This window comes from Mytilus edulis, chromosome 10, assembly GCF_963676685.1.
Source record: "Mytilus edulis chromosome 10, xbMytEdul2.2, whole genome shotgun sequence".
Classification (NCBI taxonomy): domain Eukaryota; kingdom Metazoa; phylum Mollusca; class Bivalvia; order Mytilida; family Mytilidae; genus Mytilus; species Mytilus edulis.
Window position 1 is genome coordinate 47,684,727 of NC_092353.1, and position 72,089 is coordinate 47,756,815.

The 72,089-nt window shown below is 31.5% G+C and overlaps 1 protein-coding gene and 1 long non-coding RNA gene across 2 annotated transcripts; both read left to right on the plus strand.

The window, feature by feature from the left end:
• The first annotated feature begins 3,797 nt into the window (after positions 1-3,797).
• Positions 3,798-33,937, plus strand: LOC139492459 (uncharacterized). Its single transcript, XM_071280643.1, has 5 exons — positions 3,798-4,100; positions 4,828-4,926; positions 6,884-6,982; positions 28,749-28,835; positions 33,295-33,937. Exons 1-5 carry the CDS (start codon positions 3,830-3,832, stop codon positions 33,663-33,665), a joined length of 927 nt encoding a protein of 308 aa, XP_071136744.1. The 5' UTR covers positions 3,798-3,829; the 3' UTR covers positions 33,666-33,937.
• On the plus strand, positions 15,412-19,711 carry LOC139491341 (uncharacterized). Its single transcript, XR_011656521.1, has 4 exons — positions 15,412-15,704; positions 16,177-16,243; positions 16,560-16,631; positions 19,477-19,711. It is a non-coding gene; the product is annotated as an uncharacterized lncRNA (long non-coding RNA).
• Positions 33,938-72,089: the final 38,152 nt, after the last annotated feature.

Below are 72,089 nucleotides of genomic sequence, written 5' to 3' on the forward strand. Positions count from 1 at the left end.
TGCTTCCTTGTTCTTAAACTAACACAAGTAAATGAACTTTAGTCGTAAATTGTCATCTTGATCGTAACATCGTTCCAATATGCAAATAATTGATTATTATATCGTTTTTAGTGTCTCAGTCAATTTTTTTACTTATTCACAGTGGTATAAATCAGCACTTTCATGAGACGCGTGTGTTTCTATTGTTATTTTATAACTTTGATATCGAAATAAAATGTTAACTCGTGATTTGTAGGGTTTTAACTGGTGGAAATGTCATTGTTGTTATCGAACAAGCATTTCAGTGTGCTTAGTGACACGTAATGTCAGACATTTGATTGATATTGCTGAAATCAACAGTCAATGTTGGCGAGGTCACAGTATAGGTAAAATGACCATTGTTAGCATATTGAAAATAAAAATCAGTGTTTTGCAATCTAAATAAGGAAATATGACTTTCCGATATTTAGGTGTAGATGCTATCTTTTTTTTTTTAATCTATTTTATTAGTTAAATGTGTTAAAATACGATTTTTCAGTTTCAAAAAATTTAATTTATATATAGCTAAAAAAAAATATCTCAAAAATACTGGACTGCGAGGATTTTTCAAAACGTAAAGTCCCTAATCAAATGGCAAAATAAAAAGTTCAAACACACCAAACGAATGGATAACAACTGTCATATTCCTGATTTGTATAGGCATTTTCTTATGTAGGAAATGGTGGATTGAACCAGGTTTTATAGCTAGCTAAACATCTTACTTGTATGACAGTCGCATCAAATTCAATTATATTGACAACGATGCGTGAACAAAACAAACAGACATATAGGTAAAAATGTCAAAATTACAGCAGTCAAAAGTAAAATCACAAAAATACTGAACTCAGAGGAAAATCTAATTGGAAAGTCTATAATACGCGACTTATTCCCGATTGTGACTGTTTTGCCGAGTGTGAACTCGCATTACTATAAGACGTGGTACGGTACTTGTCTATCCCAAATTCATGTATTTAGTTTAAATGTTTAATGTTATATTTGTAATTCTCATCGGATTTTGTCAAATGTGTTGACGTCTTTTCTATTATATTTATGTGTTATGGTAAAGAAAATTAATCACCGCCTTCATTTATCAGATTTTGATTTCGTTCAACGTAATCAGTACGATATTTTACGTTTGAAGTTAGATTCAAAACAAACCGGACATAGTTTTATAATATAGTTAATTACTACCTTAATTTGAAATTAAATATTAAAATGTGCTTTGTTATTAAATACAATATCAGTATTTAGTTCAAATATATAATCCTAAATCAATCCTAATTCTATCTTATTCATTCTTATGTGACGTCATTTTTCATTTTTTGATGATCTGTTTTACAAATTCAAATGACGTCATTTTTTCGTCATTTTTCAGTTTCAAATAGGACGTCACTTGGCGTAGAGGTTTAAACTTATTCGGATGTGTCTACTTTTGTGTTTCAAATGTCTGGTTATGTAAATGTATTTCAGTTGTTTCCTGTAATTAGTTAATACTTCAGTTTTATGATGTACATCTTTTGAATATTCATTTTATAAAATTTACTCTTTGCAAAAGTATAAATTATTCTAAATTATAGGGATTTTCTGGTAACTAACAGAAAACCCTTGCCTTTTTTGGCACAACCTTTTTGATCTTTTGGTCCTCGGTTCAACTTTGTACTCGTTTCGGCTTTCAAACTTTTGTATCTTGGCGTCACACGTAGGTCTGGTGTGGACAAAATACACTTCTGGCGTATTAAAATTTTGAACTTGTTGCCTTTTGTTGGCTGTTGTTTGTGTGATTCTTTGTCAATTGTGTTCTCCAATTTATTTATATTGTAGTCCTGTGTTGTCATTTTGATGTTATATTTCACATGGCCATAAAAGTGCGAGGTTTGGCATGCCACAAAACCAGGTTCAACCCACCATTTTTTCCGTTAAAAATGCCCTGTACCAAGTCAGGAATATGGCCATTGTTATATTATAGTTCGTTTCTGTTTGTATTACATTATAACGTTGAGTCGTTTGTTTTCTCTTATTTTTGAGTGTAAATTCACATTGCGATAAGACGTGTCACGGTACTTGTCTATCCCAAATCATGTATTTGGTTCAGATGTTATATATATATGTTATATTTGTTATTCTCGTGGGATTTTGTCTATGTGTGTTACATTTAAGTGTTGTGTCGTTGTTCTCCTCTTATGTTTAATGCGTTTCCCTCGGTTTTGGTTTGTTGCCCCGATTTTGTTTTTTGTCCATGGCTTTATGAGTTTTGAACAGCGGTATACTACTGTTGCCTTTATAATCACATGGCAAAATCAAATGACAAAAAACATCAAAAACGAATGGACAAGAACTGTCATATTCCTGACTTGGTACAGGCATTTTCAAATGTAGAAAATGTGTGTTATAATCTTAATCACTAAAAAAATCCATACAAAAATGTAACAAAGAAGCATATTAGCAAAAATTAAAGACAAAATTACACAAATATAAGTACAGAGCCACATCATATACATAAAAAAAAAGCATATAGACAAAGCACATAGCATAACAGTTATCTTCGGACATCTTCCTTTTTTCTTCAATTTCTGATTGCTCTATATGTCTTTAATGTTTACTATACACTACCTATGTTCACCTATGACATACAAACAATGTGCTGTTATCAAATTTGTTGATTTCCATGTAGAGCTCCAGGCAAGTGAAGAAGTAGATCTACTAGTATATGTTCACTTTTCTTTGAATGAGTTAGATGCTAAAAATACACACAACATTGCTTTATTCAAGTAAAGTGAAGTGCGAAGTTCAGAAAAATGATAGCATTTTTTTACTTATTCTAAAATGATCTGTTTTCTATTATATCTCACAAATATCAATGAATATTTTTTTTAATTAAATGGACCACAAAGTATGGCCATATCATAAAATCTACCGGTTATGGTTATCTCCATTTAACACGAAGTGGTGCTCTTTCTGATTTTGATCTTATAGAGGCACTAGCTACAATAGTTATCAAATGTACCAGGATTATAATTTAGTAAGCCAGACGCGCGTTTTGTCTACATAAGACTCATCAGTGACGCTCATAAATATTTATAAAGCCAAACAAGTACAAAGTTGAAGGATCCAAAATTCCAAAAAGTTGTGCCAAATACGGCTAAGGTAATCTATGCCTGGAATAAAAACATCCTTAGTTTTTCGAACAATTCAAACTTGTGACCACATTATTGATATTCATGTCAACAACGAAGTGTTGGCTACTGGGCTGGTGATACCATCGGGGACAAGATATAGAAAAACAAATATGATTTATTTTGTTCAACCATTTATGAAAGTGAAATAGTGATATGAGAATTCGCTTTTTGCTGCCAGTTTTGTTCATTTTAGTTAAAATAAGCAAAAAAAAAACATCCCTTGTGAATTATTTATTTGGATAATTCGACCTCATTCTGCTTATAATATCCGTATTCGTATGACTTTAATTGAACCTCTTAGTTATTGCCATGGGTAAAATCAGTCAAAATACATGACGTTGTTTGAAAACTTAATTCTATTTAACTTAATATACATATAAGAACATATCTACAATTTATCATATATTAGGGTTAAAAAATTGGAAAATTACAACTCCACATGTGAATGGTCACATTTTTGTCAATTTACATGTAATGTTTCCTTATTGCTCCTGTAAAATCATGGAGTTAAACTCTATACTAAGTACTTCAAATGTAAATGATCACGTGTTTGTAGTTAATATGTCATGTTTCCTTAATGAAACTGTAAATTCATGGAAAGCTGAGTTCATTAAAAGAGTAGATTCAAAATAAATATGGCTTCCTCTAGAATAGAAATGGACGATTATGAAAATGCAACAAAACTAGAAGAAGATCTAGAGATATACGAAGAAATTGAAACCGCTCATGAAGACATAAAGAAGGACCCTATGTTAAAATTTCAAACAGCACCTGTGAACATTAATAAGGATCCTGTGTTAGTCTTCTCTGTGAAAAAATGGTTACAATTTGTACTTTTACCTTTGCTGATAGTATCGTTGCTATCTGTCAGTTTAATTTTGACAGTTGCCTATTTTGCGTTGTATGGTAAGTCATCATAAATTTTGATCATAATGCATACCTTTGAATATGTTCTATTTTTTTGCCGATTAAACATTTTCCTAAAATCTTTTTTGATAGTTTCATACTATTTTTTTTTTAAATAAATCAAACCAATGTTCTATAAGATGATTTCATATTTAGTATGATATTTTCATGCGGTGAAAATGTGCATTAAAAAAGGGAATAAAGATACTTTTTAGGAGTTTTCCACATGGCAACTATTAATTTGTATAAAACAAAAATGTTAAATATGCTTAATAGTATTCAACTATACTGTATTACCTACTTCAAACCAGCTTGTTTATTGTTGAAAACTGCATATGTTCTTTAGAAGTCTTTTAAAGTTTTTTAAGTGTGGGGGAGGGGGAGTGGTCGTATATTTTCATGCATATATTATCATAAATACAGTTAATTTTTGTTTAAATGTAATCTGATGCACTTAGATATGTTTCGTTTGTCTTTAGTCTTCTGTGTTCGATTCCGTGAACTGTTTTTATATTTTTCATCAGGCAAGGCCGTTGTGTGTTTTTCTTCTGCTTTTGTTTTATTTTATGTATTCACCTTCTCCTCATATTAATTATCCCTTCCTTGGTTTCTAGGCAAATTTGAATAACAGATTCTAAAGTAAAAAAAAAATAAAAAAAAATAGCTTATCCGATTTTTAGTTTTGTCGCATCAGTTTAATCTATTCGTCTATATTTTCTTATTTCAGCCGATCTAGAAGCGAAAATGGAGAAGAGGTATGCCTATTTGATGACAAAACAAGACATTAACGCTACAGCAGTTCATGCTATAGTGAACGATGCTAGATGTAAGTATGGTTAAAAAAATGTTGTCATGTTAAACTAACTTTAATTAAACAAGAATATATAACTAACAGTTTTAATGTAATCTATAAGGCCCGCGTTCTTATATAATTTTCTCAAATATATCCAACATATAACTTGGGTTCTCATCGGTTATAATTTCAATTGGCAGGTAATTTAAAACTTACTTTGACAAGTTCCTACTGATCTAACTATAAGTATCATCGATTTTTCTTAATTATCGAAATTACTTTTAATTTTGAATAAGGGGCTGTTTAAATTCATAAAGCTTTTTTAGCAAGATATTTTTACTTTACACGTACAATAGATTTGGACATTGACCAGCTTTGTTAAAACTAACTATTTTTCTTGAGAACTAATAGGAGTTCGCATTGAAGTAGATATTATGGGTTTTTTTCACCATTATTAAGACAGAACGGGCTTTAATTAGTAACAATTTTTACAATGTCCAAAACTTTTCCAATTTTAATTACTAAATTGGAAATAAAACAATTGCTGTCTGTAAGTTCAGACCATCTTTGGGTGATGAAATGTAAAATGTGTAAAACAATTTTTTGTCATTTTGATAAGTAAATTGAAATCAAGGATTGAATTTTCCATCATAAGTATAGAAACAAATATTTAGCATTTTGTGTTAATGTCGATGTACCTATTTTGTCTTTTTTCTTAATGCAATTGCTTTGTGTGTTTTTCTTCTGCTTATGTTTTTATGCTTTCTCCTTATGTCAATGCTCTAGGCATATTTGAATAATCGATTATAAAGTAAAAAATGCGATCAACAATATAATTTTATCAATTTCCAATTATTTTTTTATTAAGTTTTGATAATGGCGCATCAGTTACATCTATTATTCTATATAAACTTCCAAAAATCATTGTATTTAACAGTGAACTTACATTCTTTCAGTTATAATTCAATTCGCGAGTTCTTTTAAACTTAAGGTAGATAGGGTATCTCCCTCTATCTTGGATTTTGAAATGCCAGAAAACATCGGTGTAGATCTTTGATAGAATGTGCAAATTTTGAGAGTAGTAGGTAAATCATGTGTAAGAATTTTCATTTCGATATAGAAAATGAGATGTATTATCATATTTATGGTTGTATTTAACAAAAAAATAGAAAGTTTCGTTTGATTAATTTTTTCAAACTTTGCCACATAAGGGGAGACAACTATAGAATGTGTTTATTATGAAGCAAGAAAACGGGTCCGGTGACTCATTTTTTTTCATATCTGAAAGCATACTATTAAAGCTATCTTTTCATATTTTATCTCAAAATTCTATGGTGCAGTTTTCGTTTTATGGCTATTCTATACAAAATCTGTCAATTTCGAACAGCCTGTAACATGAAAATAAGCCACGTGACCCATTATTTTTATTATCATTTTTTTTAAAGCATGATATAAACTACATTTTAGCAAATTATTAAAAAATTCTATGGATTATAATTAAGACATCCCATTTACTTTTATTTGACAAGTTCTTACCTATTTAACTAAGATTATCATAAACTTGTCTTAATTATCAAAATACTTTTTCAATCTAAATAACCAAATTGGAAATAAAACAATTATTGTTTTGTAAGTTCAGATCATTTTGGGTTGTGAAATGTAAAATGTGTAAAACATTTTTTTGTCATAGGGGACAAACAAAAGGAAATCAAGGACTGCATTTTACATCATAAGTGTATAAACAAATATTTAGCTTGTTGTGTTTATTTTGATGTACCGATTTTGTCTGTCTAGCCATTTTTTGTATGTGGTTTCTTCTGCTTATATTTTTAATTGTCTATTTTCTTAAATATATTCTCGCCTCCTCAATTTTCTAGGCATTTTCGAATGCATAATTATTAAGTAAACCACGTATATACAAAATACAGGAGAAGTTTTATTCTTTGCTAAACACCAGTCACATCAATTTGTACTATACACCTTGTTTCAGCTGAGCTTGAATTTGAAATGGAGAGGAATTATGCATCTCTAATGACAAAACAAAACATTTCCGCGACTGAGATTCATGCTTTGGTCAATGAAGCTAGAGGTTAGTATACTTGATACTTAATTTCATATTAGTTAAACTCGAATTAACAAGATTGTTCAACGAGTAGTTGTTTGTTTATTGTATTTTATAAGGACCTTAATCCTATTACAAACCAGTTCGTGCGTTTTCCATTGTTATTTAACATTTAATATACCTGGGACGATCCCATCGCATAATATTACCCCGGCCGATGTAGGTTTTTAATATAAAAACAAGTTTATGTTCAATTAACTAAAATTTAATAGAGCATGACTAATCAGACACGCCCTCTTAGAATCAGGGGGTTCAAAATGGATCCCAGGAAAACAAACAGCAAAATACTATGATTTACGTTTGAAGTGTTTTGTCATTTGATTTTCCCATGTGATTAGGAACTTCAATTTCAATTTTCGTTAAGGTTTATGACCCCTTCTGTATCCATTTTTGTACGAACTTTTCAAACTTCAATTGTATCAAAACTACAGATAAAATGAATTATAGAGATAGGCCATTTTGTACATATAAAAAGGGGTAACTTGATGCAAAGCATTATTATTTACTGTTTCATAGCATTTGATAGAAAATGAGTATTTTGTGGCAAATAAACGAAGATTTTTATAGAAAATCCACAGCCTTTATCCTTGTACTCTCATATTTGGCAATTTGATGACTGATAGATATAAGATTATTGCATGCAGTGCTAGCATTGATTTCCTTAAAATAAGTTTGTTAATGTAGTTATTGATTAAAACAAATGAAATTATCGACCAAATCAAGTACACCTTTTAGGGTGGGCTCGACTTTAATGACCCAGCACGAGGTATTTTGGAATTTACAGGATGGTTAGAACCTTTTGTAAAAAAATAAACACTAGCATATCATAGAAAAGCAAGTAAGTAATCTATGATTCAAATTTTATAACAAAAATCGCTGTATTAAATGCTGTGGATTTTCTCTAAAAATCTTGATTTATTTGCCACAAAGTACTCTTTTTCTATTAAATGCAATGAAACAGTAAAAAATGATGATTTGCATCAAGTTTCCCCTTGGCATATGTACAAAATGGCCTATCTCTGTTATTCATTATATCTGTAGTTTGTACACAATTGAAGTTTGAAAAGTTCGTAGAAAAATGGATGCAAATGGGGTCATAAACCTTAATAATTAACGGTATTTGAGCAGAAAAACCTGTCCGAAACCGGGAATGTTGGCTGCAATAGGAATTTATTCACAAAATATTCGTTATTGTTTGATTTTGGCATTCGTCTACATTGAAGAAAAAAAGGAGGGCTCATAGCCTAACTGAAGCGCCAACCGTTATTGTAAATTAAGTCCAAACTTTGAATAATCAATAATAAGATTTGTTTGAATTAAATAAAAGCAGCTTTATTAAAAGCTAATATCATAAATAATAGTTATGAATCAATTACAATATATATAAATAGAATTGCAGTGTGTGCGAAAACTGAAAATACCTGAATAGTAAAATCTAGGTCACTTACTAAAAATCAGCTGTTCTGTCTGAGATTTAATTTGAAACTGACTATACGTTTCTACGTTTAAAAGATCAAGTTAATCAATACACCTAAAAATAGTACGTGTGTACACAATATGAAAGTAACCAAAATGGCCATGAAGTTGACAAGTTCGATTTGGGATAATTCTAACATTATAAAAGGATAAATATGGATTAAATAGGATGCATGAATAACTTCTGAATAAGCTAATTTAAGTTAACTATAGAAAATCATTCCGCATAACAAGCAAGTGTACAAAGAGTGAAACATGTATGACTTAGTTTCGCGGAAAATATACGCCACGAAATACGAATGAATAATTTTTATATCATTTGCATATCTATAAATACTTGAAGTGGATTGGTCAATTAGAATTTTTCTCTTGATTGACACTTCGATAAACCATGTTTCTGAAACTACTTTCGTTATCTGTTCATTCGCGATATATACATATTCTTGCAAGGATACTGTATTTTCAGCAAATTGAGATTATAAAACAATTGCATAACAGTTTATTCTATTCTAATGCATATATAACAAACAAAAACAGAAAAAAAAAGAAATGCCCTATAGCTTCAAAAATGTATAAAAATAAAATTTTCATAAAATTCCGCGAAATTTCAAGAAGGATTTGGCAAATTTACGTCATGGCAAAACACGACGTCACACGAATGAAACTTTTCAAGGGAAAGATTATTTCGTAACGTGTACGCTTCAAATTCGGATAATATCTAATTAAAATGAATTTTTTTTAGGTAGGTGCTATCCCAAATTCATGTATTTGGTTTTGATGTTATATTTGTTATTCTCATGGGATTTTGTGTGATGCTTGGTCCGTTTCTGTGTGTGTTAGTTACATTGTAGTGTTGTGTCGTTGTTCTCCTCTTATATTTACGCGTTTCCCTCAGTTTTAGTTTGTTACCCCGATTTTGTTTTTTGTCCATGGATTTATGAGTTTGAACAGCGGTATACTACTGTTGCCTTTGTCTGTTTCATTTTAGATTTTGTTGCATTTATCGGACATTTATGGTTTTTAGAAAGTCAAGATGGCGGCGTACTCCTTAGTTACGACATGCCATTGTGCTTTTGATGGTAAATAAAGTAGCCGTCAAACAAATGATGTAAATTAATAATGGCGTATGTTTGGCTGAAGAATTATACATTTTTTCTAGAGGTTATTGATGTGTAAACCGGGTCTCTTACTCACAAACTTAACGAAGGACTTTTATTCAGTTTGTGAGTTAATCGTCCCGGTTTACACATCAATAACCTCTAGAAAAAATGTGTTTAATCCTATAGTGAAGGTTATTATTAAAAGAATACTGCAAATAATCGTGGCACAACACTGCTCCTCTTAAAGAAAAAAAGAATTATGTCCCTAGAATTGACATAAAATGAATGAATATTAAAATTTCAACAAAAGAAGCATACATACAGTGTATATAAACAGTAAAAAAAATAATATATATATAAATCTCATTCATTTAAAGTTCTTTCCTATTTTCTTGAATTAACAACACAAACGGAACTTATGATCTTCTTAGCGGAATTACATGTAGGTTGAGACTCTGTTAATTGATTTTTAAGTTTTCTGAATTCTTCTTTCAGATCTGTCTTTCTTTTTTCCAGTCGCTCAATAAAATTAGCAAAACGATGGCACTCAAATCTATGTTTTTCTTCTAATTCTTTAAGTTGATTTGCTTGTGTTGATTGTAACTCTATTAATTTATTTTCAAATTCTACAATTTGTTCATCTTTTGGATCAAACTTAATTTCTACAATTTCGATCTCTTCTTCTTGTATGAATATTTGATTCTTCATACATGTTGATTCATCAATTTCTTTAATGTAATGTCCTCACTTACTTTCACCACATAAGGATTACTACTTTTCATACAAATGTGTTCTTTATTAACATTGGGTTTTTTAGGATCTTTTATGTGTCTTTGCCATTTAGCATTCGAAATGGTCTTGAAATTACATGTTTTGCATAAAAATGTTGGATGGTATTTTTGGTATTTCCTCGGAAAGGACACTTGGAACATTGAAACAGTACCATAATTCTGTAAGAATAAAATTAATCAATACTTAATACTTTATAAAATTAACAAGTATAAAAATAAATACATGTATACAATATTTAGGTTTACACTTAACATCACATTTATTCTAATCGGTTGAGTTTTCTATTAACCCAGTCTGGTATTTCACCTACGTACGGTATTAATTTATCAATATGAACAACTTCAGTTCTAGTTTTAAAATAGATTTCATAGACCACTGTGCTCAAAAATTTTGAAACTAAACAGGGACCAAGCTATGGGGATTTAAATTTTTGTCTAATAGTTTTGTCAAATTTATATACAACATCCCCTTTCTTATATTTATATTTTGTTAGTCTAGTGTCATGATTCTTTTTAAGTCTTTTAGCATTTGTCTTAAGATGTTTCCTGGCAATCTGATATACATCTTGTAATCTATCTTGAAGATCTTGAGCATATTCAGATTGCCCTCCATATTTCTTGTCTGGTAGTGGATATATCATTTTATAGGAATACTTATTTCTCGACCTAGCATTAGAAAATTAGATGAGAAGCCTGTAGCAGGATTTGGTGTACTACGATAAGCTGCCAATAGTAGATTGATGTTTACATCCCATTCTGTAGCATTCTTGTTGATGAAACCTTTTATCATCCCTGCTAGGGTTCGATTAAACCTCTCAATAAGTCCATTTGAGGCAGGATGGTAAAGTGTTGTCCGGGTCTTTGTGATTTCTAAAATGCTACAGACAGCCTTAAACAATTCACTCTGGAAATTACTGCCTTGGTCACTGTGCAGTTCTAGTGGTATTTCCAAATCTTGTTATAAATACCATTACAAATTTATGTGCCACAATATCAGTTTTTGGTGTGGCAATGGATAAACTTCCATCCATCGGGTGAAATTATCTCCTATAACCAATAAATATTTATTTCTTCTCTGTGTTTGTGGTAAGGGTCCAATAACATCAATACTAACTCTGTCTAAAGGGTAACCCACTCTATAACCAACCAACCCAGCTTTTGATTTTCTACTTTTACTTTTAGTACAAATTACACAATTTTCTATGTGTACTCTGACGTCTTTTGTCATTTGATACCATGTAAAATAATTTTTCATTTTCTGGACTGATTTCTTTATACCAAAATAACCAGAATATGTAGTATCGTGACAGCTGATTATTATTTCTTTCTTTATAACAGCTGGAACCAGAAGTTGTAAATGATCTAGTTCACTTTTAACTTCTCTCCATTTTTGGTATATTACTCCACCAATACGGACAAGATTACTTCAATTCAGCCAATAATATCTTACTGCTGGGTTGAAACTGGCACATTTATCTCTATCTGGTGTTTCTCCTGCATCCATCCATTTATGTAAAAAGCTGTAATCTGGGTCTTCTTTCTTGAATGTACTCATCTCTTTTTTTGTGTATTTAGTTAACCAACTGGAACAATTACCATCACTTGACTGTGTTACATTCCTTATCATAGGTTTATCAGTTAAATTCTTTACATTATCAACCTTTTTTCTAAATTCTGACCATTCTTGTTTCCATTCAATGCATTCAGCGCAACTGGAATCAAGATTTCCCTATTTCAAATGTATACAAAGATCATTTTCATTAGAATTTCTAGACATTGCATCAGCATTAGAATGTTTTGTTCCTGGACGGTGTTGAATGTCAAAATTGTATTGACTAAGACTTTCAATCCATCGTGCTAACTGTCCGTGAGGGTCTTTAAATGCAAATATTCATCGTAATGATCCATGATCTGTTCCAAGCAAATAGTGTCGAAATTGCTGTATAAATGTGACAACTGCAAGTAATTCTCGTCTTGTGACACTATACCTCTGTTGTACCCTGTCTAGTTTCTTTGATGCATACGATATAACCTTTTCTTTGTTTTCTTGGATCTGAGACAGCACAGCGCCAATACCTATATTAGATGCATCTGTGTCCAATATAAACATGATAAACATTCCGTCTAATTGTGGGTATGCCAATATTGGTGATGTTGTCAGTGCTATTTTTAATTTTTCAAAAGATTCTTGACAGGGCTGTGTCCATTCAAAAGGTACATCTTTTCTGGTAATCTGACAGAGTGGAGCTGCAATGTCACTAAATTTGTATATATACTGCCTGTAATAATTACATAGACCAAGGAATTGTTGTATTTCTTTTGCTGTTGATGGGGCTTTCCAGCTATCTACAGACTGTACTATCTTTGGATTTGGCTTAAAATTCCCTCTTTACCTACAACATGCCCTATGTATAGTATTTCTTCTCTTAATAGATCACATTTAGATGATTTAAGCTTTAATCCTGCATTTATAAGTCTTGAAAAAACATCATCTAGTCTTTTAAGATGTTCTTCTTCATCAGAACTAAAAATTATAATATCATCGAGATATACCAGGAGTGTTTGCCATTGAAGTCCTCTAAATATCAACTCCATATATCTCTGGAAAGTGCTAGGGGCATTGCAGAGTCCAAAAGGCATCTTTGTATACTCATACAGACCATACTTGGTAATAAATGCTGTCTTTGGTTGATCTGATTCTTCTACCATCAACTGCCAATAACCACTTTGAAGATCGAGACATAAAAATATGGACGCTGACGATAAACAATCAAGGCACATATCTATGCGGGGAATAGGGTAGGCATCTTTAATTGTAAGGTCGTTGACTCTGCGAAAATCCACACACCAGCGCACAGAGTTGTCTTTCTTCCGAACAAGTACTACTGGTGAAACCCATGCTGATTTTGATGGTTTGATAACTCCCGTCTTAAGTTGATCTTGTAAGTTTTCAAATTCTTCATTCTCAAATCTTATTGGTGTCCTTCTAAGTGGCTGTCTTACTGGTGCTGCACCAGCTGTATCTATTCTATGTTTTATAAAGGAACATGTTCCAACATCAGTTTTAGAACAAGCAAATGCCTTGCTGTTTTTAAGGAGCATATCTGCAAGCTTTCGTTTGATCTCTTCATTTGCTATGTTTTTGCTACTTCTTTCAAATAGATCATAAAGATGATCTGGTAATGCAGGAATTTCGGCCTCATTTCTGCATTTATCATTCATCTCCCAGGAATTTTCTGCTTTACAGTTCCGAATGGTACTATTCCATTCATCAGGAATACGTACTGGTTCATCTGCAAGGTTTATATTCATCTTCAAATTGTGAAACTTGCAGATATTCTTGGTATTATCATCCAAAGGTTTTGTACTGTTTTGGATATCATCAAATTGTGTGATATTTGTAACTGGATGTAATTCTCCTATTAAGGTGACTTCCGATACTAAGGGAGATAACAACATTTTACTGATGTAAAACTGGTTCCCGTTTAAAAATTTAGGATATATCGCCTGTATATCTAGGTCACGGTAACAGTTCCGATGTCGTCTGTTGTCAACGTGTGTAAACAACTTCCAAGTTACAGCTCATCGCTCAGAAGAAAGGAAGGTTTATCATAAAGGATAAATGCATGCGTTCTTTAAAAATAAAGAATATGAATAGCTTCGGCCTGAAAGTTCACACAGTCTTAAATGATTCTCAACTTATAATATCATATGATATAAGTTTTTGAGAGTTGGAGAAATTCGGCGTCCGATCACAGACAGTGATGTTTCGTTTGACGGAACCTGGAAAGAAGGTCGACGGCTAGCTCTGATGATCACCTAGCGCAGAATATGTTTGTTAAGATGCAAAACTGTCCCCTGCGGATACTGTCTGTGAACGGAAATACGACCTTCAAGGCTTGGACCAGGAGGTGGAGGCCGTGGAGCATTTTGTCCATACCATATCGTTGTAGCTGCAGTGCATGTAACCTGCATATCATGTGTGACAGTGTAGAAACGAGGGGGAAAATGGGACTGGTGGATTTGTTATCAATTCAAAAGCTGCACATGGTAAGAGAGTTCAATTTTCTCTTTATTATATATTCTCTTTAGACTTTACACATTTTACTGGTTGGAGAAGGTGTATGGTTTCATGTCTTGAATAAATGAACCTGCCCCACACCTCTCTTTTTCTTTCTTTAATTCCCCTCTATTATGGTCTGGGGTTTATGTGGTTTGAGGGTAAAAAGCTTTATTTTGAGGGGAAGTGCTGCCCAAATTTTTTATGAAGCTGGACTTAGTAATTTTTCTGGAATTTTGCCCCTGGAAGTTATTTATCATTTTTGCAATGTACACAAAGACATCTATACATAAGGGGCTTTTTAGTTTTGCATCCAAAAGGAGAGGATTATTTTGTAAATACTTATTTGGTAGCAATTATATAACCATAAATAAAATTAGAATTGAAAAAGTAAACAATTGCAGTCACAATGATTCATTCACAAAAATAATGTTTTACAAACTCAAAATATTAGTTTTCTTTATTTTATAATCAGAATTTTCATATTAAGTCATCTTTTGCATGTAATCAGAGACCAAGTGGTCGGAAACCTTACATATTTAGTCATTTAGAATGATGAGGCCCCTCATGGGGGGGTCCTAGTAATCACATAATCACCATTTTTTTGCCAATATAATCACATAATCATTAAATATTTGCTTATCTTTAGTAATCAAATAATCATAAACTAAAAAAACAGTCCTAGGTAATCAAATAATCATGAAATATTTGGCTTAATAATCAAATAATCATTAAAAAAACGGCCAAGTAATCACATAATCAAAAACCCCATGAGGGCCCTCAATGATGTGTAGAATGCAGGATAATGCATGAAGGCAAAAAAGAAAATTAAGAAGGGGGGCACCCACCCTCATTCCACATTATTAGAAATAAATGTGAGTCTGTGATCTATAAGAATAAAGGTAAACATGAATTCACAATCATGTTATATAAATATAAATTGAAAAAATCAATTGTATATTCCAAATAAAATTATGAACTCAAGTCTAAATAGTTTATAGTTTATCTAATTAACCAATACATGTGCAGACTGACATTTCATATCATATTTTTCAGGAATGATACATGCAGGAATTTGTGCCACACATTTCAACAATTTCCTTAATGGATTGAATGTACTGTCTGTGAATTCATCAGCCATACTTAAAGAAAAAGGAGAATTAAACTGGAAAGAAAATATTTTCAGTTGCAAAAGAATCCTGTAAATAAATTCAAAAGAAGAAACAGTTTTAAACATGGTTAATTTAATGAATAATTGGAAGGTAATTAAACCTTTAGTCATATAATTCAAAAATTTTCATAAAAAGTATAATGAGGACCATAATTATATTCATATTTGCACTTAAGCAGTCATAAAAATGAATTAACAGATCTTGGTAATAATTTCAAGTTTAGGGTCAATATTTCAAATCAATTTTGTGGTAAAGCATTGTTATATATACTTGAGGACTTTCATGTATAGAACATGACAGAATTTGTTTCAACAAAAATATTGAACTAGAATAAGTTACATATGTATAATTTATTAAATGAAATCTATATTAATGTATAATTTCAACAAATTTAATGAAACCTATTTGATTTTGAAAGCCTTTATACATATTATTTTTACAAATTTCATTGTTAACAGCCTGAGTTTCCAGTTAATTTTAAATGTAATATGTTTTAGCTATAGTATTTGAACACTGCATGCACTTTCATTTATATATATTTGTTATCACTTTTTTTCATTAGGTTGAAGCTAGTTATGTTGCAGAATTGCAAATGTTTGGTACTGGTTGAAACTATGAAAGTAATACAGGTAAATTTAAAGAATTTAGACTTTAACTTTATTAATAGAAAAGATATTCCCAAATGTCAAGGTGAAAGTGGACATTGTAGATTCTAAACACCCATGTGAAAGCAACAGTCTTCTATGGTGAGAGGATGCCATACTTAGCAATGCTCTTGTTATTATATGGAATATGGCTTTTTTTATCATTATTTTCACTATTTTGATATTGAACAACCAACATTGATAAAAAGTAATATAAAACTCTCACTTTTTATGAATCCTATATTATCTGATTATATTAATTTACTTATTTAATTTTTGTTATATTTGTTATCAATTGTAGGTCTCATGGTCATCATTTAACAGCAGGTTATTAGCAGCAGTTTTGTAGAAAAATGAAGGATGACTGTCAATGGTAAATACATATATTTTAGGATAATTACATGTAGTTACCTTTGAAAAAAACTTAGGTTCCATTTGAGACTTTTTAATCTGATAATGGTGTTTTGCAGGCATTTATAACATTTCTTTTTGGACAATATATTTAGTAGACTCAACTATAAAATGTAGGATCATGTAAACTTGTACACAGATGTCACTGACCTACATTTTCCACTTCACTGACTTTGGTTACATTAAACATCCCATTTCATATACAACAAATGTATATCTCAGCAACTAAAAGGTGTCAGATCATGCAAACTTATATATACACTCTCAGAGTCTCAGTAAGTAACTCAGCTTCCAGGCAAAAGAAGGTCACAGTGATCCACATTTTACACTATTGATTTGTACTTTATTTTATAATTTAAATACAAAGTATATTATCAAGACTGCCACTGGTTCTTATGTGCCACAATTCTGACAATGAAGATAACTATGTGATGTAGATAACTTATGTTTATTTCAAACTTGGTCACATGCTGTATATATGTAAATTTTTACCAAAAAGAACAGTTCAACTGTTTTGATTTAAGGTACACATATATGGTAAAGGTCACACCTATTAAATAATACATGTATACCTTGAATTTATTTGCATTGGACCCTATAATGCTCCCTATATCATTTATATTGTCAATTATTGCATTCCAAATTGCCATTGTTCACAAAACAAAAACCACTAAAAAGGATGGCCATCATATGCAAAAGCAATATAAAATGCATACCCATCAGCTGACCTAATTATTGCAATCACTTCAAAAACCTGGCCATATATCATATTATAAAACTCTTAATGAGTACATTTGTTAGTCAGGTATAATCACTGTGCTTAAACGGCTGTGGGTAACTTAAGTTACCCACAGCCCAAGATGGAGCCGCCTTGCGTCGGTTAGATACTTTTCTTCTATAGAATAACAATACCACGAATGCATCAATTAAACAACTGAATTTAAAAGTTGTATTAATCGTTTAGGGAAACGCCTAAACTGGAAAGGTGATTAAATTCTACAAAATAAACGATCACGGCACGATTTTAAAAAACACTTAGGCTGTCCGTTACTTCAAAACAACTTGTCCGTAACTTTTTTCATCATACCAATAGAGATGTCCGTAACTTTCAAAGAATCGACATACGCGGATGTAATGTTTAAACTGATGATAGAGATTGCATCGAATACATATTCACAAAACGAAGTAGATGTCTAGTATGATATAATTCATTGTATCGATGGAAGACAAAATTGGGAAAAATATGAAAAAAATCACGATAAATCCGCAAAACTCGGGTCTCATTTTGTATAACGTCGGGGTACCCGAATCGCCTAGTTCGGAGGGTTGTTTCCGATCATAGCAGATAAACTGTTGAAACATCATTGTTCGTTTTTATTTTTGAACAAGTAGACTACACATACATGTAGCATGTATACACTTACTGATTTTCTGCCAGCAACGACAAGGGTAGCGTGAATCCGGGATTTTGGAGGGGAACCCAAATTGCCCAGGCATGCAGTGGATAGACTATACGAGACTTAAGTGCACAAACTTTTTCCGTCTTTTTGAAAGAGCCAAAAACACTTTTCTCTTATCCCCACAAAAACAAATACCATCAGCATTGACAGTAAAATAAAAGGGGTGTCAATCTGGACACACTGGGACGTTGCGCACGGTGATATTGCGGCACCCTGGCCAAGTTTTACAGTAAATGGGAAAACTTAAAAAAAGGACATTTTGTATAAATGAATAAACCTAGTTTTACAGCTAGCTGCATATTTCATTTGTATGCAAGTTGCATTAAATCTCATTAAACTGAATAAAACTAAAAGACACAATAGGTAAAAGTCAGTGACAATAAAAGGAAAAGAGCAGTCAACATAGTGTAACAATTCGACATAGTATATAAAAATATAAATAACTACGTAGGACAGCAGGGTAATTTAATAGTCTAACAACCCCTGATAACATACACAGAGAGAAAAAAAAATACTAGGAAACATATTCAAAAAATCATAACACTATATCTAACTGGTGGGATGTATAAATACCGAGCCGCGTCAAAGAGTATTCATCAAAATACACATAGAAAGAAACAGAGGTGAAGGTAAACCGCAAACATATAATTAAACTCAAAACATTAAAGAGTATGGAAAAGCCTTGGTCTGACAAGCGAAAAACGTCGATAAGACGCACATCAGTAAATAAAAGTTCAAACTATAACCAGGATGGAGTACCACAAACCCCACATAAAACGTCTGTGGTGTAAGTATGATGCGTTAATAGAATCACATTTGGTGGTGAATGAGTAGTATAAACGGCCGCGAAGGTTACAAATATGATGTTAATTGTCTTCTAATTGTTGAAATTATAATTCTTCAAATTTTAAATCAAAAGTTACCCACATCTAAAAATAAAGTTACGGACAGTCTGCTTAGTTTCGATCAAAAAGTTACGGACATCTTATGCATTTTTTAAAGTTGACCTTGCGCTTTAGTGAACTCTATATTAACAAATTTATGGTAATTGTTAGTCATTTCTTTATTCAATAATCCTATAAATATCTACATTCTGCATGAAAAACGTCGCAAAAGGTACATTTTGTATGAATTAAATATCAACGAGTTTAGAGTCCGCCATCTTGGGCTGTGGGTAACTTAAGTTACCCACAGCCGTTTAAGCACAGTGATAATATAATATTTTTAAATTGATGTTGTAATGCATGATTGGATTAATTTTGCACTCACTGAAATATTATATAGATTTAGTAGTTTATTAGTATATATTACACCTTTTCATTACAAATAAATAAATTAAACTTTCAGGTAAATGCAGCAACAGAATGTTCCCCTGGAAAATTTACGTAGAAAATTTGGGAAAGTATGAATAAGAAATTAGAGAGGCAAACAGATAACCAGAAAACAAAGATTTTGAAAGAAAAGAATTGCCACTAATAGTAATATGCTATATCTGACTGGGAGCAACATGTACTATTCAATATGGAAGGATTGATAATTTTGACTGAGAACACAGTGAACTCTAATAACGCTATGACTATCAATAAGTACTTGAATGAATCAGAGGAGTAAACTATTTACACATTTGTAAATATAACAGTTATATGTTTGCTTGATTATTGAGGCATTCAAAATAAAGAAAGTTGAAAAACCTTTGAAAAAGTTATAATTTCATCATTTTTTGGTTATGTTACTATGACAGCTGAAATATATAATGTATTATCATTATGCTTCATCAAACTTAAATCATTAATTGTGGAAAAGGTGACAAAGTCTTTTTTAATCCATTTACTTGCATGACTGTTACCTATGAATCGATAATTTAAAAAAAAATATATTTGGTGATTTTCGCTAACTTCTGAGTAATTTATTTTGCTCATTTAAGACCACAGTAATGCTAATATAAGCTGCATTACAATGTATCATAATATTTGTTTACATTTACATAGAAGCCATGTGTTGTTGGTCTGAAATCATGGTATTGGATCTGCCATTGTCTGTTAGGTTGTTAATCTTGCACATCAGAACAATGCAAAAACTTGAATTTTCCAACTTTATGTCCTGTTGCCATGGTAACCGTTGTTCATAGAAACCAAAAAATTGTTCTCATTTGATTGCCTTGTGAAACTGTATTATTCTGTGTTAGTTTAACAAAGGATATGACAACATATGTCACACTTTGATCACCGATGATGAAAGATATACAAAAAACTGCTGTTGATCACTGTTTCGTTAGGGGTCACAAAAACATTTTTAGTGCAAAAAATAGTCTGGTGACCCATATTTTTTTTAATTTCTTTTTAAAGCTCATTGTTATGACCATCTTATGTCAAATTTAAAAAAATATTCATTGGACCATTTTTTTGGAAATTTAAGAAAAATAGAAATTTTTAACAAAATCTGTGTTTTTTTTTGTGGAGCAGTGTTGATGAAATTAGAGACGAAATCAATGAAAATGAATAAAACTGCCATTATTTGTGTTTTATTTACATTTTAAATAATAATTTTGTAATAAATGAAGAACAAACCCTTCAAAATACTTTCAAAGGCTTGAAAAAAATCCAGAGTTTCTACATCAGGTATGTATTTATGCATACACGTGATGTACCAACTTTGGTGACCGTTACCATGGAAACGAGTCTGGTGACATACTATTTTTAACTCAAATTTTCATAGAGGCCATTGCATAGTATATGTATGCAAATTTTAAGAAAAATTCAATGATGAAAAAAAATTTGCTATATCTGTAGGGATCCACCTTAAGTAATTTCTTTTTAACTGTACAGTTTGGTCCTCCATATTCACCAGTCTAAAGGGAATGACTTTTTCAAAAGGGTCAACAAGGATCTGTGCAACCATAATTTTCCGATTTTCTTCAACCACTGGTTGTAGCATGGTATATCTGGTATCTATAGCATCAGTATTATAACTCCCACCAAATAATGTCATCTCAGAATTGGCTGGAACGGTTACATTTTCAGTTAAAACCACTCTTGCTATCTTGTCATCCACCTTCCTCTCAGTGTAACACTCTATCCACTTGCTGTTTACTTGTATTCCCTTCTTAAAGTTTATTGTAATGTCAAGGTCATCTACAATATCACATCCAAGAAGAATACTATCACCAATAGGGACAATATACATATCCCAAGAAAATTTATGGTTCCCAAGTTTAACATTCATCATAGCTATTCCATGGGTCTCCATACTTTTCCCTGCCTCAGCTACTACTAAATTTCTAGTCGCTTTCTTTAATATTGGTCTTTTTTCCTCAGGAATCCCAAAATACAGACTGCTATTAAGAACCGTCACTTCCGCTCCTGTATCCAAAACAGCTTTGGTCACCTGCCAATTAATACTTATGGGAACTTTAATTGTTGCTGACTTCACTCTGTCTATCTGGATAACACAACTAGATAGCCGTCTACTGTCCATCTTCTCCGTTTTCATCATAAGAGTCATTACAGCTGTTGAGGTACTTTGTTCTGACGTCAACTCAGACATTACCTCTACAATCTTTGTTTCTCTCACAGGTGACAAAGGACTTAAATCCTTTTCTTGTTCTTTATTTCCCCTCTGCATCTTGGATTCTATGAAAAGTATATCAATATTAAAATCGGCTGACTCAGCATCTTCATTTCTCATCTCTAAGGCTGACACTTGGCCGACAGTCCCAGCCTCTACTTGTTTAAAGAATTCTCTTCAGTGCCATTCTTATACTGTTGTTTACCATTTTTCTTATTTGGGCAGTCCCTGCTGTAATGCCCTGCTTGGTTGCATGAATAGCATTTGGAGTTGGTTTTCTGTTGTTTTTCCCTAACTTCTCTCTTCTCTGTGGTTTGATTAATCAGCTTTTCCTCCACTATTTCTCCAACTGCCTTTGTTATATCTCTGGTCATGGACTCTCTCATGTCCCGTCCAAACTGATTCAGACTCTCCTCAGTTACGAATAGCTGAGGACCTGCTTTTCTGCAGTTGAGGTCTTCATAGTCATATTCTTCTTCTTCTTCCATTGTCTCCACTTGACGGATCTGAGTTTTGCCTTTCATGCCATTCTTACATGTTAGATGCCAAGTCACCAGGTTTATCGTTTCTTTCATGGTTTTTGGTCGCTTGGTCAGCACATCATATGCCAGACTCTGATCAGGTAATCCAGACAACATATATTCAATACTGATATTATTGAACAGCTGTTTGTCCATTCCAGGGTAAGCCATTCTAACCATGCCTTCTATCCTAGCAGCATATTCATGGGTGCTTTCTTTATATTGTTTCTTGATGGTCTGTAATTCACGTCTGTAGGTCTCTGGAAAATTGTTGTTTCCAAAACGTCTTTCCATTTCTGAGTTAAACAGCATAAAGGAGCTAACTCTGTGGCAAAAGTAAGGGCCTCATATTTAAGGACTAGAAGGATTTCTTCTGTTTGCTGTCGTGGACTCCAGTTATATATATTACGTTCTACAATTATCCGGAACTGTACCATAAAAGTTTTCCAGTCTCCTTTACCATTAAAAAATGGAAGTCTTGACTTATAGGAATCTTGACTTGCAAATGATTCTGTTCGATTTCGCATTGGATAGGCTGTCTCACTAAATATTGTGTCAGGGTAGTATGTGGAATTTTGTTGATTCCATCTATATGCTTGTTGTTGACCGTTACCATGGTTACCATAATTTCTATATTGTGACTGCATACTATGTGCTGAAGGTTGGGACTCAGTAGTCATTGTTTGCCTTGTATTAAATTCTTTCTCTCTTTCAAGTTCTTGTATCCTTCGTCTAAGTTCCATCACCTCATTTGGTTGATGATTCACATGATATGTTGATTTGTTCAGATTGCTGTCACTGAGAGAAGATATTCTGGGCCGTGATTGATTTGTTTGATTTGCTGTCATTGGTTGGTTCAAATTAGCATAACCATTTATTGGATTTGAATAAGAACTTACATTTATACTATTAGTACTAACCTTTGTATGTAACCCCCAAGCAGGATATGACTGACTGTTTAACCTAGTACTAGGTGAACTTATAGTATTAAAGTTTGAAATGCTGGAACAAGCCATTGAACTATTAAAATTATTAACACTTGTAATTGAACGGTAAGTATCAGACATAATACCACTAGCCCCTGGTCAACTATTCGAAACAATTTGTGTCTCATTTTCTCTTGTTAAGTCCGACAAAATGGAATTAACACTACATAAGGGAGCTCTTGGGGACCCTCCCCCTCCATTATTTAAAAAACATAGGAGGTGGTAGTTGTCTGTGTCTTGAATTCATATTTAATATACCAGACTGACTTAATACTTAATTTCAGTTACCCTTATGTTATTAAAATATTTTAAGGAAAAATACACCTTGAATTTCAATTACTCTTAGTGCTCAATTATTTTATATGAAAAAATACACCTTGAGTTTCAATAACTCTTGGTGTTCAATGATTTATTTATAGAAAAATACACCTTGAATTTCAATAACTCTTGGTGTTCAATAATTTATTTATGGAAAATACACCTTGAATTTCAATAACTCTTGGTGTTCAATAATTTATTTATGAAAAATGCACCTTGAATTTCAATAACTCTTGGTGTTCAATAATTTATTTTTGGGAAATACACCTTGAATTTCAATAACTCTTGGTGTTCAATAATTCATATATGGAAAAATATACACCTTGAATTTCAATAACTCTTGGTTCTCAATAATTTATATGGAAAAAATACACCTTGAATTTCAATAACGGTTGGTGCTCAATAATTTATATGGAAAAAATACACCTTGAATTTCAATAACTCTTGGTGCTCAATGATTTATATGGAAAAAATCCACCTTGAATTTCAATAGCTCTTGGTGCTTAATAATATCACATGTAAACCACAGTTTGAGTTTCAATATAAGCTGATTTGTATGTGGTTGTTCTTTTTAATTAATGAATTTCTTTTTGGAAAGTTTGCTATAGCTTGCTATTGCTACTTTCCTTAGGCGTCGGCCTCAAACTTCCGGTGACAGACTATCGCAATGTATTCTGCTCCGAGATAGTGTTGTACTAGTGTTTGAATTCTGATTCTTGGAAAATTCTTTTAAAATTATGAGTAACTACTCTTTTGACTGAAAAGATTACAGTTGAATAAAAAAGAAATGAATGTTCACCGACGATTTAGATGATGTTAACTTCATTTGGAAAATGAGTATCACAAACACTACTTCGCGGATCTGCCATGCGCTGAAGAGAAAATCACAAGAAATCTACGCGATATTGCGTTTTCATTCATTCATGAATATTTCATGAATATACATTATTCCGCTCTACTTTTACCTGTTTACTATATGTACGTACGTAAACGTGGTAAAAGCCCGAGTGTATCGAGAACAAGTTGACATTTTGACCAAGCCGTCGGTTAATTGACAAGTGATAATGGTTTGTTTAAACAAAACACAGGTGATAGAATATAAAATACTCGATAATTATATTATATGTATAATGTCTCACGCCAAGGACGAGTAAAGGTAAATACCGGCTTTGATAAAAAAAATATTTAAAAACTGCATTGTTGTTTTTTGGTCTAAACCTCGATCGGAAGGTTTTGATGCAAAAAATCATTTGAAAACTTCATCCGTTATTTAAATACTAATTGTTTCACAATCATATGTGGATACAAGGAACTTTACTAGTTCAGCATGCTCAAGTGGATCAAACTGACAGTAGAAAAACATTGACCCAACGTCAGTTCTTCTTCAGTCTTCTTCCAATAATTTACATCATACCATCTCTGGTGTATTATCGTAAATTCGTATCATATAGCATCAGTATTAAAAGCAACCGAATCAGCATCTACTTCTTAGAATATTATAGCTCAGGGTATCAAGACAAGTGCTGTAGAAATGATTAAGGTTCATGATGTGTACCCTTTGGCTAAAATGGCTGCATTTTCACCTCAAAATTTAGATAGATTACAGACAAAACTGTGCATCTGGAAACGTTTTAAGGCATACCAATAGATTTCAATTGCTTTGTCATCCAAACACAGGCAATGATTACCGTAATATATCAAATGAATGGCTTAAAACAAAAATTCTCAAATGTTATTTACTCATAAGACAATGCTTAATTTCACAACAGCAATTAAAATGTGTTACAGGTTATAAGCACCTCTATGAATCTAGTGTATATAAACTTTTTATTCCTGTGGTCATACTGCTGTTGTTATGCTCCCACCGTGTTGAGTTTTATCCTTGTTCTGCTGTAAGTATGTACGTCCTTCCCTTACTTGTACGTACATGTACCTCCGTACATCCCAAAATTCGTTTCTGTTCTCTTACTTTAGTTTGCCTGAACCAAAATGTATGAAACTTATACGCAATACTAATAACCACAATTCACAAGTCAAGTTTGAATTTTAGTTGCGTCACTCTAGCGTTTTATACTACTTTAAAAATAGAAAAGTTGCTGGAAATTTTAGTTTCTGTTCTTTAACTCTAGTTTGTCTTAACCAAATGTTATGAAACTTATACACAATGCTCATTACCACAAACACTGATCAAGTTTGAATGTTGGTGGTGATAGTTATACTATTTTAGAGTTATGCCCCTTTACATAGTAAAAAATTGCTGAATATTTTCGTTTCAAGTATCTAACTTTAGTTCGCTCAACCAAATGTTATGAAACTTATACACAATACTTTTAACAAATAAAAAAAGATCAAGTTTGAATTTTGGAGGAGTCATTTTTATCTTTTTTTTTCATTATTTTAGATCTAGTTTTAGGTTGCAATAAAAAATATCAAAACTTTTTACGACAAACATGAAAAAAGTTATTTTTGATAATACTGACGAGACAATGGTTTAGTTTAAAACATCAAAGCTGTGATGAAATACATTTTTGAAATAGTACACGTCTATAACCTTTTTGGAATAATACACAGCTACAGTGTCAAACTTTCCAGAGGTGCTATCCAGCACTTTTATTTCCTTTCTTTTTCCTTTTTTAATTTTTTTTTAAAATGTTCTTTTTACCGCTGCCACTAATTGAAGCGCCAACCGTTATTGTAAATGGTTGGCAGATATTATACAAATACCAATTATAATGTAAAAACAAAGCAATAAAACTGTTTTGAAGTCAGCGAAACTGAATAATCAAGAATAAGATTTGTTTGAATTAAATAAAAGCAGCTTTATTAAAAGCTAATATCATAAATAATCGTTATGAATCAATTACAATATATATAAATAGAATTGCAGTGTGTGCTAAAACTGAAAATACCCGAATAGTAAAATCTAGGTCACTTACTAAAAATCAGCTGTTCTGTCTGAGATCTAATTTGAAACTGACTTTACTTTTCTACAAACGTTTAAAAAATACACCTAAAAATAGTACGTGTGTACACAATATGAAAGTAACCAAAAAGTTCGATTTGGGATAGCTCTAATTAACATTATAAAAGGATAAATATGGATTAAATATGATGCATGAATAACTTCTGAATAAGATAATTATGTTGTAACTATAGAAAATCATTCCGCATAACAAGCAAGTGTACAAAAAGTGAAAACATGTATGACCTACTTTCGCGGAAAATATACGCCGGGAAATACGAATGAATGAAGGTAATAAAAGAATACTGCAAATAATCGTGGCACAACACTAACTCACCATTGTCAGTCAAGGGTCTAACTTAAATAAGTTATTAGAGAAAAATAACATACATGTTGTTATTGTGAGCTAAAATATCAATAAACTGTGATAACATATGTATGTTACACGTTTCAAAGGGAAAATATACAACCTTTATTTTGTTAATTTTTCTCAAGTTCTATTGATATTATAATTTTGTTTATGTATACTAATCTTTGCAAAGATATAACAGCTCATAGTTTACCAATCATGCATAGTACACCTATATGTTATTACAGAAAATATATTCCTGCAATAACAAAAGGGTGTTATTACTGCTTCTCTATATCTCATTATAGGCCTTGCTCCTTTGCATAACAATGGTTTTCAATTCATTGTAAGAAATGATGATAAGAGCTTGTAATGAGGTACTGCGCAAGATTCCAAATGTCTCATTTACTCTCATATAGTAAGTATCATGCTTGTAATAACTTAAGCCTTGTTATTACAGCTTAGTTTGCCCTTTAAAAGCCTCGTCTCATTGATTAACCATGGTTGATCAAAATTGTATTATAGGAATTAGAAAATTAGTTATCAAGGAAATATATTAAGCTACTGCGCAAAGTTTTAAAAGAATTCCCAAGTGCCCATTAAAGATAAAATATTCATGATATATTTAACTGATAACAATCATATGTTATTACAGATTCTAACATGATGTCCTTCAAACTCTTTGAGTACACACCGTTGGTAAAATACAAATATATTGCATTGGCTGTTCCGATCGTACTCCCACGTCATATGCTTTTTATGAATGAAGTACCCGACTACGTCATAGAATGATGACGTAAGAATATGAGCATTTTACGGGAAAAAACACGCTTGCCTAAACAAAATAAGGCAAGCGTGTATTTTCCCAAGTATTTTCCTAACTCCACACTATACAACAATAATCAACTAGTGGCAAGATATAACCATTATAGAATAATTTTCTGCAGTCTAGATTTAGAAATTTTTTAATCTTTAATAGTAGATATAGTCTAGATGATATTGTTGAGCAGATCACATCAATTTGGTTTGTCCATGTGAGGGAAGGGTCAATTTAAATGCCTAAAAGACTTTCGCATGTGGAAGATTGTATCTCTTGATTGTTAATAGTTAAACAACTCTCATTGTAATGTGGCAATGCTCTTCAAAAATCATCACAACAAGGAAACGTAAACAAATGATGCTAAATGTTTTTTTTAAACATATAAGACATTATAAGTAAATTTTAATTTAAATTCACCAAAAAATTTAAAAAATACGTTATTGTAAAAACTTTCAGCATGTCACTTATTTAGTTTGGTCCGTTCTTTTACGTCAATTTAAAAGTGCGTTTATTGATGGAAACGGCAAATAATGCCTTCACCTAGAGCGCTTCGATCCAAAAGAATTGCTGTAGTTGTCCTATTAGAATTGAAATAATTCATGGGGGCTTGAATATATCTAGATTTTACCACGGGTTGTCCCTTTATGCCGATAATTTACCCCTGAGCGATGAGGAAAGCATAAAAAGTTAGACACATTCATAAACATTTTTTAAATCAATGCAAGTTGCGCAAATGCAGGAGGAAATTCGTCTAAACAAATCCTACAACGAAATCACTGATGGTTTTAAATCTCAGATGAAGAATAAGACTGATTTTTATGAAGACCAGATGAACAACTCGTTTGAAACAGTTGTTAATGTCTGTGTCCTTTTGGTCTCTTTTGGACAGTTGTCTCATTGACAGTCATACCACATCTTCTTTTTTATATCATCTAAGATTCAAAACAAATTTCAATCGTTCGAGGATTTTTAACAAACAACCAGAATGAATTGAACCGAAATTTATTGAATAGCATCAGGATCAACATAACAAATTCATTTCAAAATATGGAATCCAATCAAAATACTACTAATATTGAAGTACTGAATGCTCTTTCAGAAATAAAGACCTTTGAAAGTAAATTAGCAGAGGAGGGTGTAAAAATTAAGACCCTGGAAAAACAGGTAGAAGACAATAACAGGAAAGGTAATATTCATTATGTGTTTTTATTATATATCCATTTTATGCCCCACCTACGATAGTAGAGGGGCATTATGTTTTCTGGTCTGTGCGTCCGTTCGTACGTCCGTTCGTTCGTCCGTCCGTCCGTCTGTCCCGCTTCAGGTTAAAGTTTTTGGTCAAGGTAGTTTTTGATGAAGTTGAAGTCTAATCGACTTCAAACTTGGTACACATGTTCCCTATGATATGATCTTTCTTATTTTAATGCCAAATTAGAGATTTTACCCCAATTTCACGGTCCACTGAACATAGAAAATGATAGTGCAAGTGGGGCATTCGTGTACTGAGGACACATTCTTGTTTTATTCAGCACAAACCTCTTTTCAACTTTGAGTTGAAGTAAAAGAAACATATCGACGTATTTTTTTTCCTTTTCATCAACATGTGTAGACACAGTTTCGGCATGCATAAAATATGTTAGATCTGCATATTGAAATATAATACTTGCAATGAGGGACAACTGTCATGAGAAACGAAAGAAAGTTAAAAATGACTGATAACGTTATGCTATTATGTTGAATTTGCCATTTGCTTATGACGATAACAAAGGAGTAGGTCCAGTAAGAGCTTAGACCCCTTTTTGACCTCAAAATATAGCAGTTTTATAAAATTGTTAAAATGTCAACTTTTATTTATTCATTGGAAAGTAGAATGCTTCTGCTACATAAATATGGGCTGCTTTTAACAATACAATACAATATATCGGGTACTAGCATCATTAAGTCATGCTAAATTACTGAAATCTTCACAATTTTAGCATTTTAGTCAAATTTTTGACTGTTTCCGTCTTAAATGAAAGTGATCGCAGTTGTTTTCATTCATTATATTGAAATGTAAGTTGTATGTGATGATAATAAAAAAACATATATAAAGGTTGAGGATGAACACGGATGCGGACACTTTCATTTTTGACAAAACAACATCTGAAAAGTGACATTGTTTTGCATATTTGATAGATTTTTCATATTTAAGTTTGAATCAGAGCGTTTTTAATGGCTATACATCAGTTAAAATCTTTCACAAAAACTAATTGAATCAACTGAAATAGACACATAATAAGTGTTTTAAAAGTATCCAAAATCTTTCTTCAGATCAACTTGAAATTTGAGGCCGAAATCGACCCTTACCGGACCTACTCCTTTGTCTAAATTCCAACGATCTTCCTGACTTTCACAGAAAAGTGAAATAAAGAATAAAGTTGATCAAATCTTAAGAAATTTGTTCAAGACTTAAATTTTTTTTAAAGTTTTTCAGTGAAAAATTTGATTATAAAATTCATACTGTAAAGCAATGTTTGAAATTGATTTTTTTTTTGTTGCATTTGGTTTTGGGATGGGTATAAGAAATGATTGAAACTGACTGACCTTTAAAACATGCATGTATTTTCACGTCAACTGATGTATGATGAAGGATATTACCCAAGTTGGTGTCATCAAAACATTTTTTGGCATAAGAATGTTTAAGAAAGGATATTTTCCCGGCCTTTGTCGTCTTTTCGAATGCGAACTGGTTTAAAAAGTAAGTGCATAAATGCGAACTGGTTTTAAAGTATGTGCATAAATCAAGACCCATTAAATTGTGACCTTTGGATGTTGTCTGCTCTTTGGTCGGATTGTTGTCTCTCTGAAATATTACCCATTTCCATTCTCAATTTTATCCTATTAAAATGACAATGCCACATAAATCAAGTACAGTCCCATTTATGTATTAAAAGTCACAAACATCAATTCCAAATTTCGTAATTTGACCTTGAACTTGATCATGAAATGTTTAGTGTTCAAAACTATTACAATTCGAAATGCAACAAAGATTCAACATAAAAGTGTCTATGTTGGACAGACAGACACACAGACAACATATATTTATTGAAATGAGAGAAAAAAAACATATACCATGCATGTTACAATATTATTTTTATTTAAGAACAGTTAGGTCATATCCATATATAATATTCAGTAAAATCTGGTTTTATTTGAAGTTAACTTTATGACAAGTGACAACTCCATCCATTGTATGAAGGTGATATATGGCTGAAAACACATATTATATTCACAATTACTCTTAATATCATCACAACAATGTTAAATTTGCAAATGTTTAATTTTGTTTATCTTCTCTCAGGATTCGAACTATGCTATTCGGATATGGAGACAACATATCATGTACTCTTTCCAAAGCTCTAGAACACTCGTCTTTCACGAGTGAACTAATAATTAAGACTTTGGTGGCCTAGTGTTACCTTTTCTTGTCATTACGATCTAGAGTTGTAACACAGGACATGATATGTTAGGCATGAAAATTGAAATATTTGCAGATTTATTTATAAATATCTAGTAAAAGGATCGTAAGATACAGTCACAGAATAATTATTTTGATAAGTACGTCTAAGCAAATAACTCCTCTCCCACGATTGTGAAGGTGGAACACGGCTGAAAACAAATTTTTACAATTACCATGATTACTATATAAATATCAGTAATGTCAAATCTGTACATTTGTGGGCTAGCAGGAAATTGTTGTTCTTCCCTCGCCGTGATTCGAACTCATGGATGACCACATTGTTCAATTATCTATCTACTTACATACATACATGTTTATTATTAATACTTTTTAAATGTAACAAAGCAGTCCTTTTATGGATGTATTAGATGTTTGTTTTAATGATAGTGTCTCATAAGTCGTTTTCGGCTGGCATCCTTTTATTTAAATGTTAGGTTCTTATGACTATATGTGTATATGTATATATATATTTGGTGTCACGATATCACAGTAGCATGGGTTCGAATCCCGGCGAGGGAAGAACCAAAAATTTGCGAAAGCAAATTTACAGATCTAACATTGTTGGGTTAATGTTTAGACGAGTTATATATACATATATATATATATATATATATATATAAACGAGTCTAAATTGAAAATTACTTTAATAGTTCATAAAAGGTCATTTACCAAAATAAAGGCAGATTCTATATTTTTTTTGTTCAATTTTAGACCAAATCAATACCAATGAAAATGTAAGGTAAAAGTCCGAATCAGCCAGCCCTTTCCCGCCATGTTGTAAAAATTAAATATCTCGAAATGGAGCTTGATAACCTATTTTTAATCAAATTGGGTTTATTTTGTTTCTTAACTTATGCTCTTCCGACATAAACATGGTAAAGTATCAATTTTAAATTCTACTTGTAAATATTTTGCGTGGTTTTTTTTTAAACAAAAAGGAGATTAAACCGGCCTCCGATGACAGCTTTTATGTGAAATGTGTAGACATGTCATCATTATGGATAAGCTAAATGGGTAAAAAACTAAGGTTTTTTTTCAAAATACTTTTTATAAGCTTGTCTGACTATGTTCCATTAACTAGAGACTGTGAACAATGTTTCATTATTTAGAGACTGTAAACAATATTTCATTCTAGAGACTGCAGACAATGTCCCATTATCTAGAGACTGTTGACAACGTTCCATTATCTAGAGACATAATACAACTAAAGACTGAGCAACATGAATCCGCAAAAAACTGAGAAACAATCTCCATTCAAAGCAACTCGTTATTGTGTCCGTAAAATTTCGATTTAGCCTTAAAATTAAAACGTTATCATTGGAAACTCTCCTCCGAATTCAAGACTATGCTTTTGTAACAACAATCAGTTTTCAATTCCCCGTCAACGTTTCTTTACCGAATGTATATTCAACGGTTCTCAACTGATGTCGATTGAACATCAGTCGGTTAGTAAAGAACAAATGTAAATCTTGAGTTGAAAAGTTACTGCAGTTTATTAAATTATCTTATTGCGATCTCAAGCATGTTTATACATGTTATATCAGACGATGAGCTTTTAGACGTGTATTTAATGATACAGAGAAATTTAATACAATATTTAAAAATGTGGCGTATTCGTCAATCAAATAAAAAAAGACATAATAGCTGTTAATCATGCCGATATCTCTTTGTATTATTTGTTGATTAAAAAAAGGCACTAGAATAAGAACAAGTATATAGATAACAAACAGTAAACCTCATTGCATTTAAACAACTTGTCTATAATCATGAATGACGGTTTAATCATATCTATATATCACCAAAAAGACAGAAAAAATCAAAAAAATCATGATATATACACGATCGTGTCAATAAAGGCTCGCAGTTAATGAATGTTACAAGGAACAATGTCCTGAGTTCTATTTTTCTCGGACACAGTACAAAAAATTAAGAGAGGCAAAAGGTTTGCCACGTTATCATGTATACATACAAGCGTCTAGGAATTACATGTTTGATATCCAAATGTAAAAGAAAGTTTTACGATTGCATATTTATCGAAAAAATAAACTGTATTTTTCTAATAAAAACTCATCAAAGATATCTAATATAGACATCCGTAATATCTATACATTATTAAGTCTACAATAGATATGTTTATTACTTTCAGTGGCAGTCACAGCTTGTGTATCGTCAGATCAAAAATTCTCCGATGGAGTAGTCAGATTCTCTACCGTTAACTTTCAAGAAGGAATTGATAACATTGATACGTTCAAATCCAGTGGAAAATTTGTTTGTAAGATTCCTGGTTTGTTTTACATTTCAGCTCATATATTTACAACTACACCAACCCATGCGTTTTACGTAATGAAGAACGGTATAGTCATTGCTAGTTCTGCATCTGATTCAGACAGTTCTTACTCAACAAATCCAATATCTGCTGTAGTAGAACTTCAACTGAAAGATACGCTATACATTTCAACTAGTACGCATTCAATTCGAGGAACGTTCTCCTGTTTGACAATAATGAAAGTTAAATAAACTGTGATGTTGAAAATCAATTCACGGGAATGAGGATTTTGTTTTCTTTGAAACAAATGCATGGTTTATATTAAAAAAAATAATTGCTTAGTTTGATTTGTAGAATAATGTTTTAGTTTGATGAAACACGTGCAAAAAACAGGACTAAAAGTATACGTCTGCTATGATAGAACAAGTGCCATTTTAATCGTAAATGTATTATATTACATGCTGATATCATGTTGAAATAAAATTCTTTATGTAGATCTTTTTATAAAAGATGGTAAAAGGCCAAGTTTGTATATTTTTAGTGTTCACATTCGTTTCTGAGGGCTTTACTGTATATGCATAATCAATGATTTTATACATCTCATAAATGTGTTTTTACCTCAATTCAGATATAAAATTCGAGATATTTATTTACGTTAAAATTAAGGGGGCTCGCAGGTCTAAATCAATTTTTTTTTTTATCTAATATAAGATTTTGTTATATTTTTCTATAGATGAACTTTATCTTATACTTAATTGAAAAATGAAATAAAAAAATGGGGTCACCGTTCATTTACGCTCACAATCTGCCTTCGAAAGAAGCATACATTTTTGGTAATGTCCTTTTTTCTGTTGAACTAATAGGAGAAATAGCGAAATAAAAAAAGAACTAAATTACAGAAATGGCTTAAGTTACAATTATTTAGTTTATGTACAGCTTATTCGAAAACAACAATAAAAAAATATAGGTCACCGATGAGTTAAAAAAGATATTTCAATTTTAATGCCGAAAAATGGCATTTTTTCACCAAATGGAGATAATTTAGAGCTTTTTCAGTTATATCTACATTTAAAAAGTCACCTGAACCCAATTCGAACTAATTTTTTGAATGAATTTTGTATTATATGATAAAGTAACTACTAAAGGTAATTAATAAAATTTATAATGAAAAATAAATGTTTATTTTTTTTCTGAAAATCTTATAACCGCGAGCCTCCTTCATATTAATTTCCACAAAACACATGAAACAGTCAACTGTGGTTGGTGTGGATCCTTTTTTTTACATAATCATATAATTTCACCGATTCAAGTTTCACAGAAATATAAAATATTTTTCTTTTTAAAGTATATATGCTATCGACGACAGTTTTATTTTAATAAAAAAAAAAAGAAAAATGAGCAATTGTTTTCTCCAAAAAAGTAAAACAAATACACCTTTTTATGTTTAGGTGCATTTCAGTTGGGTATTTCTTTGAAAACGTATGAGACAAACAATTTTGAAACATCTTCAGGTTCTAATATTTCTATATATTTTAGTTACAGAACTATATAATCAAACATTAAATCACTCGGGTATTATCTTTGGTAATTAATAATCAACCTTTAAAACTTTTACTGTGCCCTTCTACGATATATTTAATTAGAATTTTTTTCAAGTGTTTTTGAATTTTCGTAACGGATCAAAGGATGATCTAAATCTAATAGACGCATCTGTCTTCAAAAAAAAAATGTCATATAGTGATCGTAGTGATGTTATGTGGATGGATTTATCGGTTTTCAAGAGCTGAGTCGTCCCTACAATGATTTCAACTCTTTCAATTGAAAAATAAGTTGGCATAATGGGAAGATAATTTTGACGAAGTCGAATTCCGACTTTTCATAAGTGGTGTTTCCGTTTACTTCATCTTCAATTGTCTTCTCGATGATTAAAGACAAAAAAAGAAACAGTCAAAGACACGTTCACGAAATGAATCTGGTTGCTCTTCCAGGATAGGGATTACTATCCTGTTTCTGTTTAACATTTTCTTTCCGTCTTTTCATTTTCTTCAATGGTGAAAGCAATAAAATGTATCGCTTTAAATAATTGTGTTTTCTAGATTGCAGCTCAGGGTAAAATACAGTTATGTCTTCTATCTTAATTGTTTTTAATGCTATATCCCCTAAAAATCCATAATAACTTGGAAAGTGTTAATAACATAAGTTCAGATACATATACACAAACCAGAAGTTAGGAAAACAATATCGTGCAAAGAAATTATCCGTGCCAAAAACGCATTTCAATGCTCGACAGAGCCTATTGACGTGAAGAAGAGAACCGCATTAAACGGATACCTGACAGAAGCGTACTGGAGAGAACAAATGAACAAGAAAAACGGAAAGTTAAGGGCGGCAATAATAATACATGTTAATCACTAAGATGTGACCTTAACATAATTAAAAAGTTTACTTTAACTGGTTTTAGTTTATTCTTCAAAATGCCACCAAACGGACTGGATAAGAGCTGCTTGATAGTGAAGATGTGCTCTACCCAAAGATTCATCATGAATAATAAACATTCCTGACACTCAAGAAATCTGACATTCCAATAGTTGGCATTTCTGACGCGAAAAGTTCAATAGGACTTTATCCGTTTAATTTTTGAATTCGTCTACCGGAATTATAACGGATGTATAACGGACAAATAACGGATACAAAACGGAAATTGAACGGACGAGTACCGTACAAACGGATTTATTTGATAGTAATAAACAGATATCAAATGTTGCGCACAGCAACCATTGTATAAAATTTCCCTCAGCAGGCAGGCACATACATTGTGTGGTGGGATCAAACATGTGTGTGAGCGCTAAATCTTTTCCCAAAGATGGGATAGTGATATGAATGCTCCTATTTGTCATGACTAAAGTTCTCCTTTCATATCCATCACGACCCTATTCCGACAATCAAAAGAAAACGAATGTATCATGCTGAATTCATGACCATACATGTTCACTCGTTTTCTTGCTTGAGTTTACATTGTTCAGTCTTGTTGAGAGCTCTTTAGTCTTTAGTCTTAACACTAGGTACAATCCTCTATTAAAACACATTTTTGTTTTTTCAACTTAGAAAGTCTGTTCCGTGATTATTTGTAGAATGATGTTTTGTATTTCAAAGTTTGTTCTTTAAGTACTGATGTTATCGTTTTTTCTTATAATCATGATTTGTGATTGACCCTTTTTCAAACACGCCAGTAATTCTTTAATCCGTAGATTTCTGTTTTAAATGCTGCAAGTTTGAGTTCTCACAACAATTGTGTTCTTCCGCGACTTCTGACGTTAAAAACATTTTTGACACATGATCATGATGATATGGAACAGTGATTTCACTTTTGCCAGTTGACGTTGTATTTATGTTTTCCAATTAGATTTATATCCCAAAGTCTGTGTTTTTTGTCATCCCTTCTAATCTGAAACTGTGAAACATGCTGATTTTATTTTACCAAATTGCTCGCTTCAGCATCAGGATGTATGTTCAATGTTGATCAATACAACCATGAGACTACAAATGATAGTTATTTCCCTAAATATAACGTAAATAAGTGATATATAGACTGTAAATGGTAGAGTTCGAATGGTTTTAAGTTTTAGGTCACGTTGTGAATAAAAAGGAAATCGTGGTCAAGTTGAAAGATGAAAGTCAAAGGTCAACTTTTTTTGAAATTTGCTCCTTATCCTTTATTCATAAAATGTTGTGAGAGTTATTGACCACACAGTTTCAAACGATCGGTTTTGAAATGTTGCAACAAACTGTTTCTAAATGTTTTCGTGATTTTTATAGTTTAATTTTCTCTACAAAATTTGATATAAGCTATTAAGCAGTGTAACAACCTAATCTTACAAGATAGGGATATATAATCTTTTGATTTTAGATTCATGATCTTTGACCTCGAATTTTATATCAGGGTCACAGGAATATTCGACGTTTTAGATTTTGACTTTTTCTGTAACTTCATACTGATTTATGAAGTCAACTTATCTTTGGTAGGAAAGCATATGGCTGAGAAAAAAAAGGAAAACCAGATATTTGAGGGGATCATGTGTATTCGGAAGTTATCTTCTCAAATTTGCTAATTACCTTCCTGATTTCAGGAAAAGGACCTAAAACTGTTATTTTTTTAATCAGTAAGAAAAAAAAATTCTCACATGTGGAATAACTTTAAAAACCGGATACTCGTATATTTAATTTCATAAAAGAGGGACGAAAGATACCAGAGGGACAGTCAAACTCATAAATCGAAAATAAACTGATAACGCCTGACAAAAATGAAGATGACAAACAGACAAACAGACAAACTATAAAACACATGACACAACAAAGAAAACTAAACATAAATAAACTAAACATAAGATACGTGAAAAGACTCATAATTAGTTATTTCTACCTCTCCGTGGAAAGACCTTTTGATTTTGTTCTGATTATTATATTTTTTTTCTTCCTCCTAATTTTTTTTCTTGCGTAGTATTGATGTTTCAAAAGATGTCGCTTAGATATTTTGAATATGATATCGTATAGTTAATACGCTTTAAAAATTTACAACCGCGTAACAAAATACTTTCCATTGTAAGAGTTATCTCCCCAAACACTGTTTTTCTTCTTGCCACTACTCCTCCGCAACCGTAAAATATTACAAAAAATTTATTTTACCAAATTGCTCGTTACATCTTAAGGATTAGAATATTCATTTGGACGGAAGCTTTACGGAGACTCCATATGAGAGTTATTCCCCCTTTTCCCTTTGAATTAAGTGATATGCATTTCTAAATTGTAAACCATAAGTGGGAGAGACTCAGGGTCTTAAGATTTGAGGTCCTTGGTCCAAAAAATGAAAATTAGGTCAAGGTCAAAGTTCAAGGTCATATTCTAAATTTTGATTTTGGCTCATTTTCATTTATTTTCAAAAACCGTATAAGATATCGACAAATTATTTTCACTAAATTGTAAGTTGCGACGTGTCGTAACACTAAAATTTTGATTGCGAGGAGACCCTGGCAGTACATGGTTGTTTTCTCCCCTTTTATATTTAGAATAATGAGTAAGTGATATAACTCATTATCCATACATATTACAGACCAAGGGTCTTTTGATTTGAGGGCCTTGGTTTATGACCTTGAAATTGAGGTCAAGGTCAAAAGCAAATTCGACGTTCTAGATTTTGACCTTTGCTCTAAATTCATATTGATACATCATAAAGCCATAGGAATTGACATTTAAACTGGATTTCAATGTTTTCATATCAAAATATATTGTTAGTGGTGGAAAGACCTTCAATTGTTCTCTGAACAATTGGTTTTTAATTTTAACTTGTTTTTTTTTTATTTCTTCCCACACTTTTCTCTTCTTGGTATGGCGATAAGATAAATGGTTCATGATATTTACTGCGCTTTAGAAAACATACCGTGGTCAACTTTCCCATACTGGAGTTATCTCCACATATACTGTTATTAACATCCGAATTTTATCAATCAAATCGGTTGTAAAAAATATTTGTCACTTCCTGAGACAGTCCTGCTTTGTATAATTAAAGTTATTTTTCTATTGTACTTGATGTAACATGTCAAAAATGAATAATATGTTGGTGTAACTCCTCAACCATTAGAAATAGAGATAAAAAAGACACGGACTTCTCTTGAACTGAATTTTAATGTGCGTATTGTTATTCGTTTACTTTTCTACATTGGCTAGAGGTATAGGGGGAGGGTTGAGATCTCACAAACATGTTTAACCCCGCCGCATTTTTGCGCCTGTAACAAGTCAGGAGCCTCTGGCCTTTGTTAGTCTTGTATTATTTTAATTTTAGTTTCTTGTGTACAATTTGGAAATTAGTATGGCGTTCATTATCACTGAACTAGTATATATTTGTTTAGGGGCCAGTTGAAGGACGCCTCCGGGTGCGGGAATTTCTCGCTACATTGAAGACCTGTTGGTGACCTTCTGCTGTTGTTTTTTTCTATGGTCGGGTTGTTGTCTCTTTGGCACATTCCCCATTTCCATTCTCAATTTTATTTTGATATGAGGAATAATTTGTAATGAATTTTCATAGATCAATGCTTACCAATTTTGTTACATCCTTTTAAATGTATTACGTATGACGATATATTTTCACTTTGAATAGCAAGTTAATCAATTTTGTAATAAATGTTTACTTCAGTACTCCTAACAACAAAATTAGTATAATAATATTTTCCTTGTGAAATCTAACGCCATTTGTCCAAGGAAAGACTGTTTTATCCAAACAGTAATCAAAAGTCTATGTTATATTGTAGGCATTCACGTTTTAATATTTTATTTACATTTTGTCATTTATCAAAATTATTCGTTCAGTGTTTGTTTACTTGTGCCCCCTGTGACAAATAATGTATTTAAGTCTCACCTATTTAAAACATTTGGTATAAAACACAATATAATATTAACCGATCAATTTATAAATGATCCACTCTAAAAAGAGTTATGAGACACACATTAAAAAAAAAACAATTATTTTACATCTATAACATAAATCAATATCTCTTAGCATAAAACACAATAATATTAAAAACAAATATACAAAAAAACCAAGAACATTATATTCACTTATTACGAGTATAAAATACACTTTCTCTTAATAGAAAGATTCAAGGCAGATTCTGGTTGTAAAATAACAAACTCCGTCATTATGAAACATGAATAAAAACTTTTCCTCATTACTCAAATTACTAAAACTACTTTCAATATTAGATACTAAGTTAAAAAAGTATCGCTCGCAAATCTGCATATCCTGGGCATTCTATGAAAACATGTTTTTCATCTTCAACTATATTCAAATCAGGTTTTCTTCAATTAAAACAAACCCCTTTATTTACATTTATACTTGCATATCTGCCAGTTTCAATTTTAATCGGAGCAACACCTGCTTTAACACCACATGATTGGTGGTCAATAAATCGTTTTAGTTGAGTAAAATAGAATGTTTACATAATTTTGTATTTGTATAATGCTAAATATTGTATAGATTAGATAGTTGGTTTTTCTGGTTGAATTGTTTTACACAAGTAAATTTGGAACCTTGTAATGCTTGCTGTTTGGTGTAATGGAAAGCTCAGTGTTGTAGGCATATGATTGTGAATTTTTGATAGTTTGTTCATTAGGTGGAGAGTTGTGTCATTGGCACTCATACCACAGCGAGGAGAACGGGATTGTTGTTATGAAAATCCTTCAATTTGCACGCTTACACTACAAACTGCTCAGAGTCTGAATTGACCAGTTTTTGTGCTCGACCAGTAAAATCGAGCACAAATTTTACTCGACTAGTCTCGACATTGTCTCGAATGTACTTAACTGTACTTAAGTGTACTCGACTAGGTCTCGACTTTACTTAATTAGTCTGATTCAGTACTTGATGATCTTTGTGCAGTCTGACATAGTCTTGACCAAGGCTCGACCTGTCTCGACCTGTCTTGACTAGTCTCTACCTGTCTCGACTAGTATCGACTCAGTCTCAACCAGTCTCGATCTGTCTCGACTAGTCTTGAACTTCAAATTTAGTTTTGACTGGTGTAAATCAGCCCATCTACATGTAACTAAATTAAATATTGATTTTACAAAATTCAAGCTTACGAGGTAGTTTGATTTATTGCTGTGAAATGAAAGAATTTTATTTTACAATATGTCAAAATTGAAGGTGGTTGTAAGGGGCCAAGAGGTACGGCGGTTTTGTTACAGCTCCTACAAAAGGTTGATTTATTTTGTGTAGAATGTCATAAGACAACTAAATTTTGCTGAGACGAAGTTGTATATGAATTTTGAAGAGTGTAGAACAGTTGAAGAAGTCAGTTATGTTGAATTCTGAATATAATTCAATAGAAAACGTAGAAGAAAACAAAGACAAATCCAATATGGCGGACACCAGTGAACAGGGTGAGACATATTCGTCTATTTTACAAACACATCACACCCAAAACTATTACGATATTGAAGAAGTTAAACCAGTCTTCATACTAGAAAGTGATTTGTTTGGCAGCAATAAGCCAAGTAGAGATCAATTTTTAACCCACTTAGAATTGTACAAAATAATTGATGCAACAGTTTGCCCAGCAAGCCATTTGAGAGGGCTGCAGAGAGTGAGAGGGTTATGGAGGATCTATTTAGATTCAGAGACAGATAGAGAATCGCTGATAATATCTGGCATTTCGATTCGCAATAAATTAATACAAGTGTACACAAGAAACCCAAGAATAACTCAAAACGAATATCCAGAGTTCATTAAAGTAAGGGTAAAAAACATTCCATGTTCAGCAGAAGATGTGAAATCTTTAAAATGTATAGAGAACGTTTAAGGGTAGATGGACTAGTAACCAATTGCCAAACTGGCGACATAATTGCAATAGTTGCTCCACTTATTAAACCACTACCTAGAACACTATTCATAGGCAAATACAAAGCTTTGGTATTACATCAAGGGCAAGATAATCATACAGGACATTATGAAATATCTTGCAATAAATGCCTTCAGAAGGGACACAAATATGCACAATGTCCTAACGATTGGGTGTGTCGTCAATGTCATAAAGAGGGACACCGACAGGCAGAGTGTGACTCTCCTCTTAGTGAAGTTGATGAAACACATGACCAAAATTCAGATGGCGATGAAGCTGGAGTAGATAAGCAAGAGCCACAATCCAAATCTGTACCGCAACAAGAAGAAAACGCAGTCAGTCAGATATCTATTGCTCCACTAGACAAAAACCAGACATCCACAAGCATAAATACAAGTGAAGATAGTGAAAAAGCTAAAAAAAAAACTCAACAGCAGAAGATACTTTAGGTGAAAAAAATAAAGGGTCAAAAAAGAAAACGGGGATAAGAAACCCAAGAAGAAGTACACCACAAGGAGGTATTAGCCAATATTTCCATGGCACACCTGGTACTGTAAACCCAGAAAATCATACGCCTACAAATAAAACCGACAAAAGAAATGCAACAACCCCCACAGACGAATACCACAAACGTACAGGTCCTGCACAAAAGACAAGTAAAAAGTAGTGCAAGACTGTATCATATTAAAGTTGTATCAAAAATTTATACATTATAATATTTAAAAACAAATGTACAAAATGTATATAATTTTATTATTTTTATTATAATTATTGAAAAAAAACAAAAACATGAATGTGATGTGATTAAAGATTGCATACATCCAAAAAGAAATGACAAATTGAAAGTCAAAGATATGTTTGTTGTGAAAAAGGAAAATATTCCTACATGGTATATGTATGCTATAAATAGCACAATAGAATCTGCTTTTTCTGGCAGAAACATAATTCTTGATGTGAAGTTAATAATTAATCACTTTTTCCAATATCTATTTTTCCAACTGAAAATAATTAAAATATTCACTGAAAACGCATTTGTTATCAAACGTGATAGTATGTCTCACAAGTCTACGCTATGTACAAGATGTATAGCAAGGGAAAGTCCAATTCTATTTTTATCCAACGACTGGCCATATATAGTAACACGTGTTCACACAGTTCTAGTAGTCCTAGGTAAATCCATGAATAATACGTGCAGGTTCCAAGTTCCTATAACACATGGATTACGAAATTTTACATATCCACTATCACATAAACTTTCTATCAAACCAATTGTGAACTTCATGTGGCATTTAAATTCATCACAGGTGAAACTGGGTCAACCTATTATTAAAGTCAAGGTCGAACACCGACTGAAAATAGACAATAAAACATCAATTAGTACAATGTCACAATATTATGAGATACACATTAAAAGCATAATTTACAGATTGTATATGTATTGCTTACATAATGGAATATTTTTTATTATATTAAAAAGTGTATGTAGAAGGGGTATAATGTATAGATTTACAAAAATACATATTGACTTTGCATTTATTATTATCATGTTGTTAACATCAGATTTGGGTAAACATTGTATTTTCATTATGACACTTATGACAAATAATGAGTGAAACTATACATATATGTTCATTGAATTGTCAGGGACTAGGATCAAAAGATAAAAGACAAAGACTTCATATGTGGATGAAGCATCAACATTGTAATATTTTATTTGTACAAGAAAGCCATTTCACTGTTAATTTAGAGAAAGATTTGAATGAAGAATTCAAAGGTGACATATATAATAGCTATGGTAATTCACAATCAAGAGGGGTGTCAATTTATATTAATGAGAAAATAGAATATAAATTTATTGATAAATTTCAAGATAAAGAAGGGAGAATAATTTTGCTTAATATAGAAATTAAAGATAGCATTTATACTTTAGTGAATATTTATGCTCCAAATTTACCAAAAAACAGAAATGTTTTTTTTTCAAAAAAGTAAAAGATATGATATCAGAAAACAGCTTAGGGATGGTAATTGTTGGTGGAGATATGAATGATACTCTATCAAATATTGACAGAAAAAACTACAGCACAAATAAAAAAACACAAAAACCAGTTAACAGTTTAAAAACTCTAATTAAAACAATAAAGTTGATAGACATTTGGAGAGAGACACATAGTAACAATACACAATTTACATGGAGGCGCAAAAACAATATGAATGAAGCCTCTCGCATAGATTTCTTTCTTATTTGCCCAGAAATAAGATCACATATATGCTCAGCAGATATAAGACCTGCACTTATATCTCACACAGACCACCAAGCTATATCATTAAAGTTGAAAGGGAGATCACAATCAAAAGGGAAAGGATATTTAGAAATTAATAACAGCATTTTGAATAATATTGAATATAGAAACATAATAAATGGCCTAATTCATAAATATAAAAACAATCCAAAACTTACCAAAAATATTGGACACCATTGGGACTTATTCAAAATTGAGGTCAAAGAATACACCATTGAATACTGTAAAAGAAAAGCAAAACAGAACATAAGTGAAATACATGTATTGGAAAACAAAATCAAAAAATTAAATGAACAAATTAACAAACATTGTAAAGATGAGGTAATAAAACATTTTCAAGAAGAATTAATTAATAATGAAAGTAAATTGAAGAAAATATATGAAATAAAAACAAAAGGAGCTCAAATCAGGTCACGAATTCAATGGGTAAAAGAAGGAGAAAAAAATACGAAATTCTTTTTAGGTTTTGAAAAAGCTAGACAAACAAGAAAAACTATAACTGCACTTAGAGATAAAGAAGGAGTGATACAAACTGACTCATCCAAAATTTTACAATTAGAGAAAGAATTCTATAAAGATATTTATAAAAGTACAAATCCAGATATAAAATTTATAAATGATTATATTAATGATACAAATATTGATCATAAATTCACAACACAAGAGAGTGATATTATGGAAGGAAAATTAACTATAGATGTATGTACAGATTCACTATTTAAGATGAAATTAAACAAATCACCTGGAATTGATGGTTTAAGCGTAGAATTTTATAGAACATTTTGGGAAGAATTAAAAGAATTCATTGTATCCACATTTAATTTTTCATATAAAAAAGGGGAGTTAACAACTTCTCAGAAATTAGGAGTTATCTCTCTTATCCATAAAAAAAAATGATCCACTGAGTTTAGATAACTATAGACCCATAACTTTATTAAATGTAGATACAAAATTAATAGCATATTCATTAGCTCAGCGCATTAAAAATGTCTTACCAAAAATTATCCATGAAGATCAAAATGGGTATGTAAAAAATAGATATATAGGTTATAACATCAGACAGATCCAGGATATAATTGATTATGCAGAAAAATTTAATATAGAAGGAGCATTATTATTTTTAGACTTTTCAAAAGCTTTTGACTCTTTAGAATGGGATTTCCTGTTCTCAGCATTAAAAAAAATTGGCTTTCAAGATTCTATGCTCAAATGGATAAAAACTTTGTATACAGACATTAAAAGCTCAGTGATCAATAATGGGTGGATATCTGAACCCCTCAACATTTTTCGAGGGATTAGACAAGGATGTCCGTGCAGTGCTTTAATTTTTGTTATTGCTGTCGAGATATTAGCATGTAGAATAAGACAAGACAATAATATAAAAGGATTTGAAATCAAAATAGATGGGAAAACACATTCTTTAAAAATCAGTCAACTCGCAGATGACACAACACTTTTTTTAAAAACAAAACAAGACATTTCAAAAGTATTAAACATGATTGAAATTTTTGGCACTTTATCAGGGCTTAAATTAAACAGATCAAAAACAGAAGGCATTTGGTTAGGAAAACACAAACATTGCAAAGAAAAATATGAAAACATCAACTTTACAAACAAACCAGTGAAATGTTTAGGAATTTTTTTCGGTTGTAACAAAAATGAATGTCATAAACTTAATGCAGAAAAGCAAATAGAAAAGTCTGAAAAGATTATTAAAAATTGGGAGAAAAGACATTTAACAATGATTGGTAAAATAACAGTTATCAAATCATTGATTATACCAAATATTACCTTTTTAGCATCTGTTTCACATATTGAAAAAGAATATATTGTTAAATTTAAAAAAATTATCTATAATTTTTTATGGAAAAGCAAAAGAGAAAAGGTTAAACGCACAGTACTTAGCTTTGGTGAACTAGATGGGGGTTTAAAAATGATAAACATAGATAAAATTGAGAATGGAAATGGGGAATGTGTCAAAGAGACAACAACCCAGCCAAATAAAAAACAACAGCAGAGGGTCACCAACAGGTCTTCAATGTAGCGAGAAATTCCCGCACCCGGAGGCGTCCCTCAGCTGGCCCATAAACAAATATATACTAGTCCAGTGATAATGAACGCCATACTAATTTCCAAATTGTACACAAGAAACTAAAATTAAAATAATACAAGACTAACAAAGGCCAGAGGCTCCTGACTTGGGACAGGCGCATAAATGCGGCGGGGTTAAACATGTTTGTGAGATCTCAACCCTCCCCCTATACCTCTAACCAATGTAGTAAAGTAAACGCATAACAAAACACCGAGTCTGATGTCAGAAGATGTAACCAAAGAAAATAAACAAAATGACAATAATACATAAATAACAACAGACTATATATAAATATATAGAATCTATCAAAATTGGGTGGATCAAAAGGTTAATTAATGGAGATCTAAAAATTGGAAAAATATTCCACTTTTTTATTTTAATAAGTTTGGAAAAGATTTCCTTATCTTTCATATGAATATTGATAATACTGACTCTATTCCAGAGTTAAAGGAGCTGCCAAAATTTTATTTCAACATTGTTAAAGCATGGATAACTAATAAAAAAGTACAACAGCCAAAAAACTTTAGATCTATACGTCAAGAAGTTATTTGGGGAAATCATTTCATAAAGATAAAAAATAAATGCCTTTTATTCCAAAACTGGATAAATAGTAATATTATCTTTGTTAATGACATCATTGATGAAAATGGTAATATAGAAGAGTATTTTATATTACAAAAGCTTAAAATAAAAAGTAACTGGATGTCAGAATTTTACCAATTAAAGAAAGCTTTTCCAAGAGAATGGTTAAAGATTTTAAAACAGGAAAATTCAAAGAAAACTAAAGTAAAAACACCCTATGCAATTCATATTAATAATAATTGTAACAAAAAAGAATATTTCGAAAATGTAGATACCAGAAAAATTTATACTATATTAATTAAGAATGAAATTGAAATACCTGTTGGTTTTTACAAATGGAAGACAATGCTTAACCTTGAATACATTAAGAGTCTTTCGTGTAATATGTTAAAGTTTGTTCATCATTTTTTAAAAGATAACAAATACAAAGTGTTCCGTTGGAAATTGCTACACTTTATTTTACCTTGTAAAGTTTTATTGAAAAAGTGGAAGATCTGCGATATTTCAAATTGTCACTATTGCAACACCACAGAGGATTATGATCACATGTTTCTTAAATGTCACTTTCTTGATAATTTCTGGAGTAAAGTTAAAAAACTCTTAGAAAAACTGAATATTAATAATAATATTCGGGTACTGCTATTTTGCATGTTGCGTGTTGCATGTTGCGTGTTGCGGGTTGCGTGTTGCATGTTGCGTGTTGCGTGTTGAATGTTGACTTAAAGGACAAATTAAAATATTTTTTTTTTGTACATTAGGGAAGTATTTTCTTTCTTTTTGTTGGTGTTGTTTGATTGCTGTTTCAATGGCGTCACTCAGATTATATAACCCTTCATTACATGATAGATGAATGATGGTTTGGTTTTAAAGGATGTTTAATTAATTACCATCAGAACAAATTTGTGTATTTTAAGTTTTTAACGCATGACTGTAAATTTTACTTCTTTTTATTTTGAAGTAACAGAATCTGAAAAATAATAGCTAAATCTTTTAAATTTTCATTTGTTAATTTTACACAGGTTGAATGTTTAGGCTAGGCAGCAACCATTGGATTTTCTGGAGGAGGGGGGGGGGGGGGGGCTATGGGTTTTTTTTCTGGACAAATTAATTTTTTTCGCGACAAGTCGAAAACAATTTTTTTCTTTCAATTTTAGCATTAAATATAGTGGTAGCTGAGGGTGAAACAAACAATTTTTTTTTCTCAGAATCAAAAACAAATTATTTTTTTCTCCAAAATATGAAAACAATAATCAAATGGTTGCTGCCTTAATGTTATAACTAAATGTATAGGAGTCAATTTTATTCTGCACTATATTATGCATGGTAACATAAAAAGGGTCAACATGAAACTATCTGTAACCTTTAATTCATCTGAAATTTATAATTAATCTATCAACAAAAGTCACTAAAACTTGGATTCTGGAGACTGATCTATAGTATTAATTAGATGCTATGGGAAAATTTGATAGAAGTTTATGACCTGTTAATTATTTTTAATGACAGAGATTTTCTCTCAACATAGAGATTTTTATATTCGGCTAAAATAAATAAACAACTTATCAAGCTAAAGGTGAAATGATCACTTACAGTGACCCCATACAACAATTAAAACAATTAAAATTAAGGAATGCCCATGTGAAACGGTTTATTTTATAAGAAGAAGAGAGAAAGGAAGACAAAAGGAAGACAAAAGGGTAAGTTTTAATTAACCTGTTAGATTTTTTTATGTTTTTCATTATTACAAAAAAAATTAGCTAATTAGAGATAATTTATGAAATATCAAATACTTTATTGGATTGAGCAACTATGCTGCGTCCAAATGTGCAATATACATTTTTATGTTGTGAGCGAAGATGTAAGTTTGTACAAATTATAATTGTCCTTCTACTGGAAATAAGGACACCTGAATGGTTTAAATTATAATTTTATTTTTTTACCAAATGAGGAAAAACAATGATAAAAGTTATCCTCTCGATACTGCATGTCTTTTGATTATAAGAAGTTTCTGTCCAAGTGTGGTAAAAATCCAGGATAGTTCCTGAATCTGATAAATTTTTCGAAAACTTTAACTGCAGACTGTAAGTAAATTGTTTTCTAGAAGAAAAACCAAGTAAATATGTATATACAGGTACAAAATTTAAAAAAAAAATCTTCTTGATTCTAGCTTTTGATCATAAACAAGCCTATGTCCAAGTTTGGTACATATCCAGGATAGTTTAAGAAAGATATTAAAATTTTAAAAACTTTAACCACAGAGTGAATGTGATATTTCCTGGCAGAAAAACAAAGTCCAATTATAAGTAAAATTCGAAAAAAATGGGATTTTTTTTTCTACAAATTTACTTCGGGATACTATCTTATGATCATAAACAAGCTTATATCCAAGTTTGGTAGACATCCAGGATAGTTTAAGAAAGTTACTAAAATTCTAAAAACTTTAACCACAGAGTGAATGTAAAAAAACTAAGTCCATTTATAACTAAAATACGGGAAAAAAGGAATTTTATTTTAACAAAATTTACTTCTGGATACTTTCTTATCATCATAAACAAACTTGTGTCAAAGTTTGGTAGACATCCAGGGGCCGTGTCAATGAAAGTATCCTAGGATATATCCTAAGATAGGTCTTGGGACATTATTTAGGATGGTCTTAGGCAGTAACCATTTGATTTTCTGGGGGGGGGGGGGCTATGGTTTTTTTTGGAAAAAAAAAGTTTGTTTCCTGATTTTGGTGAAAAATATAATTTGTTTTGGACCCTGATAAAAAAAAAATTGTTTGTTTCAACCTCAGCTGCCACTGTATGTGTATGTAATGCTAAAATTGAAAGAAGTTTGCACAGAAAAAAAACCCATAGCCCCCCTCCCCCCCCCCCAGAAAATCAAATGATTGCTGCCTTAGGACGTGTCTGAGACATGTCTTAGTATGTAAAACAAAGCTGTCTTAGGACAGTCTGAACTATGATGGTCCTAGGACTCTCCTGTCACATTTATTTAATTGAATATATGTAGAGATTTGTATGACATAGATTGAATTGTATTTTAGAACCTATATGTAAAGAGAGGGAGGATGACTCTTATATAGAAAACAATTCATGCAAAATAAAAGTTAAAGTTTATAGGGAATACTAATAAATACGTTTTTAAATATGATAAAAAATATAAATGAATTTAATTATACGAAAACAAAAGTAAATGGTCACAAAACTTTGTGATATTTGTGCTGCAAAGTCCACTCGATTTCATTACATGTATTATTAGGTAAAAAAAGAAGTAAACTTTTCCCCATATTTGAATTATTTAAAATATGTTGATTATGATGATAGTATTGTTTAGGCTTCAAAAAAAGGCAGCACGAAATAATTTAATATACTACAATTAAATCTATAACAAACATAGGTCAGGTTGTTGTCTCTTTGACATATTCCCCATTTTCATTAAACAATGTTTTATTTTTTATTAATTTTATCTAATGATAGTTTAATATTGTTGTATTAGTATTGAGTTTATGCCATATTTGTTGTTTGAATGATGGATACTATTCATGCTGGTCTCTATCCACATTTATTCCTAGTTTGCTTCATCTTGGGAGTTGCCCGGGTCTTCCAAAAAAGGTTAAGATGCTCCAAGCGTCGAAATAAGCAGTACTACTGATAATCATAAACACTACTGCACCTTCTTTCTCCAAACCCATCCTGGAGTGCCAACATCGTTGAAGCTTTTATAGGACGGTATATATTTTCCTATGGCAAATACAATTTGAAGCTTATAACTGGATCAAACTCCCATTCCTGTCTTGTGTACTATTATTTGTCTGTTTATAAAAAAGAAGATGACTTCGGTATAATTATCAATGAGACATCTCTCCACAAGAGACCAAATGACACAGAATATAACAAATATAGGTCACTGATGTACGGCCTTCAACAATGAGCACAGCCTATACCGCATAGTCAGCTATAAAAGGCCCCGAATGTCAAATGTAAAACAATTCAAACGAGAATAATGAACAATAACGGCCTAATTTATTATATACAAAAGCAAAATCCATATATCAAACATTTCAATGGGCTATTACACTTTAAAAAAAAATCAACACCCAGTTTAGAACTTGTTTCGAGATATTGCTAATATAAAACTGTAGTATGAGTTGCTTATATCAACCTATTTTTTTTTTTTTTTTTTTTTTTAAGTTTTGCCCCTTGGAAATATTTAATTTATGAAAAATGGCAACGTTATAGCGCTGTTATGGGTACTGCAATAATATTTTTTTTAAAAGCCGATTAGCACCCATTTTAGAATATGTCCTAATTATTGCTGTTATTTACCTCTAGAACAAGTTTTATAAAAATATGGCAAAAAGGGTATCTGTGAGAGCACTACAAGGAAATTTTCTTTAAATTTAACATTTCCATTGGCAAGAACTTTTTTTCAAAAAGTTGATCGTCACCTATATTAGAATTTTTTTCTCGAGATATTGCTCATATAAAACTAAAGTATAAGTATTATAAAAAAAATTGGCAGTATTACTATGTCACAAGTTAAAGCGTACACAGTGGACAACAAATGGGTAAATTAAAGTAATGCCTTTTTACGGACAAAATGTCACAGGAATAAAAGTCATAATTCAATTTTCTGTTATTTTCTAAGAATAAGAAAATATGAAAGCCTAGTAGGGTCACAATTTTATCTTATCTCGTAATAACGAGTAAATATCTTGTATTTCTCTTAATTACGAGAAAACTATCTCGTAATAACGCCATAATTATATCTCGTAATTACGAGATAAAAAATGATTATCTTGTAGTAACGCTATAATTATCTTGTAATTACGAGATAAAAAGTGATTATATCGTTTCACATATTATCTCATAATAACGAGATATTTTTTTCTCGTAATTACAAGATTCATTTTGGTGTGATCCCAATAGGCTTTCGTAAGAAAACGCTTATTTTTACAAAAACATTTTTATACGACAGCAAAAAAAAATAGCGTTGGTATATTGGTATCACGACAACGTCGTCAGAAGACACTTAGTTTCTGGACAATAACTTAAGTTCAAGTGAATGGATATCTATAGCTATGAAATTTAACCACAAGGTTTGAAACCACAAAAGGACGGTTGGGATTAATTTTGTGGATTATGGTTCCAAAAGTTTAGGAACCAGGGGCCTTAATGGGGTCAAAATAAGTCTTTATCTAGTTTCCAGACAATAACTTGTGTGTTAGTGTAAATTTCTGAAATTGTACCACAAGGTTCCATTCCAAAAAAAGAAGGTTGGGATTGATTTTAGGGGTTATGGCCCAAAGTGTTTAGAAATTAGGGGCCAAAAACAATACTTTCTAATACTTTGAATGAATTGCTTGCTAGTATTTCTTGACCAATTTCAAAGGGGTTTCTTGAATATGCTGAATCTGACTGTGATTTAAGGTTTGGGAATTTGGTATTGGTCTTTAAATTGGTCCACATGAAGTCCAAATGGTCCAAATTTAAACTTTTGTTTGATTTCATCAAAAAATGAATTCTTTAGATTCTTTGATATGCCGAATCTGACTGTGTATTTTGATTTATAATTTTGGGTATCATTTTCAAATTGGTCTACATTGAGGTCCAAAGGGTCCAAAATAAAACTGAGTTTGACTTTAATAAAAAAAAAAAAATTCTTGGGGTTCATTGATGCTGAATTTAAACATTTATTTAGATTTTTGGCCCAGTTTTCAAGTTGGTCCAATTGAGGTCCAAAATAAGACTTTGTTTGAATTCAACAAAAATTGAATATATGAGGTTATTTGATATGCTTAATCTAACCCATGTATTTGGATTTTTGATTATCAAGTGGTCAAAGTTGCTTGGCACATGAATGGCTATATGGTGCCAAGAAATATATCTTTGCATGATATAAACCTTTGAATAGACTTATTAAAAAGGGATATAATTACAATACTGTTGTCAAGTCATTAAAGATTGCATATTTTGGCGTTAATATTGAGTCACTGATAAGGTCTTTGCGTCGGAACTAAACACATTTATTCTAAAAACAGTTGTTGGCATGACACGGGTTATGTTCTTCTCATATATGTTATGATGGTATGATACTAAACCCCTAACGGGAAGGATTGTGCCTGATGTACATATGATGAAATCATAATCTTTCAGTCAGTTTAATTGAAGTCTGGAGCTGGCATGTCAGTTAACTGCTAGTAGTCTGTTGTTATTTATGTATTATTGTCATTTTGTTTATTTTCTTTGGTTACATCTTCTGACATCAGACTCGGACTTCTCTTGAACTGAATTTTAATGTACGTATAGTTTCTTGTGTACAATTTGGAAATTAGTATGGCGTTCATTATCACTGAACTAGTATATATTTGTTTAGGGGCCAGCCGAAGGACGCCTCCGGGTGCGGGAATTTCTCGCTACATTGAAGACCTGTTGGTGACCTTCTGCTGTTGTTTTTTATTTGGTCGGGTTGTTGTCTCTTTGACACATTCCCCATTTCCATTCTCAATTTTATGACTAAGATTAAATAAATCTTCATTTTTCAAGCAAAATGACACATTTCCTAAACTTTAATATGAACATATGTATTAAAAAGTTACTATTTAAGATATTTCTCTAATATATTAAAACAATTGTCAACAAATTATTTGTGACTGTGTGTCCAATCAAATTTGTGACTTTAGGCAGCAACCATTTGATTTTCGGGGGGGGGGGGGGGGGGGGGGGGCTATGGGGTTTTTTTCTGGACAAATTTTTTCTTTCGCCTGCGGCGAAAAACAATCTATTTTTTTCGCGACTAGTCGAAAACAATTTTTTTCTTTCAATATTAGCATTACATATAGTGGCAGCTGAGGGTGAAACACTTTTTTTTTTTAAGAATCAAAAACAAATTATTTTTTTCTCCAAAAACTGAAAACAAACTTTTTTTTCAAAAAAAAAAACAAATGGTTGCTGCCTTATGTCCACGGACTTTTTGTCCTGTGAATTTCTGTCCGTTTAGCACACCAGGGCCCGACGGGCTCCATGCATGTGAGCTTATGCCATCACTTGGTGTCTGTCGTCGTCCGTTGTCGTAAACTATTTCACAAATCTTCTCCTCTGAAAGTACTTGGCCAAATACCTTCAAACTTTAACTAAATGTTCCTTAGGGTATCTAGTTTATAAATTGTATTCAAAGTTTTGATCCATCAACAAATATGGCCACCATGGATAAAAATAGAACATAGGGATCAAATGCAGTTTTTGGCTTATATCTCAAACCTAAAGCAGTTAGAGAAAATCTGACTGGGGTAAAACTGTTCAATTGGTCAATATCTTTCAGCTCTCAAACAACACAGTTGGGTTGCTGCCACCGAATTGGTACTTTTAACAAAATTTTGCAGTTTTTTGTTATTATCTTGAATAATTTTATAGATAGATAAAAAACTGTATGCAGCAATAATGTTCTGCAAAGTAAGATCTTCAAAAAAGTAAATATGACAAAAATTGCCAATAAGGAGTTATTGCCCTTTAAAGACAATTTTACACAATTTGTTCATCAAGATTGCTAACATTTAAAAATTTTCTCCTCTGAAATACAGATGAGCTAAGTCAGGCTCTTGAGAGCCTCTTGTTTACCAACAAATTATATAGGTTTATAAAAAATTGTATCCAGAATTGTGTCCTTATGTAAACAATCTAAAATTATGATATTTTTTATTATCAAACCAAAAAAACTTTTTGGCGCAGTTGATTTATATCCAGCTCATTGATAGTTTTACTTATGTAATCTGTTTTATGACTCCTAATTTGAGTTTTCTATCAAACATATTCGTTGAAATATCTTGATATCTAAAACAGCAAACAGTCATGGGATCAGAAATGTAAGAATTTTACAAAGGTGTTTATATATATCTGTAAATGTTTATCTGACTTTTTAAGTGTCAATCTTTTGTTTGATGGCCCGCCAATAAATGATGGGGCAATATTGTTTTACTATTTTTCGGTCAGTCTGTCATTTACTCAATATTTCATTTCTTTACGTTTTACCCACTTATTTTTTTTACGTTTTTGGAATGTAAGTCGTCTTTATTATAAAGTTACAGATCAACGTTAACGTTTCATTCTGCTTTGATGATTTTTGCTGACTTACATTTTTAAACTTGAATATTTCTGTAAAATAACAGGTACACGTATATACAAGTTTTCTCTAAATGCCTTTATATATGTATAGATTATAACATTCCCTTTTCCATATTGGCCCTGGTATCATCCCGAGACTCCCATATCGGCCTCCAGGCTTTAGCCGAGGGCCGATATGGGTCGAGGAATGATACCCGGGCCAATATGGAAAAGACATGTTATAATCTTTTTATCACATAAAAAGTTCTGAAGTTCTGAAGAAAAGAGAAAAAACGTAAATTATAACAATTTTATGATACATAAAAGGTAAAATCTTAAGCAAATTATCACAAACGTGTTGATAAGGATGCAATGACGTCACGTCATTAGGAACAGGGCACAATATGGATATGTCTTTTTTGCCCTGGGCAATTTTAAGGTTATTGCATATGCAAAACCTAAGGTATTCATAACAAATATGTGATAAAAATAGATATAAGAAGATGTGGTATGAGTGCCAATTAGACAACTCTCCATCCAAGTAGCAATTAAACAAAGTAAACCAAAATTGTCAATTGACCCCTCTAAGAGCTTTTGCCTTTAGAAGTATTTTTTTTTTAGAATTTTCAGTAAATTTTGTAATCATTTGCAAAAATCTTTTTCTCCACAAGTATCATTAGAGAATATTGAATAAAAATTTACTCGATGGTCCTGCCCTATAACCATCATGACAGCCATGGTTGAAAAAAGATCATGTAGGATTAAAATAGATGTGTATGGGACAGTTGTTAAAAAAAAAATGGTTAGAACTTATAAACTATGTTAACTCTAAAAATCAAATTTTGTTAATTTTGTTTTAAGGGGTTTATAGCTATAAATAGTAAACAACCTGTCTGTACGTCCATCAGACTGTCTGTCTGTCGTCCGTCATCGGGGTATGGGGAACCCCTTCTTAAACTGTCAAAGGGTGTTCCAAAAAAACGTTTAAAGGCATTTCCATCATTATACAGGCCCCGAGTGAAATATATTTTGAAGAAGTGGACAGAAGAGTTAGCCTTTGTTTTATTATAATATTTTGAGATATACTGTAATCAAGCAAAGAAAGATCTACAAATAAATCAACATGACTAAACTGTCAATTGACATCTTAATGTAGTTATAAATGTTCATTTATATATTGTTTTGTGTAAGACTATAAAAGTTAATATAATTTTCACTTTTAATCGGTTTTATAAATCGTCAGTGCATTTATCAAAACCATATACAAATGTATATTTACTAGGTGTAAAACACAACCACTTATGAAAATAATAAGTAATTTTGAGGTTTACTTAAAGGTTATTTGATTTTGATGTTATTTACTTTTTTTTTATTTAAGTTTATTAATGGATATGTATTTTTTTCAGGGATGATGTTATTTTCATAAAGTTTTATGAAAACGGAAGTCTTTTGGATGGGTCTTACTTTCAAAGACAAACAAGGGCTACTGCATTATTTGAGTTTATAGGACGACAAGATGTCTACCTAGAGGGACCAGCTATATCATTAACCCCTGAATGTTCTTATAAAAAACTAGATGAAATATTCAAAAATGCATCTGATATAAGCCTTCATATAATTTCTGACACAGAAATTTCAGATCATGACACCGAAAGTTGTCAACCAAGTAGAAAAAATGTCTTGCAGTCAAATGAATATAACGATGGAATTTATGCTCACGAAGAAGTAATATTGATCACTGATTCACCAGAAAAATGCTACAACAGTAAAGTCCTGAATAAGAGCCATCGTATCAATTCTGACACAGATATTTCAAGTCCTAATGACGATTTACCAACTCTAAAATATAGAGTTCGACACCCTACCCACAAGCATAAAGAGAGCAGACAATCTCCAAAAATTGAGTCGAATATTGGAATGCCCATACAAGAAGAAACCATTGTTATAATGGACTCACCAGAAAAAGACAAATACAAATGCATTTCAAGCTCATCTGATGATGAACCAATGACGAAAAGGCCACGATACGAACCAAACTCAGGAAAAAATTTAGATGATGAGACAGTAACCAAAGTAGTAGATAAACTACCATGGAATATAGATGGTAACTGCATTTTCAAAATTGAGTATAATACAGCAGACGGCCAAAGAATGAAATGTTCAAAAGATGGAAGGCCATGGGAAAGATATAATAATTCTTACACTAAGAATTTTTCAAAGAAAAGAGGTACTCGTCTTCGCGCCAGATGCAAAGGTTCATACCAGTGCAATAACTCTTGCTGCCCTTTCATGAAACAATACAATATGCCAAACAGTATGCACATTATAAAACACGATGATATTAGCCACTGTGAAGATTGTAACAGCCGAATGATATTTATATCATGTCCTGCAGTAAAGATCTGGGAAATTCCTACAACCTCAAATCTTATGACTGTTTTTCATACTGGTATTCATACATGTTATCCAATTAAAAACCCAGATATTCCAAATCCGATCTCGTGGATGCAATGCATTTGGCACCAAGCAGTAAACCTAGTGAGATTTCAAACCGACTTATGATGAGAAAAATACAACAGTCTTCATCTAGAAAAGAGGTAGAAGACTTAGCCGAAAGTCTTACAGATACCAGAAAAGCTAGAAACCTAAAGCAAAAAATTCTTAACTCTGAACCTCTTTCAATTAAATTAGGAAACCTTCAGGAAAAGTGTTTAAATCAATACGAAGATCCGTATCTATTATTTGAGTATCAAATAAAGGAGCAAAAAGGTGAAAAGTGGGTCATTACAAGATCAACAATTAAAGATGAGGGAATCGTTAAAAAGGTGATAGAGACTTCCCACCCTGAGAACTATCAATCATATATTTTCAAATCATCAAGAGAAAAGGTAAAAATCCTTCTACAAATGATGAATGAAGACCATTTCATTGGTGAAGAATGGGCTTTTATGGATTTCAAGGTAAATCGTGTGAATCTAAAAGGCAAACATTTAAAGACGTTTGGAATAAGCACATATCACACTCTTCTAAAAAATGTAACCTGGTTAGTGAGGATGGATTGCGAGAATGAAAATAAAAATACTGTTGATATGGCTTTATCTCTAGTTGATAAAATGATTATCTCTGAGAGTGGAGGTGAGCAGACCATTTTTAAACCTAAAGCAGGTTTCATGTTAGATGAAGGTGGTGGAATGCATTCATCTTTAAAAAACAAGTATGATGAAAAATATTACAACTCAAATGTTGTTACATGTCAATTTCATCTAAAACAGTGTGCAATACGTCATGCAAGTAGTGCTTACATGGGTCAACAAGATAAAAACGACATGGTTCAACGTTTTAAAAAGAAAATTAACAATTTGGTATATGCAGAAACTGTAAACAAATACAATAGAGCTTTTTCAGAGATGGAAGAATTTATTTTATGCTCAGGAAAAACGCATTTGAATAAATGGCTCAATTGGTGGGATAACAGACGAAATCATGTTATGGAAGCATTTCAACCTGTCTCTGCACCTTCAACAAATCTAGCTGAAGCATCCCATGCCTCAATGAAACTATCTGGTGGAGTTGGTTTGAATATTGTTCAGTCTGCCATATATGATATAGGTGAATGCTTTAAGTTTGAAAAGAGCATAGAAGGATACTGCCTTGGGTATGTCAAATCTGGAACCGGACCATCCAAAGCATCCAAAACATCTCAAATAGAGAAAAGGACTTTAAAAAATATTGATGAACTAATGACAGAATTAGATGGACAATACAACTCTGGAGAGCAAGGCCCGAGTAGAGTAACAGCTGCATCATTTCAGCCATATGAATCATCCTCACATAGAGCAGACAAGGGAAAAGATCATGACAAACGACCTGAGGGCCGAAAAAGAACAATTAAAAGTACTAGTTTTAACAATTCTCTCGAAAAAGCATCAGAATTAGGTCAGTTCAAAATTGTTGACGTTGAGCAATATTCACCTACTGAAGCTTGTGTTACGGTCAAAACAAAAGATGGTGATTTCTACAATGTTAAGTTCAACCAAACAACAACATGTTCCTGTCCATACTCCAAATCGCAGGAAATGATAAAACAAAAGAAATATCCTTGCAAACATAGATTATTTGTTCTTCTGGAAATTGGGTTTCTTCGTGATGATACAGTTTTACTGCAGTATTCTTACAAATCACACGAAATACGACAGATCGTTTCTAAACTTAGAAACCACACAGAAGTTTGTAAGGGTAAATCTAAAAATCCTTTAAATCACTCTAATTATGAATCTGCTAAAAGTAGTAAAGATTTGAAACTATCAATGGCTGAATATACAAAAGACAATACATATGAAATTACATTTTTGAGTGGACTTATCTCCAAATGCTATGGTTGTGAAAAGACTTTTTCACCTGAAGACAAAAATCCACCTAATGACATAGTTATTCGTCATCTGGAAATAAGGCCAGGATATAACAGAGAGAAGAACGAATGGTTCGTTACCAAAGACAAAAAACAAACAAATGCCTACTATCATGCAAAGGCCAAATGTGTGAAATTAATTCACAGCGAATTCATGCCAGATTTAGTTGTTTTACCACATTCAATAAAATTACAGCTTTCAGACGACCACAAAGAAAAACTAAATTCCTCAGGATTCATAATTCAGTGAAAACTATGTAAACAAAGTGTCATTTATGTTGTGTAAATATTTCGTATTATTTCATCTGTAATTATCATGAGTAGTCTACCATTTAGTACATTTGCACGAACTTGAATTATGACAAGCAATACTTTGGAAGATAATTGGTTATAGGTTTGCTCGAATTCTTTAACCCCAGATTTAACTTGTGTTTTGCCTGTTGTTTAATCATGAGAATATCAACCTTAATGTCTCTTATTTTTGTAATATTGGTACATATCAGATCATTTTCAATATCAGAAGTATTATTCGTTCATACAAAAATAAAAAAAAAATAAAAATTAAGAATACGGTCTGGATTCAAACACAGCTTGTATATATTTTCATTCATGTTTGTTTGAACCAAATTGAATGCTTTACTTTTAAAATAGTCTACTTTATATGAGTTATTTGTCCATTTGGGTATCTCCTGCATTGTCCTTCTTATTTGGTAGATATTTTGATAAATGATAAGCAATGTTTAATAGTTATTTTTGGAAAATTCAGATTTGCTTACATACATTTGTACTTTGAGGATTTTAGTCTGACTGATGGAAAACTATATAGAAATATTTATTTCATTAAGTTCATCCTTCAAAAAGCAATAAGATGCCACTCATGTCTAAAATTTCATAAAAAGAATACATGTTTACGTTTACATCTATTTACAGTATTTTTCATTATATTTTTTGTTTTTATCTTAAATTCCATTTCCTTTTCAAAACTGGTATTTAAATTGAGGAAGCACTGTGAACATTAAATAAACATGATGTGTCTTGATGTATATTATACTCACAATTTGATGCTGCATTGTCAATTTTAAAAACTGTATTATACTTGTTGAAAGAGATGAGACTTTAATAAAATATTCAATATAATTGATTCAAATTTCATATACACATATTTGTGATATACAAATTCTATCATATCTACAAATACTAAGTTAAAGAGAGACACATTCATTACCATAGGAGTATCAAATGGGAATGATCTAGTCAAAAGTGGATCCAATTTTCCAAAAGTAGAACAGTATAAAAAAGAGGATGTGGTATGATTGCTAATGAGACAACTATCCACAAAAGACCAAAATGACACAATTAACAACTATAGGTCACCGTACGGCCTTCAACAATGAGCAAAGCCCATACATGACTGCTTCATTATTCTAATCTGTAAGTGTGGGGGTCTTCATCTTAAAAATTTGTTTGAAATCAGGACTTTGGGGTCAAATTTGATTCTGCCAACTTCCAACTTACAGTTAAAAAATTTATCGGGCATATCCCAGCCACCTTTCCCTTTTTTGGAACATCGTCACTTTACATACTCAACTTCTTTACATTTTAATATTTAAAACTTATTGTTTATATTAACCAGGGCTATGATACTTTTTGAAATGCATCAATCTAAAAGTAGCATTCAGTTCCAGATCACACAACTTGAGGAACAGGATATAAAAATAAAAAAAGTCGTAAAATGGGTTGAAATGAGAGATGATTAGAGTAGAAATACAACCATGACAGCTGCACCATACATTAAATTTAACAGTCAATGGGTCATACAGCAAAATTACATGATAACAATTAATTAGTAATCTCAAAACTTCTGAAAATACTAAGTTCTGATCAGTTATTGTAAGCAATTAAATACTGATTAGAGATAAGATATAGTTTACAAACTTAAGCTCAAGAACAGTAATTTTAACTTTAAATAAAAGTGCAGACTGCATGATGTATGTCATAGACATAACGGTGAAAATACAATGACTGATAATAAAAAATTCTTCTAATTTTACAAAAACTGTAAAATAAATGATCCAAGATCAAGCAACATGCATCATGCAACATGCAACACGCAACACGCAACACGCAACACGCAACATGCAACACGCAACATGCAACACGCAACACGCAACACGCAACACGCAACACGCAACATGCATACTAGTCAATTTCATAATATTCTAACATTAAAAAAATTAGTATGGGGTTATAAAATAAATGATGAGCAATACTATGAAATTAATTATCTGATTACTATTATAATGTTTTGTATATATAAGGCAAATTATATGTCTGAACAGAAAACAAAATCTTTAGATGTATATTCTGTATTTAAAGCAGAATTCATGTACAGCTACAAAGTGCAGGCAACTAGTAAACATACTAAGAATAAATGTCTACTTGATAAAGTTGTCAAATTGTTGTAATAATTTTTTATGTTTGCAAATGTATAATCTAGCAAAAAAGAAAAGAAAAAGGATAATATTATAATTTTTTTTAGATCCGGAACTGATTTAGAGAAATAATTTTACCTATCACCGATAAGCGTGGAGATAACGGTATTTGTTATCCACTGTTTTTTTTATCGTTTAAAAAAAGGAAAAAAATATTTACATACTATCTTTTTTTCCAGAATCGAAACATTAATACATACCTGTGAATTGCTAATTATATTAATCATAAATCACTATTTTAACTGGTAATTTCCAAACCAGGAAGAGATATTAATACAATAATATAAAATCGATAACTGAAAGTGTGAACTATTTCCGGAAACTTTTTCTTTCCAAACAAGCTAGATACACATATTGATAAATTAAAATTTCATATATACTTATTTATTTACGGTTGAAAATGAAATATTTATAACATAGATTAGATAAATTGTAATGTTTTTATTGTTAAACAGAGAGAAATCCTGGATTTCTTGTTAAAATAAAGATACCCTGACAATATGCTTTTATATGAAAATAAAAATGTCCTAAATTGTTATTATTGCACAGAAAGTTGTTTCTGTGGTGCTAAACATTAAAACATAGGTTGTTTACTACCCCCAAACAAATTTTGTCATGCAGATTTAATGAAATTATTTGATTTTTACCCCTTATATCATTGCGTCATACCATGTACTTGGCAGATAACATAGTCTAATGTAAACACTGCAGAAACTCACAAAAATACCATTTATTATTCCAAAAGAAATTTTTATATCTTAAATTTTATTAACTGATGTAAATAAAAAAAAGTTAAATGACCATGACTGCACTTTTGATCAATTTGTAGTACTTTACTGACACCAGATTAAAAAAAAGGGGGATCAATATTCCTTGACACTTCAATACCTTGGATTTTTTACTAAATTCATTGCAAAAATTGTTGAAAGTCTTTAAAGTAGTAGAACAGACAAGGAAAAATCAGCAAAAACTGATCTTGAGATTGAAAGTTTATGTTCCTGTAGCCCAAAATGAAATTTTCAAGTATTTTCTATTAAAGTCATACATTACAGTCAGTTTAAATTGAGCTGTGAAATTTTCATTATAAGTTGCATTATGCTCAGAAAGACTGTTTTTAACTACAAATTGACTAAGGATTAAGAATAAAGCAAAAGAAAATATTTCTAATCATTTTTTTTTGTCTCATTAGGTGTCATACCACCAATTACTCCCTCAAATTTAGAACGTATGTGAAAGTAGGCCTACTTGGACAAAAAATAGTGCATTTGATGTAATTGTTCACCTAAACTAACCAACAAATTTGCAGAAATGAAACTTTTGTTGAAAGAGAAATATATTAAGACCATTTTAAGCCAAATTTTACCTGTCTAGGAGTTTGCATTCAAAATTGAAGATTAATGCGCTCCATGGTATACTAATTTAAAGATTTCAAGAAAATCAGGGGCTATTTTTAGTGGTATCTCCTTTCGGGAGCTCTCTTCTTTCTTCTATGATTTTGAATGTATGTTGAAAATTGGTATGCAGAAAGGTGACATCTGTACAATTCAGGATATACTAAGTTTTTATGAACTTAAGGTAAAATATTTAAAAAGCTGTAAAAATTGCAAAATTTGGTTGAACTGATAGGGACTTTTAATTGGTGGTGTGACACCTTATAGTTTTAACATGGGTAGGCATTATATTCGTGTTATTTTAGCCCTCACTTTCGCTCGGGCAAAAATAATTAGAATATAATGCCTAACCATGTTAAAACTACAATAAAGTATAGCTTGCATCAATTATTTCTTAAGGTAGATCACAAGTATATACCTTTTGAGACAGAATTTTTATATAATTTGCCAAAATGAAGATTTTTCTATGCTTTTTTCAAATATAAAATAAAAAAGTATGGGTCATCGTGCTATTTTTCAAGCTATGAGGCGTTAAAAATTGCCAAAATTTGGTTAGATTGTTCATGAAGAAACACGTTTTATATATGAGATAGAGTTTTGAAATAAATGGTGAGAAGATAGGTTTTATTATATATTTACCTCGCCTTAAATGGCTCATTTGAAAAATGATTCTAAAAACAACAAAAATTAACATTTGTTTACATATTTTGAATAATACAATAAAAAGTTCCCTTACTATGAATTAACAGTATAACAATTAAATTGCAAACCTGTCGCAAAATTAGACCGATTTTGTACTGTGATTGTACAATCAAAGATGGCGGTATACCATGAATCTGCCTTAATTAAATGGAATTGGTTGCGACTGTCATACAAGAGAGATGTATTTACTATTAACGTTATACATTAAGTGGTGTTTTTTTTATTTCCACCATTTACCTATTGTTACTTGATATTAAGATGAAATACAAATGTGATTGAGATGGTACACAACAATTTTCTACACAATGAGATGCTTGGCCCATGTTAAGAATATGACATTTGATTTCCATTCCATGGACGTGTTTGCACTTTTGTTTTGCCATTCTAAAACAGACTTTCCGTTTTCTATACATTGGAAACACATGTTTGCGGAAAACTAAACTACACTAGCAAAAATGATGATTTCAATAACCCTTCAACCTACGTTTAACTTCTTTTTGGTAAAATTCAAGCAAAGTTAGCATACTAAGTATCAAACTCTTGATTTATGCGATGTTCCAGAACAGTCGTTTCCCATCAATGGTTCCATGATATAAGATTCTTAGTACAGGAACCAAAATCAAACAAAGAAATCCTATATGTGAATTTTATCCATTTGGCTTCTAGTTTGTATTGGTGCATATAGTATAGACCTGACAGCTTTTTATAACATATCTGTCAATTATATCCTCATTACAATTTTACAATATTGAGTAACACAAATCAAATGAGCAGAATATAAGCGTTCTTATCAATGTTTCTCAAGTCTGGTATTCCAGATCAACTTCAGTAAACAATATCTATTAGGTGCATCTTATGTTGATATTTGCATTATAGTGCTATATTAAAAAAACTAAACAACAGAAATACAAAACTCCAAGATGAATTCAAAGAGGGAAAGTTAATAAGATTAACTATTCAGAACACTCGACTATATCAGCCTACTGAAAGACTGGATAGCTCAACCTTTAATTTGTATGATGATTTTACAGTATTACGTTATTTTGACACACAGTTATGCGAGCAAACTCTACAGTCGTTTACGTGCCCATAAACAGTAATTTACGTGCCCATCAATTGTATTCAGTAGGCAAGATTTTTTAACAAACATCAGATGTATGTAAAATAACTCAATATCAACCATAATCTTATACAACATGGGAAAAGATAAAAATCGAATTCACAATGACAATATTATTACAACATGATAAACCCTGCTTCCGAAGCGCCCGTCTTGCCCTACCTGCATCAGAAATATGCCAGGCTAACAAGTTGGTTATTTTAATGGAAACCACATTCCCAAAATTTGAGAATGAGAAATAAACATTGGAAGCATCATTGGATTGATCTGAAGGAACTCGGACTCTTATGAAAAAAAGAAAAGGTCGACCAGGAGGAGTTCACAGTTGGTTCCCCTAGGTATTAAATCAACTAGCTAGAAATGCATATATTCAACAGAAATGTTGTCAATGCGACATTTCAGAATACTGATCACTTCAATAACATGTTTTATTCGAGGGTTTAATTTTGAAGAAATGTGTCGAGTTGTTGTCCAAAAGCTATGATTTGGTAACAAATATTAACCTTTTTATGAAGAAAGTCATTACAGGCTATTTCTTTTCGCCGGGCTCTTAATTTTGTATACGTTATTTTTGGGCTAAAGAGGGAAATATGTTTTTTTAACATTGTTCAGTGTTGTCAAGTATATATCTGTAATGCTAATGCGCTGTCAAACAGAATAAAATTAATTCTGTAATCCTCTTGTTTTATTGAAGACAAAATTTGGACAATTTCACAAACAATTCCTTGGTAGAAGAAGTAGGTGATCCGGCAAATTGCTGCTGTTTGTACGGATTTGTCAAGTGTAGGAATTGGATTTAAACAATTTACATTTAAGATATCGGTTTTGTTGTTCAATGGAATACTAGTATTCACTGACTACGAAGGACCCATGATTTATTAAGATCTTATCTTTTTCAAAAGTTATGTCTTTAAACGCGTATCATGAAAACGCGCTAGGAGAAACACACTCATTTAACATTTTGTCAACTGTCTTTGATATCGGCAATGTCGACACGTTATATAATCGATATCGATGTTTGCTTTCAACATTTATAATACACTAAGACTATACCCATAAGTCGATATCGTCGATATTGTCGATACGATATCGAATCGACATAGATATTGTGTTTTTTATAAAGAGGTATATGTTGGATGTAACAGAGAACATTGCGATGACGTTTATAGAAAACTTCGCTTATTTGGAGTAAAACTTGAGCAGTGTAGAATATATATTGATATATGAATGTATTGAGGAATGAAGTCGATTTACTAGGATCTATGTTATCCATCGTTTTACGTTCAATGGGATGAATTCACCTATAAACAGCACCGAATAGTCTTTATTAAGACATCCATAAACACTCTAAGATTGGTTTTTTAAATGAAATCTTACAAATATCACTGAAGGATCAACGAATAAGAAGAAAATAAATTTGGTTCAAGAGGAAAGTGTTTAAAAAAAAGAGGAAACAATGATGCATAACTATTTAATACATATAAAAGAGGGACGAAAGATACCAAAGGGACAGTCAAACTCATAAATCTAAAACAAACTGACAACGCCATGGCTAAAAATGAAAAAGACAAACAGAAAAACAATAGTACACATGACACAACATAGAAAACTAAAGAATAAACAACACGAACCCCACCAAAAACTAGGGGTGATCTCAGGTGCTCCGGAAGGGTAAGCAGATCCTGCTCCACATGTGGCACCCGTCGTGTTGCTTATGTGATTACAAATCCGGTAAATAGTCTAATTCGGTAGGTCACATTCATGAAAGGGAAGGGGATTGTAGTTACGACGTAAGGAACATATCCGATATCATTTGTGAAACGGTTATTCCATAACGGTCAACCAACTCGTGATGGCGTCCGTAAAATTTACGAAGGGATGATTTCAACTTCACCATTTGGAACTCTTGGTTTAATCGTCATTTAAAGCATTAAAAAAAAGAATAATTATTAACTATTACAGCATAATGCTTTTTAAACCTTTCAATATTAAACATCCCAAGGCTGACAGGGTAATCGAAATATGACCAAATTGATATACTTTCGACTAGTGAGAAATCCCTTGCCATAGGAAGGCGTCCGTTTGGTTTGTGGTATGTTCCCAGCCATGCCTAGTCATAATGGAGACGATATATCCTATGCGTCGTGTGGAAAGAGTGCCACACTATCTGCATGTTCAAACACATTTACCTTTATCATGTTTATTAGTACCTCTTCTGTGTATTTGTTTTCAATGCTAAATACATATTTTTATAGCTAATATCAAACAGATCATTTCAATTACCAAATAGGAAAGTTTTCATTGGTGTCTATAAAAATAAAATCTACAATCGATATGACTTCTTTATATATATATATATATACAAAGTAATTATAGTATTGAAAATTTTAATTGATCATGTTCATGCCTTGTTTCCGAAGCTAACATTTTTTTCCATTCAGCATACTCTATCTATGTTTAAAAAAAGGATGGTAGATCAAAAGCCTCATATCATATAACAATTCAGCCGAATTTAGTCTGTGACTGTTTGACGTAAAAAGAGAATGCATTAAATTCAAAAAGAAAAAAAGTGTTTCAATTTTTGTATAGTATCGTCGTGTTGTTTTTAAATTAATCGGAATATATAATCCAGACACTTGGTGATAAATATCTTTCTGGCGTTAAACAAATGGCATAAATTAGTTCAGTAGTTTGACATAATTCCAGAATGAGGACAAAAATATACACGGAAAACGTCAAATATTTATAATCGCTTCGGTTATTTAATACAAGACTATTTATAAAGTTATATTCTCATAGAAGCAAGGTAACATAATTTGAACATTTTAACATTGAATGTAAATGGTCACGTGTGTGTTGGCTTACATGATATGCTTCATGATTGCTTTGTTAATTCGTATAATAAAACCCTTCTTCTGTAAATAATCACGTGCTCGTTGATTTCATTTTATACTTCCTGAATGAAACTACAAATTCATTGAGAGATCAGTTTATAAATTTAGCAGATTGAAATAAAGATGGATTTCTCTCGAATAGAAATGAACATTTATGAAAAAAACAACTGGAGGTGAAGAGCATACTTACGAACAAATTGTAACAGCTCATGGAACATAAAGAAGGACCCTGTGTTAAAAATTGAAACAGCAAATGGAAACATTGAGAACGACCCTATGATAAATTTGTCTTTGAGAAAATGGTTACAATTTGTGCTTTTACCTTTGCTTTGATAGTATCGGTCCTCTCTATCAGTTTAATTTTGACAGTTGTATATTTTTCGTTGTATGGTAAGTTATGATTATTTTGATCATTTAGAATATCTTCTCGCATGTTCCGTGTTCTTGCCGATTTAAAAATGTCGTAAAAGCTTATATAATATTTTCAAACTGAATTTCTTAAGATAAAAAAACAATTTTGGTATTAGTAAATTTCATTTCTGGAATGACATGAGGAAAAACAATGTATTGAAAAAAATAAAATAAAGATGATTTGTAGGAGTTGTCCACTTGGAAACTATTAACTGGTATAAAACAAAAATGTTAAATATGATAATTTAACTATACCGAATTACCTACTCCAAACCAGTTTGTATTTTGTTGAAAACCGCATTTTGCCCACCGGAACTTTTTCAGTGTTTTTAGGGTGGAGGAGGGGGAGTGGTGCTACATTTTTATACATATTTTATCATACATTCAACTACTTCTTTTAAATTTTATCAGATGCACTTAAGTAAGTTTAGCCTGTCATAAGTCATCTATGTGCGGTTCCGTGAACTGTTTTTACATTTTTTTCAACAGCAGTGTCGTTGTGTCTTTCTTCTGCATATGGTTTTATGTATTTACCTTCTCCTCATGTTAATTATCCCTTCTTTGATTTCTAGGCAAATTTCAATAACCAATTCGAAAGTAAAAACAAATGTTAAAGAACAATAAAAGATAAGATTTTTTTAATTTTGAAGCATCAGTTACATCTATTCTTCTATATATCTTATTAGCTGAACTAGAAGCGAAAATGGAAAAAAAGTATGGCTTTTTGATGCCAAAACAAAACATTAACGCGACAGAGGTTAATGCATAGTGAACGAAGCTAGAGGTAAGCCTGGTTGATAATTTTTTGCCGTGTTTATCTAAGTTTAATTAAACAAGGATGTGAACCGACAGTATTACTTATTAAATCTTTGTTGGTAATGCAATTTCAAATATTGTAAACTTTCATCATAGGGGATAACCCAACTGAAATCGAGCAATGTATTTTCCATCATAAATGCAGAAACAACTAAAATTGCCTTTGCGAGCAATAGCGTGTGGCATCCTGGGCCGCAAATCATTGCAAATTGCCATAACATGGTAGCAATCTCGAAATTTTACAACATTAAAATAACATACATGTATATACTTCACAATACATCATTCTGCTAATTTTCAGAAAGTTTAAAGCATATGGAAAATTTAAGTATTTGTACTGTTTCTATGGCAATGGCGACCATTTTCCGAATTCCAAAGATGGTCTTCACAAGCAGAGAAACAATTCCAAAGTTTCATTCACTTTGGAAGACTTTCCGATTTATTTATCTAAACGTCAGCCAGATCTATTTTTATACACTTTATTTTAGCTAAATGTCCAAACATGTATACACTACACGGTAAAATATTTTTTGGATAGAGCAGGTGCGAGATTAAGACTAAATTTGACTTTTCTGTCGTATGTAAATTCTCTAAAAAAACTCATCATAAATACCAGGACTAAAATTTGTATATATGCTAGACGCGCGTATAACTTTAATTTGACTTATGTGAAGTGTAGTGAAGTGCGTAGTTCAAAACATGTAAGCTTATTTTACTTATTCCAGCAGGATTTTTTTTATTATATCTTACAAATATCAATAAATATCTGATAAATTGAATGGACTGCAAAGAATTGCCATATTATATTATCTCCCGGTTATGAGTATCCTCATGTAACACGTAGTGGTGCTATTTCTGATTTTATTCCTAAAGGGTCACTAGCTACGAGAAATAGAAAAAAATATGATTTTTTTTATTCTATCATTTATGAAAGTGAAATAACGAAATAAAAACTCGCTGTTAGCTGTCGGTTTGTTTCAGTTTTGTTAAAATAAGCACAAAAACATCCCTTGTGAATTATTCAAATGCAAAACTCAACCTTATCATGCTTATTATATCTGTTTTCGTATGACTTCAATTGAACCTCTAAGTTATTGCCATGGGTAAAATCAGTCAAAATACAGGAAGTTGTTTGAAAACTTAATTCTATTTATCTTAATTTACATGTAAGAACATATCTACACTTTATACAAATATTTGGTTTAAAAAATGTGAATATTACAACTCTACATGTGAATGGTCACATTTATGTTTATTCACATGTAATGTTTCCTCATTGCTTCTGTAAAATCATGGAGCTAAACTCTATTCTAAGTACTTCAAATGTAAATGATCACATGTTTGTTGTTGGTAAGTTATGTTTCCTTAATGAAACTGTAATTTCATGGAAAGCTGAGTTCATCAATAGAGTGAATTCAAATAAAGATGGCTTCCTCAGAATAGAAATGGACGATTATGAAAATGCAACAAAACTGGAAGAAGATCAAGAGACATACGAAGAAATTGAAACAGCTAATGAAGACATAAAGAAGGACCCTATGTTAAAATGTCAAACAGCTCATTGGAACATTAAGTACACTGTGTTAAAAACTGAAACGGCTCATGGGAACATTAAGAACAACCCTGTGTTCATTTTCTCTTTGAAAAAATGGTTACAATTTGTACTTTTACCTTTACTGATAGTATCGTTGTTATCTATCAGTTTAATTTTGATGGTTGCCTATTTTTTTTTGTATGGTAAATCATCATAAATAGAATGTTATAATTGTGCAAACCGTTGCATGCTTTTGGCGATTAAACAGTGTCGTAAAAGCTTACTTGATATTGTCGCACTAAATTTATTAAAATGGATAAAACAAATTTGGTATTAGATGATTCCATTTCTCAGTGTTTCTAGAATGACATTTTAATAGGGGGAAACAGACTTTGTAAGGGTTGTCCACTAATAAACTGTTAATTTGTATACAACAAAAATGTTATATAAGCTTATTATTCATGTTATTATTCATGTTATTTAGATATATTGATTAATTAAATGCAAAAATCTTTTTTTTTATTAATTTCTAATTATTGCACATCAGTATCATCTTTTCTTTTATATACCTTATTTCAGCTGAACTAGAAGAGAAATTAGAAAAAAAGTATGCCTTTTTGATGACAAAACAAAACATTTCCGCGACAGAGATCCATGCCAAATGCAATGATGCCAGAGGTAAGTACAGTTGAATATTTTATCATATTCATCAAATTTTAATTAAACAAGAATGAACAACCGACAGTCTTAATGTAATCTATAAGGCTCTTATTCCTATATTATTTTTTCTAATTTCTGGGTTAGTTATATCCATCAGAAAACAATTTTAATATTTGTACTGTTTCTATGGCGACGGCGGTCATTTTGAAAATTCGAAAGATAGATGGCTTCACATGTCAAGTTATATTTCAACAAAGTTGCATACAGTTTGGAAGGCTCTCCAATTTTTAACATCATATCTATTTCCGTGAAAACGGCAGCCATCTCGGAAATGCCCATTCTAAATTGCACATCTGCACATGGGGACTGTCAGGGTGACATACATATTTTGCATTTTGTGTTTAGTTCAATGTACTGATTTTGTTTGTTCGATGTTTTTTTAGGCAATTGCTAATATGTCCTCCTTTGGCTTATGTTTTCGACATCTATTTCGTTAAGTATAGTCTCCCCTTCTCTTTTTCTAGACATATTCGAAAGAATAATTCTTAAGTATGTAGTATTCTTGATTAAACGTCAGTAACTGTACATCTCTTTATTTTATACACTTTATTTCAGCTGAACTTGAATTGAAAATGGAAAAGAAATATGAATTTCTCATAGCAAAACAAAACGCGACAGAGATTTATGCTTTGGCCAATGAAGCTAGAGGTCAGTATGGTTGATATATTTATTTCCATAATAATTCAAATTAAACGAGAATTTACAACCGACAGATGGCTGCTTA

Coding starts and splice junctions, on each gene's coding strand:
- LOC139492459 (XM_071280643.1), top strand. CDS start 3,830: ATGGCTTCCTCTAGAATAGAAATGGACGATTATGAAAATGCAACAAAA. Junction 4,927..6,883: donor TATAGTGAACGATGCTAGAT/GTAAGTATGGTT, acceptor ACCTTGTTTCAG/CTGAGCTTGAATTTGAAATG. Junction 28,836..33,294: donor AGAAGACAATAACAGGAAAG/GTAATATTCATT, acceptor TATTACTTTCAG/TGGCAGTCACAGCTTGTGTA.